Source organism: Lathyrus oleraceus, chromosome 5 (assembly GCF_024323335.1).
Source record: "Lathyrus oleraceus cultivar Zhongwan6 chromosome 5, CAAS_Psat_ZW6_1.0, whole genome shotgun sequence".
Taxonomy (NCBI): domain Eukaryota; kingdom Viridiplantae; phylum Streptophyta; class Magnoliopsida; order Fabales; family Fabaceae; genus Lathyrus; species Lathyrus oleraceus.
The window spans coordinates 97,747,238-97,819,326 of NC_066583.1; the positions used below are offsets into that span (position 1 = coordinate 97,747,238).

Genomic DNA, 72,089 nt, shown 5'->3' on the forward strand with positions numbered 1-72,089 from the left:
TTCGAACCAATGGGAGAGAAGTGAATAGGATCTACAAGAACACTTAGGTTTTCTTGGTGGTGATCATTTCTTCTCTTGTATAAACATTGCAATTGATAATAAATATCCCAATTCTAGTTTTAGAATTGGGGGCAGACGTACGCGAAGCGAGGACGAAAGCGGATCTGCCTAAACAAATTTGGTGTTGTTCTCTCTTTCTCTAACTCTTTAATTTCTGCATAAATTGAATCTTATGTGAAACTAATTGATATCTTCATCTTGCTTAATTGTTATGCATTAAAGTTGTTTGATCAATTGTTTCAATCACTTTGGTTGTAACTAAGAAAACTTTCGCACAATCAATTCTAGTGAAATTAAGACTTGGTGTAGTGTGCACACCAAGTGTTTGCTAAAATTAACTTCACACAAGTTTATCAATTTTTTTTTGTTTTCTCATTCTTGTAATTCATCATTGGTGATAGCTATATCAAGGATTTGTGTAGTTGAACGATTGATTAATATTGTTGTTGATTAGCTTTATCTTAGTCATTCCATTAGGTTTCACGCATATCCGATCTTTCCAGAAATAAATCATTTAGACGATCGTGATCTAGGGAGCTTTCACAACCTTGAAACACAATTTTAAAAAGCGCTAAATATTTAAATACCTGATCTATTCAACCCCCCTTATAGATCGGTACTATCGTCTAACAAATGGTATCACGCGCACCGGCTCATCTAGTGCTTCACATATAACTTTTTAGAAAATGGATAACGAGCCTAAAAGGGCGTACAATAGAGTGCCTATTTTCACAGATGAAAACTATAGTTATTGGAAATATTATATGCGTATTCATATCAATTATATTGATATGAAAGTATGGAAAGTCATCCAAGATAGTCCTATGGAAATAACTGTGACCAATGCGGATGGTGTTGTTATACGTAAACCTGAAGCACAGTGGAATGAAGAGGATGATAAAAAGTATAGCTATGATTGGAAATCCAGGAATATGATCATTGTTGCCTTAGGTGGTGATGAGTATTATAGGGTTTCCTATTGTATAGTGCCAAAGCTATGTGGTACTCATTGCAAATTGTCCATGAGGGAACCAATGATGTCAAACTAGCTAGAATCAACACTTTGACTCAAGAATTTGAGCTTTTTCATATGAGGGATATTGAAACCATTGCTGATATGCAAAATCGATTTTCTCATCTAATCAGTCGGTTAAATGTTCTTGATAAAACCACCCCTAATGATGTTGCTACTAACAAAATCTTAAGATGTCTTAATAGGGAATGACAACCAAAGGTCACTGTGATTAAGGAAGCCAATGATCTAAGAATGATACGTGTGAGAGTGAATCAAGTAATGATGATAAAGATTCGAATGAAGACATGGGGTTGTTTGCAAGGAGGTATAACCAATACCTTAGAAAGAATGAAGTTCAACATTCGGATAAAAATCTAGTCAACTATAAAAGACAATCAAAATTCTCGAATCAAGAAGAAAGTAAGACAACTAAGTCAAGAGGCTCATGTTACAACTGTGGAAAGGTCGGTCACTATAAGCCGGATTGTCCATTGTTGAAGAAAGACAAAGGAAAAGACAAACATCACAAGAAATCTAGCAAAGCTAGAAGAGCATACATTGCACGGAAGAGCAATAGTGAACCCTCAAGCAATGGTAACTCAAGTGATGAAGAAGAAAATTCAATCTTTATCTTATGGCTCATCAAAAGAAAAAAAAGAATACAAGTCATTCTAAATATGATCATGTTGATAAAATGTCTTATTTTGATTTGCAAAAAAGCCTGTAGTACTCTACACAATGAGGCCAATGAAGCTTTTAAGCGCTTAGCCTCAAATAAGAAGATTTTCTGGTATTTATAAAAGAAGGTTTCTGATTCCGAAAAGGAATTAGAAACTCTTAAGAAATCTATGATAGAGGCTACCAAATGCAAAACTGAAGATGATAGGGGATTTTGGTTTAGATAGTCTGTATGTGAAACTTGTCACATTTGGCAAAGAGAGGTTAGAACTCTTCAAGCTAAATTAGACAAGGCTTTACAATCTAAAGTTACCTTTGCTATTGATCAATCACATTTTAGAAGTAACAAGAATAATCCTTATCAAAAATACACTTATGTGGTAAAAAAAATCAAGTTAGCAAAAGCAACTCTCATCAAAACTTAAATTGTCTATATTGTTGTAAGAGGGGACACACTATTGCTAAATGCCGATTTATGAGATTTTTAGTTCCTAAAGGCATTTTCCAATGGTTGCCCAAATGCAACCAAAGTTTCACTCACACATAAGGACCCAATGAAAATTGGGTATCTCCTTCCCTTGTTTGATTTGTAGGTGGAATGTCTTGAGGCTACAGAGAGAACATGGTTTCTCGATAGTGGATGCTCAAGACATATGACGAGTGACATTTCCTTATTCTTTGACTTTGTCGCTAAGAAGAAAGGATTTGTAACCTATGGTGATAATAACAAGGGGGCTATACTCGGAAAAGGTAGTGTAGGTAATCCCTCTTCTACTACTATCTCAGAAGTCCTTTTAGTTGAAGGCCTTAAGCATAATCTTATTAGCATTAGCCAATTATGCGACAAAGGATATAAAGTATCATTTTCAAAAGATTGTTGCATGATTGAACATAATGATAAAAAGAATGATGTGTTTAAGGGCTTGAGGGTAAATAACGCATACATGCTTGACTTGAATGTAGTATCTTTGACTAGCGCTAAATTTCTGGTCTCCATGAGTGAAGACTCTTGGCTTTGGCATAGGCGATTAACGCATGCCAATTTTGACTTACTAAATAAAGTAGTTGCAAAAGATTTAGTAGTTGGTCTACGCAAAATCAAATTTTCAAAAGATCACTTATGTGATGCATGCCAAATGGGAAAGCAAAGAAGGATCTCTTTTAAATCTAAAAATATTGTTTCTACAACGAGACCCCTTGAACTTCTCCATATGGATATTTTTGGGCCATCTAGAATTAAAAGTCTAGATGGAAACTACTATGTTTTTTTATTGTAGATGACTACTCTAGATTTTGTTGGACCATTTTCTTAGCAAGTAAAAGTGACACTTTTTCTGCTTTTCAAAAGTTTGTCATGATTTCTCAAAACAAATTGAACACTATCATAGTTACTATCCGAAGTGATCATGAAGGTGAATTTGAAAACCACCTCTTTGAGGAATTTTATGAAACAAATGGTATTGATCATAATTTTTCTGCTCCAAGAACTCCATAACAAAATGGAGTAGTGGAACATAAAAACCGAGTTTTAGAAGAGCTTGGAAGGACTACGATTAATGAAAATGGTCTTCCTAAATATTTTTGGGCCGATGCCATAAATACGACATTTTATGTATTGAATAGGATACTCATTCGTCCCATTCTCAACAAAACTCCTTATGAATTATTAAAGGGAAGGAAACCTGATGTTTCACATATTCATGTCTTTGGATATAAATGCTTTGTGTTAAAAAATGGTAAAGAAAACCTTGGTAAATTTGACTCAAAAGCCGATGAAGGTATCTTTCTTAGATACTCTCAATCTAGTAAAGCATATATGATATACAACAAAAGGTTACATATCGTTGAAGAATCCATGCATATTTCCTTTGATGAATCTTATCCGAAAATTGTCGGAGAAGGTATTTATGTTGATGGTGCAGGTGTTCCTTCAGAAAACATAATAAAAGATCAAGAAGAAAAGAGTGTTGAACCCAATCCGAAAAAAGTTGAGGAGGAGTCAGATCATGTATCTGAAAATAAAGAGGAGGATCATCCAATTAATAACAACGATCTTCCTTTGGAATGGAAATCTTCTAAGGATCATCCCATCGATAATATTCTATGAGATATCGTAAAGGGAGCCACCACACGGTCAAAGATAAGTAACTTTTGTTATCATTTTGCTTTTGTCTCTAAAATTGAGCATAAAAATTCCAAAGATGCTATTCTCGATGAACATTGGTTTTTAGCAATGCAAGAGGAACTTAATCAGTTCAAGAGAAATGAGGTGTGGGATCTTGTCCCCCCTCTGCAAGGCCATCGAGTAATTGGTACTAAATGGGTGTTTAGGAACAAGTTAGACGAAAATAGAGTTATAACTCGCAACAAGGCTCGCCTTGTTTCTCAAGGGTATAACCAAGAGGAAAGCATCGACTATGAGGAGATTTATGCTCCGGTCGCCCGACTCGAGGCTATGCGCCTTTTGCTTGCTTATGCTTGTTCTCAAAACTTCAAATTATTTCGAATGGATATTAAGAGTGATTTTCTAAATGGATACATTAATGAAGAGGTCTATGTATCTCAACCTCCCAGTTTTGAAAACTATGAACATCCTAACTATGTTTATAAGCTTAAGCATGTTTTGTACGGTCTCAAACAAGCCCCTATGGGTTGGTATGAGCGTCTTAGCAAGTTTCTACTAGAACAAGGATTCTCAAGAGGGAAGGTTGATACAACCCTTTTTATTAAGCGTCAAGGAAAACACTCTATTTTAGTTCAAGTTTATGTAGATGACATTATTTTTGGATCTACTAACATAAATTTGGTCAAGGATTTCTATAAGTTGATGCAGGGAGAATTGGAAATGAGCATGATGGGGGAGTTAAATTACTTCCTCGAACTTCAAATCAAGCAACTTGAAGAAGGAACTTTTGTGAGCCAAACGAAGTACTGCAATGAGTTACTCAAGCGCTTCGATATGGAAAACTCCAAAGTAATCGACACTTTAATGCCTACTGTGGTAAATATGGACCGAGATGAAAATGGTAAGGCCGTAGATATAAAAAGGTATAGAGGTATGATAAGTTTCCTCCTCTATCTTACCGCATCTCGTCTAGATATTATGTTTAGTGTATGCATGTGTGTCAGGTATCAATCATGTCCCAAAGAATCACACCTAAAGGCAGTCAAGCGCACACTTAGATACCTTTGTGGTACTTCAAAGTATGGGCTTTAGTTTTCTAAGGGAAGTGATTGTTCTTTGGTTGGCTACTCTAATTCCGACTTTACTGGTTGCAAATCGGATAGGAAAAACACTAGTGGTACTTGTCATTTTTATTCAAATTCCTTAGTAAGTTGGCACAGCAAAAAGCAAGTTTCCGTTGCTTTGTCAATAGTCGAGGCGGAATACATTGCAGTCGGTAGCTGTTGTGCCCAAATCTTATGTCTCAAACAACAATTACTTGACTTTAATGTTCAACTTGAATGTATTCCCATTTTGTGTGTGAATACAAGCGCCATTAATCTAACCAAAAATCCTATACTATATTCACTCACTAAACATATTGAAATTCGGCATCACTTCCTTAGGGATCATGTTGAGAAAGGTGATGTCGTTTTCGAGCACGTTGATAGCAAAAATCAACTTGCCGATATTTTCACAAAACCACCTGCGACAGAACCTTTCTTCCATATCCGTAGGGAACTTGGTGTTCTCGATATCTCGGATCGCTTTTAAATTTATATATGATGTTTGCCCTATATCTATGCTTGTCTATTCTTTGATTAATCACATTGATAAGTGTGATCTATGTGAGGGCATTCATTGTTTATCATCATTGGAGGTAATATCGTTCCTATCTATTTGAACTATCTTGATCATTTATATATGTATGTACTTGTTCTATATAATGCACTTTCTTGATGTTTATTTTATGGTTTGGTCTAAGCTTAATCCATTTCTATGTTTGAAATATGTGCAAACTTGCTTAGGAATCATATTTAACATGCATTCATCATTAGGACCATTGTTGCATTTCAGGTTTGTATGTTATTGTGTTTAGCTTATTTGTCTTGGAACTTATGTTGAACAAATTTGGCTATGTAGTGTACTAAATTTCTTTTTCTAATTTCGTCTCTTATTGATGATTATATTTCTTATATTAACTTCATTTTATGTGAATGGTTGTTGATGTTAATCTGTTGCAAAGTAGTTGGTTACGTGCTTATGAGCATATTTTGATTTCGGTTGAACTTGTCCTTGTCTCTTTTTGATGTTGTCAAAGGGGGAAAAGGAATGGAAACACAACTTATGATTATGATAGCAGATTTTTTTTCAAAGGAATGCAGAAAATTAGGGAGAGGATGTCTATCAAAGTACGCGATATATGAAAGACTGTGCCACGATTTGCCATCATAAAAAAGGGGGAGTATATGAGGGCAAAGGTTCTTAGTCCTTGTTTTAATGATGTCAAACCTTTTAGTAGCTCATACAGTGTACTTTGGACGGTGTCATCATATCATAGAGTGCATTCATTCTTTAACATGCTCAAAGTATCTGTTGCGACACGAAAAATACTCGAGCATAAGGAACACTCGATATATAAACAAAACAGAGTCGCCACCGAACTTTATTTATTCCCAAAGAGGAAAAGGGAAAATATCGATAAAACCCATAAAACACAAAAAGAAATGGTCGTCGCAACCAAATCGGGTTCGAGAGTTGGTTATGCAAGGGGAAGGTATTAGCACCCCTCACATCCATCGTACCCGATGTGACCTATCTAATTAGTTTCGTGTTAGAGTGTTAGCGTGATATCATTTGTGATATTCTACCTATCGAGTGAGGAAAGAGAAAGAAAGAAAGGAAAGACTTAGGGTTTTTTAACATTAATGTGCCTGACAAGATTTCACAATCCTACTCCTACGTATCTTCAGGTGCTATGAAGAACTCAAGACATACACAGTTCTGCTCAAAGAGAACTATTGGGTGGATTACTTTTAAAAAGAGTGATGATTGGATCACATTTGAGTGATTAAACCTTTACTTGTTGCTCGCTCTTGGAGGTTGAAGTCTTTGTTTGTTTCGCATCGAAATGGATGTAACACACTCTTTCTAAAAATGTTTTCAGGGTCGCACAAGGGTGGAAAACAAGTTTGATTGATTTAAGTTTATTTTAAGTGGAGACATGCATCCAAGTAGGGAGCTCTACTGCAGTACTCGAATGCCTGAAAAGGAAAAGGCCTAAGCCCAATCACTCTCTTTTCACCCAAAAGTTTTTATGAAAAATATGGCAAATTAGGTCAAAGTTCATTAACGGAAGACGATTATTCAGACAGGGAGCTCTACTGTAGTGTCCAAATAATCGGGAAAGAGAAGATCGATACCCAATCAATATTTTTCTTCTATAAGAGAAATGACCTCATTTTGGTAATTATTGTATGTTAATATGGAAGATGAATGTCTGAACTTGGACCTCTACAGTAGTATCCTAACATTCGAAACAAAGAAAGTCTAAACCTAATCAGTTCTTCCATTTTTATTGTGAAAAGATTTTAAAAACAGGGGGAAGACTTGGCGTTGGATCAAGTGTCAGAAGTTTACTTATAAAAGGAATTTGAATGTGGCAGGGGTAGGAAAAGATAGGTTTGATTTGTTTTGAATATGTTTTATAATTTAAGACGACTATTCAAACAAGGAGCTCTGCAACAGTGTTCAAATAATCAGAGATTGGGGAGAGTCAAACTTGATTCAGTTTGTTATCATGTTTTAAGATGAAAGACGAATACCCAAATAGTGAGCTCTACAACAGTATTCGAGTATTCATAAAGGGAAGATGTCTAAATCCAATCACCTTCTTTTTCATTCCAATCTAATATTTATGAAAATAGTTTTTTTAAAGCACAAAACAATTTGACATTGGATCAAGTATTTGAAATTTATTATGAAAGTATTTGATTTTGAATGTCAAAATTATTAGAAATGAAATTTGATTATTTACATATGAGGAGATAGACATAGGTTAAAAGAGAAATTATCTAATCAATCAACTAAACACATTACAAACAACTAAACAAATAATCAAACAATACATTTAGTGACTAAAAACAAATAACTAATTGAGATCTAATCAACTAATCGAGATCTAATCAACTAATCAAATAGACATTCAATAAATTAATTACTAATATGAATTAAAAATAAATAAATAAAAGGGTGTAGAAACAATTGTGTAAGGGTGCAAATATTTACATGTGGTCAGAAATTAGACATGGATAGAGAAACTAGCTAATTACATTAAAATAAACTAAAAAATTAATCAAATAAGTCACTTAACAATTAAAAGTCAATTAATCAACTAATAAATTAATAATTAATTACTAATTTAAAATAATCAAACGGATAAATAAAAGTAAAAAAAAACACACACAAGAAATATGGATGAAAAGTTGCTATTACAATTTTAAAGAAATGATGGTAAAAAGCTATAATAGACATTCCATATTAATTCTAACTATAACTAGACTAAATGAGATGAAAATTTGCAAATTTGGGCATTGTGTTGTATTATACAAAGTGTACCTCCAAATTGCATGAGAATTTAGCATTCAGTAGTATATCCACAAACCAAAATAAACAAACACATTATTTTAACCCTAAGTTTTATAATAAATAAATCAAAACGAAAATAAGAAAGCTAAAGTTCTACTTTTTTTACAACTCAGCCATATAAAATAAAACAAAAACAACAACTCATTTTTTTTACTGAAATCAAAACAAACGTTGCAAGATAAAGAAATCCAAATAGTCTAATCTAAATTTAAGTTTAAGTACCAAATTTCTAATAAATTATATTGAATCATCACTATAACAAAGTAAAGAAAAAACCACACATAAGCCTTACAGTGCCTCAACACATGTAAATTAAAGCAAAAGATTAACTTCAATTTTCAGTAGAACCAACGTGTTTCACAATGACTGTTCCTCTTCTCCAAAAAAAAAACATATATGTACATCAAAACAGCATGAAGGGCGAAAACATCTATTCTACTCAAATAAAAAATATCATTCATCTCTTATGTGAAACAACAACGACCAAACAATAATGGATGATTCAAAATACATAAAGTGCGAATCGATACCTCGGGTTTGTGGTTCGTTCCGGCGAGCATGGAAAAGTTCCGGTTATGAGTTTCTCACGGTTGAGGTGTTGTTTACTGTTCAAATTATTGTTGTTGTTAGTGAAGGAGGCAGTTTCGGTTCTGATGGAGGTTGTTGGTGATTGTTTTGTTTATGAAGTTTGTTGTTTGTTAAGGATGCATAAGCATGAGTGTGGAATTTGTCATGGTTGTTGTTGTGCGCACGGTTGAGGAGGTTTCACGACGATGTTTTATGTGTTGTTCGTGGTGATGAGGGCGACGCAGTTGTGAAAAGTTGAAGAGGGTGGAAAGACAACAGAGAAGAATGGAGAAGGAAAGGCGGATGGAGTTGGTTTTAGTGGCGGAGGGAGGCGTTTATGTGTAGCAATGAGGGTGAGAGGAAGAAGATAGTGATTGAAGGAGAAGAAAAAACCAAAAAAATCTCAATCTTCTTTTTTTCCTTCTGAAAACGAGAGAGTATTTTTTTATGTGTGAGAGAAAAAACATTTATGTGGCCCTCAATTATCCTTTCAATATGCGCTGCATGGCAATCAATTTGTGGAGGGAGAAGAAGATATTTTTACTCTCTTTTCTTTTAAATTAAAACTTGATTCTTAAAGTTTAGAAAAAAGGCTTTAAAAAAACAAAATTATAAATACAAAAAATTAAAAGAATAAAATAAAATTATATCTAAAATATGGTTAATTCTAAATAATCCTACTAATTAAATTGGCTAAAATATAAAAATAATTGGATAAAAAAATGAACAAAAATCGGGCGCAAAGATGCCCGAAAAAATAAATTAACTGTGCCAAAATTATCAGCGTAAAATAAACTTCTCGAAAACATACAAATTTCGATCAGGTTTTGAAATAAAAAATGACCGGTAAGAATGCTCAAGCTGATTAAATAGCGATTGAAAAAGCAGTCAAAAAAATAAAACGAGCACGCCAGATTAAACTACACGAAACGTAGATTAAAAAAACCTGACGTCTGCAAGCTCAATTTTGAGATTTTTTGCCTGCTAATTCAACGTGCAGTTGAGAAATGATTCGGCCGGTCTGTCTGTAGATCCGAAAAATTATTTCGAGTGATATTTAAGCAATATGCGAAACAAAATGCAAGTTGTGACAAGTATAAAATGCAAATGTCTTGTAAATGCGCTGAATCACTAACTGAATAAACATGAACAAACAATCAGATGCAAATGAATCACTCCTGGACCATTTACTTCTAATTCTCAAATACAAACAAAAACCTACGAAGATTCAGATGACGATAATACTCTTGATTGTCACCTTCTGAACCCCTGAAGCATGATGCAAATGGATATAAATAATGCACTGAGATTGAGAAATCAAGTCTTATGACTTCTTAATCAAACAAAATAACTGAATGAATATCATCAAGACCAGATGGAATGCCAATTTTTTTGACTTTTCATCTAAACCCTGATGAAAGCTTTTAACTGATGAAATGCACGACAAAATGGATCGATTTATGCTATCTTGATGCAGACGAAAAAATCAGGGTAAACTTTAGGATATGACAGTATCAATTTAATGTGTTTATGCATATAAGAGAATATCATATATGTCAATATTGCACTTGATCATTGTTGGTACCTTAGGTCCATAAGAGAATGGTTTGGATTGACCAATATACATCCTAAAAACTCATTTTTGACCATTTAAAATCTTTGAGTCGACTCATGCTTTGGAGCGGTCAACTCATTCATGTCTGTCATTTTCTTTGTAACTCACGGGTCTGAACAGGTCGAGTCTTTGAGTCGACTCATTCTTTGGAGCGGTCGACTCATTCATGCATGTCATTTTCTTTGTAACTCACGGGTCTGATCAGATCGAGTCATAGGTCGACTCATTTCTGGAAAAACAAGATGAATAAACTTATCTCCCTGTTTGAGTCGACTCATAACCTGTTTTATTTGAATTGTGTTGCTACGGGTCTGAACAAGTCGAGTCCCTAGTGTGAACAGGTTGAGTGGTCGCTGATTTCGCTCATTTTTCTACTGTGTATTTTTTCTAAAAGTTATGTTGTGTTTTTCACTGGTCCATACATCATATATATATATATATATATATATATATATATATATATATATTCTTGAGTCTCATTTTCATCATAAATGAACAAGAAAAGTGAAAGATATACCCTAAAGTTCCTCTTCATCTTCATTGCATGTTTCAACAACTACACATAACAATTTTTGTTGATCATAGTGCATTGTTGTGGTGATAACGTCCAAATAGGATTGTGTATCTTGGTTTGGGTAGAGGTTTTTAGTGGGTTTTTCTTGAATAAAATCTCAGGGTTTTGTCCTCCAAGATTTGGGCTTTTTTGCACAAATCTTTGCTTCATAGATTCAACCGAGTGAAAGGCTTGAAGAACGGTGGGTTCATTCGAACAAGTAACGGTAACTGGAGGATTGTGAAGAAATGTTTGGGTTCAAGCGTGTCGCGGTCGAAATCAGTCGAGCTAGAATTTTGGAGAACTTGGAGTTCTTGCAATAAGGGAGCTACAATCGAAGGTTTGTTTGGAACGTTTGAAGCACTTGGTTCAATTCGAACCAAGGGGAGAGAAGTGAATAGAATCTACAACAACACTTAAGTTTGCTTGGTGGTGATAATTTCTTCTCTTGTATAAACTTTGTGATTGATAATAAATATCTCAAGTCTAGTTTTAGAATTGGGGGCAGACGTACCCGAAGCGAGGACGATAAGGGAACTGCCTAAACAAATTTAGTGTTGTTCTCTCTTTCTCTAACTCTTTTATTTCTGCATAAATTGAATATTATGTGAAACTAATTGGTAACTTCATCTCGCTTAATTGTTGTCCATTAAAGTTATTTGATCAATTGTTGCAATCACTTTGGTTGTAACTAAGGAAAATTTTGCACAATCAATTCTAGTGAAATTAAGACTTGGTGTAGTGTGCACACCAAGTGTTTGCTAAAATTAACATCACACAAGTTTATGAATATTTTGCTTGTTTTCTCATTGTTTTAATTCATCATTGGTGGTAGCTTTATCAATGATTTGTTTAGTTGATCGATTGATTAAGATTTTTGTTGATTAGCTTTATCTTAGTCATTCCATTAGGTTTCACGCATATCCAATCTTTCTAGTAACAAATCGTTTAGACGATCGTGGTCTAGGGAGCTTTCAAAACTTAAAAAAACAATTTTAAAAAGCGCTAAATTTTTAAATACCTAATCTATTCAATCCCCCTTCTAGATTCGTACTATCATCTAACATGGGGAACGTGTTTTTAACTGAGATTGAGTGCAAAACCCGACCTCAAAAAATCAGAAATGTGTAGTTAGTGAGTGTAATTATTAACGGTAAAACCACATGTTAGCAAGCAAATTTGTGCAACTATTCCTTTCTCGGAAGGTACGAAAAACTACATATGCACACCATTAATCCATTAATTCATCGGGTGTAGATTTGCCAAAAAACTTTGAAAGGAGATTTGAGAGCCTGTACTACCGTCATATAATCTGATTCTAACCAAATTTTCTGCCAACCCTTCTCATCATGAGCGAACTCAATTGCTAAGAAAATGAGAAAATTAGAAATCCCTAAAAACTTGGCATAAGCACCAAGAAACTTTCCATCAAAATCTCTAACAATACCACCACTAGCCGAAGGTCTCGGACCATAAGCAATAGCACCACCATAAACATAAATATTTATAATTACCTAAGATATAAAATCATTTTACACTTTTGAGACATTTCAATTAAATTTACTTTATATATAAAAATAGCAAATATTCTGTCTCTCTTAATTGTTTTGATTAATTCAAGTCTATAATGAAAACCTTGTTTGTCAACACACGCCCAATCATAAATATTAAGCATCTTTCTCTTATATTCTAAAATTTAATAAACCTATATTTATTTTAAAAATACTTATGTATATTTTTATAGTATTAATAAAATATTAATTTACTTCTATTTGATTTTTTTAATTTTTTCTTTACCATAAGAAATATTTTTACAAAATAATTAATAACTTCTCTTTTTCACACAACATTAGTTATATATTTTTAATTTATATAAAATTAACAAGTTATTTGAGATATAAAAGTAATTTACATTTTAATATAAATACACATTTAAGAACCTTGGATACCCCACTGAAGAATTACTATAAATATTAAAATAATAATAATAATAATAATAATAATAAAATTAAATTTATTTCTAATATTTTACAATAAAACTGCAATGATATTATGAATTTTCTTCGTTTTGGTTGATTTTAATGATTCCACTTCGACATTTTATTAACTTGTAAATTATTAATGACTCAAAAACATGTTGGAGGAGAATCACTAAAAATCACATTTTTTATAGAAATATTAATAAATATCATGTTAATTATGTGAGTTGTTAGCAAAAAAACTAAAGAAAAAAATATTTTAATTTAATAATATAAATTTATTTGATATCAAAAGTGTGTGGATATTTTTAGTAAAAATTACTGAGTGGTTACTTATAGTCATTATATTAAAATAAGAAAAATGTTAACGGATGTTCTAAGAACACTCTTGAAGGGTATAAAAATATAAGTTTTTTTAGAAATGCATATATTTACTATATTAAAAATTAAAATAATTAATTTTTTAGAGAATATTTTTTTATATGAAATTCTTAAAGAGTACCCTACAACACTCATCGTTTAAAATTATATCAAAAGTTAAAAAAGGGTGTAACTATTAAAACTTATAATTATGCTCTTTTTTAACCTTTAACTTTATTTAATCTAAGAAAAAATATATTTACCTCCTTTAAGATTTGTTAAAATTACATCGATATGCCATCTTATTTTAAATATGCATCAATTCTTCCTAAATTTATATATATTAATCGAATGTGTAGGTAAATGTCATTTATATTTATAAATTTTTTTATTACAAAAAAAACTAGAGGGTGGTGTTAATGCCATTTTAATAGACATTAGAGAGGGCAGTGCATACTTTAAAACTATAGAGGAAGTTGATGCCATTTTAATAGAGCTCCAGAGATGTGAGTGTAATTTTATTTTTAATATAATAATTATTGGTGATTGTTGATTGGAATAAGTGTTCTAAACCTGTTTCATAGGGAGGGTTAGATATAACTTCCGTTCAAACTCTTAATGAGATCTCTAATTTAAAACTTTGTGGTGATCTTTTCAATTCTAATGACCAATAAGCCAAGATGATGATAGGTAAAGTTCTTAGAGAAAATAGACACATCTCATATCATATATTTTATTCAATTTAGAGTGGATTAAAATGATGGATTGAAGAATTTAAATCTTACACAAAATTTTAGGCTATCATTGGTTCTTGGAGATGGCTGCAAAGTGCCTTGACTCCCGGTGAAGCTTGGTTCAGGTTCTTAATATTCTAGTTTGGGCTCACAATCACCTCAAGGATGCAGTCAAGTGTTGGAGTTAACATTGAACCTTCATTGTTGCATAGGAATTGAAGAAAAAGATGAAAGAATCACACACACAGGGGGGACACAATTGTAACTAACTTTTCTTTCTCAAAACTCAAATCTATTACAATCTGTTACAAATATAACTAACTTTGAGTTTATATACTAACCCAAATTCAAACTCAAATGCAAATGAAAACTCGAACTAACTTGAATTTGAAATACATTTAACACCATATCTTAATTCATATTCAAGATGAAAAATCAACAACACCAATTTCATTCCTCAAATTGATGAAGTTTTCAGTTTTCATTGCCTTGGTCAGTATATCTACAAGTTGCTTTTGAGTGTTGACGTGAACAACCTCAAGCACTCCATTCTTCTATGCAACACTAGATTCTTGGCAAGACTTATGACTAATTTGTTGTATATCATCAACCTGACTAGTTTGATCACCTTGAACTTCAATTTGCTTCTTAAAGCACCATGAAATTAGAGCTCATAGATACATGAATATGTATCTTGTAGTGCTTTTTCTGTCCACTCTATCACCACACCATTCTGAGTTTGAATATCATATCAGCTCAACATCATCTGACACTCCAGATGGAAATAAAATTCCATACCTCAGTGTCCCTTTTACATGCCTTAGTATTATGACTGTAGCTTGGTAATGTGACCACTTTGATTTACTCATAAACCTACTTACCATTCCAACAGCATAACATATGTTAGACCTAATATTATACATATATCTCGGAGAACCAACCAATTATTTGAAGTTTGTAGCATATACATCCTCACCATCAACATCAGAATCTAGCTTATGGTTTATCTCAACAGGTGTCACTGCTGTCTTACAATTCATCAACTCAAATCTCTTCAGCAACTCAAACTCATACTTTAGTTAGTGCATAATGTTTCCCTTATCAGAGTGTAAAATCCCTACCCATATAAAATATCCCATGTTTCCAAGTACAGTCATATCAAATGCATTCATCAACATCTTTTTGAACTTGTTTATCTCAGAAGTACAACTCTCTGTCAAAAGTATGTCATCTACATAAAATACACCAGAATCACATTACCATTAGAAGTATGCTGCAATTACACACCATATTCCATTTCAATTTATTTTGAATCCCATATGCTTGAAAAATGAATCAATTTTCATATTCCAAGCCCTTAAAGCTTATCTCAACTCGTACAAGGCTTTATGCAGCTTCTACACCATCCCTTATTTGTTCTCTATCACAAATACAAGAGGTTGTAACAAATAAAAGTCTTCTTGCAATGTAGCATTTAGAAAAACTGAATTTATACCTAAATGTATCAGAGGTCAACTCCTATTTGCAGCTATAACAATAACCAATCTTATGGTTTCATATCTAGCTATAGGCGCAAACATTTCAAAGTAGTCTAAAATAGACTTTTGTAGAAATCCTATAGCTACTAACCTTGCTTTATGCTTGAAAATTGAACCATCTGACTTCAAATTCATTTTGAAAACCCATCTCACACTGATGGATTTCTTGTTCTTAGGTAGAACCGTCAATTCCCGTGCCTTATTTCTTTTGATTGCCTCAAGTTCTTCCTTCATGGTGTTCACCCACACCTTCTTCTTGAGTGCTTCATTGATGTTGACAGGTTCAAAGTCTACCATCACGGCACACTGTATAACTTGTCCTTAAGATTCAATCTCAGTATCATGTAGTAACTCAAAGTTTACAAGTCTCCTTGGTATCTGTCTAATTCTCTATGGCCTTTGGAACTTCACAAGTTCACCTTTAGAAGCTCCACCTTCAGAGGCAAGATCACCTTCAGCAACTGGATTACCTTCAGAGGCTGGATCACCTTAAGATTCTTATCCACTATCAGAGTCAAAGTCACCTTCAGAGTCAGAGTCACCTTCAGAGTCATAGTTACTTCAGAGGCATAATCTCCTTCGGAGGCAGAATCTTCTTCAGACGCATAATAGGACTCTAGTATTGACACGACACTAGAGTTGGATTGAGACTTGCTCCAATCCCATGTTTCTAATTCTTTCACTTTGACATCTTTGCTGACCTTAACTTTGTTACTGTCTGGAAAATAAAGCTTATATGCACCTATACAGTGGTAACCTATAAGCAACATGACCATGTTTCTGTCATCCAATTTCCTTCTAGTAACATTTGTTATATGTTTGTAACATATAAAACCAAACACCTTAAAATGGCTCACACTTTTATTTCTTCTAGTCCACTTCTCAATTTCATCACCCCATAATGTGTGAGGTAGATTCTTCTCTTTCAACATGCTCATTGTCATGTCAAACGAAGTTCTATTTCTCCTTTCAGCAATACCATTTTGTTGTGAAGTTTATGGAGTAGTCACCATATTCTAAATTCTACTCTCCTCACAAAACTTCTTAAACTCTGTTAAATTGAACTCACCTCTACCATCGGTTATAAGGATCTTTGACGTTTATCCACATTGATTTTTAGCCTTCATTTTGAACTTTTTGAACTATGTAAACACCTCGTATTTAAACTTTATGAGTGCTAGCCATGTCATTCTTATAAACTCATCCACAAATGACACAAAATACTTGTTTCCCCCAAGTGAAGGTACCTCAAATGACCCACATACATTAGAATGCACCACACCCAAAACATGAGTTTCTCTTGGAGGCATTTTTGATGAGAATGGCAATCTTGGTTTCTTGCCTCTCATGCATATATCACATGATTTATCTGGTGCCAAAATCTTTAGAATTCCATGTACCAGATTCTTTGAACTTATATGTCCTAAGCTTCTGAAATTCATATGTCCAAATCTTTTGTGCCACTACTCACTTTCCCCTTCAACACTTTTCTCACTAAGGTATTGAGTGTCTGTTATTCCAACGTTCACCTTGAATGTCCCGTTTCTTCCCAGTTCATACTGCATAATCAAGATATTATCCTTTATGGTTACTGAAAAAGCTTTTTCAAGAAACTGACCTACACTCATCAGATTGCTATTCATGCCAGGAACATATCATACATCCTTAATTAGTACAATTTTGCCATTGTTCAAGTTCACTTTGACATTTCCCATTCCTTCAGCATTCAGATACTCATCATCAACACATATGATATTGGTATTTCTGCTAGAGTCAAAATTAACCAGCCATTGCTTGTTTCCAATTAGGTGATTTGAGCAGCCAATGTTCACATGCCATCAGTCTACCATTGTTTTACATGCATTCTCAGATGCCATCAAAAGCACAGGTTCATCATCAGAATCTCCTCTGGCTATGTTGGCTTCTTCACCCTTGCTAACCTTGTTTAACCAACAATTAGAAGCAAAATGGCCAAACTTGTTGCAACTATAGCATTAAACCTTTCTCTTATAAAACTTCTCCTTTCCCTTATGAACATTCTTATGTTTCTTCTCATATGGATTGGAGAGTTATGACTTATGAGAACCACCGCCATTCTTTTTCTTATTCTCTAGCCATGCTTGCTTCTAGATCATATAGACAAAAGAAGATTTCAGAGTCTAAGCTTTCAGAGCCATTTTAGTTTCCCTTTCAGAGTTTCTTCCAGTCATATGCAAATCTTGTGCCTTTAAACTACTCTAAAGCTCTTCAACTCCCATGGTACTAGTGTCTTTCGAATGTTTTATGGCTACAACTAAGTAATCAAACTGAGGAGTAAGTGATCTTAATACCTTTTCAATGATTACTTGTTCAGAGAGCATTTCTCCACAAGACTTCATCTCATTCATGACCACAATCACTCTAGAGATGTAATCATGCATCTTCTCATTGTTCTTCATGCTGAGATTTTGCGTAGGGACTGCAACTTTACTTTCTTCATTGATGCATCACCACCATAGCATTACACCAGTGTATCCAACGCCGCCTTTTCCATCACCGAATCAACAATTTTCTTAAACACCTTTGTATCCATACACTGATGCATATAATGCCTTCTGGTACTTTTTTCTCATTTCACGTTGCACATTTCTTTGCGATTTTATTGCATTTTCTGTAACCAACGTGTAACCGTCATTGACGAGATCAAGAACATCTTGAGCGCCAAACAACACACACACCTGAATCGACCACTGATTCTAATTTTTTCCTTAGAATACTAGAAGCTTTGTATTCAAACTACCATTTCTGACATTCAACTTGGTTCTTGTGCAAATTCTCACCAATACTCATGTTTCCCAAATCCTGAGAACCAAGATATGTGGTTCTCTTCGATTTTGATCTTCAATTCAACATGAATTTAAGGAACAAAATCAATCACACAACTCACTTACACTCGTATTTCTTGTGAATCAGAACTAGACTCTGATACCAATTGTTGGAGTTAATACTAAACCTCCAATGTTGCACAAGAATTGAAGAAAAATATGAAAGAATTATATATATATATATATATATATATATATATATATATATATATATATATATATATATATATATATATATATATATATATATATATATATATATATATATATATATATATATATATATATATATATATAGAGAGAAGAGAGAGAGAGAGAGAGAGAGAGAGAGAGAGAGAGAGAGAGAGATGTAACTGTAACTAACTTTTCTTTCTCAAATCTCAAAACTCAAATCTATTACATTTGTTACAAATGTAACTAACTTTGGATTTATATACTAACCCAAATTTAAACTCAAATTCAAATTCAAACTCAAACTAAATTAAATTTGAATTACATTTAACATCAAGGATTTTATCTTTAATCACCATTATGTAGATTCATTAATGGAGATACTCGAGTTTAATTCACATTCTTGTTGAATAACTAAGGAGAATACCTTGTCAATATCAGGTAGATTCATCATCATGACTTGAGACTTAGAGTGTGCAAAACATTCATTTAGGCCTTTAAAGAATTGAATTGCATAGTCTTGTTCATGGTAAGTCTTAGCAGAATCAACACCACCACAAGAACATGCAAATGAACAAGTACAACGAGGAAGGGGGCGATAAATTTCGAGTTCATCCCAAAACACTTTCAATTGAGTAAAGTATTCAGATACATTAAGAGTACCTTGGCGGAAGCGATACAGTTCTTCTTGGATGTTTGAGATGCGAATGATATCGCTATGTGAAAACCTAATTCGGAGATCTTCCAAACACCAGATGCAATGTCAATCCATAAAACATACTTCGGAATTGAATTAGAAATTGATCGCTGGATAGTGTTTACCTTGAAAAATGGTAAACAATTGATCTTCCAAATTTCTAAATTTGGTCACTTACAGGATCGATCAGATTGATCCTAGGACATGTGCTAAATTTGTCATAAGCGTAACGTTGAAAAATGATCGAACTAAACATCAAATCGAAGCGTTAAATAAAAACTAAAGACAAAAGAGTGACTTGAACAAAAGAACAATCTTAAATCAGTATTTAGAACTATTAAAGAAGAAGTAAATGACGGGGATTGTAGAAGGATTGAAAGCAATCAAAAAGGTTGGTAAGTGCTGGAATCTTTAAGAATGTAAGGTAAAAGTTTAAAGTAACGAAAGGAACTAAAGATCTTTAAACTTGTAAATGACGAAGTAAGAAATAAAGTGTTTGAGAGTAAAAAGCAAGGAAAGATATTTCTGAAAAGAAAGTAAAGATAACTTTGTAATGCTTTGAAATGATTAAACAATGGTGTAGACAACGTACATTCTACGTTTTACAGTTCTTCTTCACACGAATATTTAGTAAATTTGCAGGGTTTTGTACACAATTTGACACACTTTTCTAACTCTAAGACCCTATATTTATACTGAATCGAAATAACCGCTTTGAGGGTTCTTCAATCACGTCGATACATGTGGCGTTCTGCATGCGTATGTTCGCTCACTCTGCTTCCACGTGTATCCTTGCGGTTTCTAACGAAGATACTCTTCCCTCCTTTATTTAAATTTCAAATCTTTGATCGAAACCATTTTTTAACCACTCCTTAAGGAACCACTCCGAAATTTCAGCTATAAGCTTGATCTTTATTTAATCAGCTAAGCCAGTCTACCTTTAGCTGGTCGAATCACCTCTTAGTGAAAGCCAAATGTACATGCTTTCCAATTTTGGTAATTTTGAAGTGGGCGTCAAAAATTTGAGCTAACAGATTGCCCCCAAAAAAATGTCATTTTCGACATACAAGAGAGAAAGACATTTTTTGAGACCTTACTTCGACGCCTCAATGGATGATACTGCCACGTGTCTCAATGTTGGAAAAACCTTTAAGTTCCTCCATTTGTCTGGTGATGTCAGCGTCATCATTGTTTTTTCCTACTCACGTCTTTTCAGCCCACAACAGAATCTTTTCCCCTCATCATGTTTCCTAGCTTCTAGGAAATCATGGCTATAACATTAATTTCCATTTTCACTACACTTCCCAAGGGATACACGTGTCCCATTAACTTGTCTACCATTAATTTTGATTTGAAATGTCTCTATGTAGGTCTATAAAACCCAATTACTTACCCATTTCAGAACTTCGTCACATTCTCTGCATTTTCAAACGTTCAAGTCTTCTTTTCTCCCAATCATTTCTAACTGAAACCCAAATTTTCGCTTTTTTAAACCTTAACGATGGATGATTTAAATAGAACTCTCAAGGGAACATGAGTTTCTTTCAAAACTACTGTCAATAGGTCCAAAGCTCTGAAGAAAATTTCTGAACTTCCGTCATTTGCTACTTTATCCGCCCCTTGCAGTTGGTAATCGTTAGTACCTACCATAACCTCAGACAGAGGAACAACACCAGATTTATGCTTCTCATGTACTCATTCCTGTTTCTGTCTCTAATAAAACTGATGCATTATCTGGACCTCTAGCAGATTTAGACACTGATACCAGCAAGCTTAGAGAGTTTTTTCCGTCTTACCATAAATGCAAACCCATAGGACAAGCTAAAAACCTTAGGACTTCTTCTTCTGAAAACACCCCGGCTGAAAACGCTATAAATTTGAGGTTTATGAATAATGGTTTTAGAGCCTTTCGTACCACCCCAACTTTCAAAGATCCCACTGGTTACTCCAATTGGTTAAACAAAATAGAGAAACAAAAATCTCAGGCTTGGAAAGATATAAGGGTATACAACCTTATTATGCTGTCGAAATTGGACCTGGATTATAGTAACCCTATGTTAGTTTCTTCGCTATACTTTTGGGACAATACACACTATACCTTCCACCTGCCTTGTGGAATGGTCACACCCACACTTTTCGACATAGCCGCTATCATAGGGCTGAAACCCACTGGCCACACTTATGATCCTGATGTTGTCTCCATAGATACCATTGCCTTTTCAACTACAAGAGCAACATATTCAACACATATAGCCCACTATTATGATAAAGACACCGAAATTGTCTCTACTATGGAGCATATAGCTTTCCTGGCTCTGTGGTTGTCGCACTCTGCGTTTTGCTCGAAATCACTACAAGTGGCCAATAAATATCTCCTCTTGCTAATCAACTGCATGCGGGGCATGATGTCTGCTTAAGTAAGATGATTTTGGCTAGCCTGTATGAATCCTTGAGCGACAGAGTGGCTCAACTAAAGAATTTAGGGGACAAAGGGAATCTTCTGTTGTCTGGCCCTTTTTGGTTATTACAACTTTGGCTCAATTCCACGTTCGAGGCCAATATTCCCAAAAAGGACCTCGTCGACGAAGATACTGAAGAAATCAGACACAGGAGAGTCGAAGGACCGAGGTTAGCTCAAATAACCCCCAGGGACAAAGGACAGGCTCTTCAATCAACCTTCATGAGTTACATCATGATGTTCGCTAAAAGTCATAATGTTACTTCGAGTATGGCTCCCTTCGCTCTCAAGAAAGTTGGCTCTAGATGGTTTACCAGGACTTTTCCTTCTTCATCTAAAAAGCAAGAGACAAAATCCTTGATAATTTGGGAAGCCTTCTTGACGCCTCAGATCCTTACCCTTCGGTTTAACCCTTCAAAAGTCCAAGTCACACTGATAACTTACCAGTCCAACCTTGTTGCTCAACAATTTGGGTTGGTCCAGGTCTTCCCGAAATGGTTATACGATAAGAAGAGTAGCCTCCTCCTTCACAATGCCGTTCATACTGAAACCACAACTTTTAAACAAATAGCCAAGTATACTGGCAGGACCCAGTTGACTCCATTTCATTTCGAGCCTAGCTTCCTTTGTAGTCGAGAATTTGGGAAGTGGTGGGCCAAGTATTACATCGAGGAATTTTGCGATGTTACTTCCTTTATTCAACTGTTTGACAAAGCTTTTCTCCTTGTGCAGGAAAAGACCAAGAAAGGTACTTATACGCTTATAAAAGAAATTCAAGCTTTTCAAAACTACTTTGAAACTGCCTATCGATCTTATGATCTTAGTCGAACCATCCGCGAAGCATCTGTTACGCTCAAAGAGAAGTTTTCAAAGAAAATAGAAACTTTAAATATTCCTTCATACGTCCCTTGTTAGAAACGCTATGAAATGGCTCTTAAATTATTTCCCCCAAAGTTTCCTCCACTGCCAAATGCTGACTTCAGAGGGGCTCTTGCACCCCCATTCCCAGATTGGTTCATTTATGGAGATTCCATTAAATTCCTTCGACAACAATCTCAAAAAAAGGCTCAGCGGGTGGTTGCGACTAAACACACTTTAGGCAGTTTCAAAAGGCACCTTCATATAGGGATCGAATATGTCCGAGTCGAATCGGTCATATGTGAAGGTGTGATACAAGGGACTTCCCTCGAAGTAGATTCCCTTTGACTTGCTTTTAACTAACGCTGACCGTTTCTTCTTGTTTTTTATCTAGCTATCAGGATCCTCCCCAAAAATCACACCAACAAAAGACCCATCGACTCGAAGGTTGAAGGAAGTAGAAAACCTGCAAAGGTACCTCTCTTTCTTTGTTCCTTTATCCTTGTTATACATTGATGATAACATTTAATGCTTGGTTCAGGTTGCTCGAAAACCTCCGGTGAGTCCCCTACAAATCCAAAAACCCACTGCTACCCCCATCGTCGTGGATTCTGACGAAGATGACCTGTCGCTTGTTCTGGATCTCACTTCGAGGAAGAGGAATCCACAGCCGAAACCCATCGACCTCTCGAATAAACCGAACACAAAACTCTCAAGAAAAAGGCCCGTTGCACTTGTTATCCAAGAACCTACTCCTGAAGAAATGGAAAGAGTAGCAATGACTCAAAGTGAGAACGACAATTCTAGCCCCGGGGTCGAAGGTTATAAGGTATCCCCCACTTCTCTTCACTTTATTTCACTTGTTTGCTTCTTTTAGTCATTTACACCTTCTGCTTGTATTGATTTTAGGGTGACGCGAGCACCATCATTCCTCCCAAGAAAGCTGCCTCTGCGTCAAATGTTTTGAACAACGCTGGCGAACCTACATATCGACCATCCTCTGAAAATAGGTCCATGAGCGAGATTAATCAACCTCCAACTGGTACCCTCGATGCTTCGCCACCAAAAACCACTACTCAACATTCTCATAACCGTGACTCTGGTCATGAGACTGACTCGAGCGAGGAAAATAAGGCCCAAGGTAATCCAATCCCTACGGCTGAGGATGAACTAGCTGATGATGAAGAAACCCCCGGGGCTGGTCTACACACAACGACATAAATGAATGAGCCTCAGGGCGAGGGATGGGGCGTCGAAGACATGGTGGTAGAGGAAGCGGTTGAAGGGAATTTGGCGACTAACCATGATAAAGTCGAGAGCCAAACAAAAGGAAAAGCCAATTTGGGTGAAGAACATGCTCGAACTCAAACCCCTGCAGTGGGCGACAATCCAACGGTTGGTGTTTCGTCAAGTAGCATTGGTGCCCTTTCTGCAGAAAAGTTGGCTATCTTAAAGCGAAACCATCCACTGGAGTATTTAAAGGCGATGCTAAATTGCAGGGAGAGTTCTTCTGATCAGAGTCATAACACTTCAATGTCAGAAGATCAACCTTCGAGCACCTCTGTGGGCAAGATCCTTTCTAAAATCAAGGACAAAGTCTTTAAGGGTGACTTGTTTCTATTGCTGTTGGCTGATCCTTCTGCCCCTTTAACTTTGAAAGCTCTTCTTAGCCAAGTTAAGTTGCTAGAAGCCTCCCCTGAAGTGGTGAACGTTATTCTGGAGATAGGGACCATGATCGACCAAGCTGTCGCTGATCACAAGTTGCTACCTCACCTTACGGGAGAGATAGAGAAAAAATCTGGTTCTGAGGCTGCAGCTTGGCATGCTGCTACCGAATATACCAATAAGTCCATGGAGTCAGAACAAATGAAGCAAAATAATAAAGAGAAAGTCGATGCTCATGATCATAACATTGCTTCCTGGAGACAACAAATATCAGAACTGCAGGCCAAAATCTCTGATGCTGAAAAGGACAAGCAACAACTGTTGGAATTTGATGATGCTTCGATGGCTCAAGATCTATCACCTGGCATGGAGTTTGTCGAAAAATCTCGACAGCTTGAATCTGACGTCAAACTCCTTCGCTCAAAAAGATCTTGGTGCGAAAAACGGTTGGATCTCCTCAAAGCCAAGTATCTTCAGATTAAAGCCAATCTTCCCTTTTAATGCTATTCTTATTTGTCTGATGATGTAACAAAATTTCTCCTTGTAGTAAATATTGGTTTTTTGGCCTTATGACTTTATTATTACCATTTTGGCTTTTGCTTTATTTACGCGGTTACTCGTCTCTTATTTTTACCTCTTGGATTTTCGGTTGGTATTTTTTCAAATACTTCCCGTTTATTCTTAGAATCCTCCTATCTTCCCTGAGCTCTTCGATCCCATAGGCACCATTAGAAAAAATCTGCAGAATTTGGAAAGGGCCTTCCCACTTTGGGGACCACTTTCCCAAGGCTCTATCTTTTCGATCCATTGGAAGGATCACTTTCCAGACCAAATCTCCAGGCGTAAAGCTTTTAACTTTAACTTTCTTATTATAAGAGACTTCTATCCTTTTCTTTTGTTGCCTTAGCAATTCTAAGGCACTTAACCTTTCCTCGTCCAAATCGACCAATTCATCCAACATCATGCTCCAATATGATTCTGTGGGGAGTTCATGCTGCCTCTGGATCCTTAGTGATTGCAGGTGGATTTCTACTGGCAAGACAACATCACGACCAAAAGTTAGTCGAAAAGGGGCCGACTTAGTAGCCTCTTTAGGGGACGTGCGACATGCCCATAAAATTTGGTCTAGAGTCTTGTGCCAATTCTTAGGTTTTTTTCCTACATGTTTTTTAATCAAACCAATGATCAACTTATTGGCAGCTTTAACTTGTCCATTAGCCTGAGCATAATAGGGTGTCGACGTTACCAATTTGAAACCCATGTCCGTGGCGAACTCCTGCATCTTCCAACCAGTAAATACTGATCCTTGATCCGTTGTGATTGTTTCTAGAATTCTAAACCTATAAATAATATACTTTTGAATGAATTTGATCACATCCTCTTGGCTCACATTTGGCAAAGGTATGGCTTCAATCCATTTTGTGAAATAATCAAATCCTACCAATATGTACCTTTGACTTTTTGATGAGGGAGGTCGAATTTCTCTGATCAAGTCCAAAGCCCAACCTCTAAATGGCCACGGTTTGATGATAGAATGTAATTTTTTTGCAGGGACATGTTGTATGCCTGCATGCACCTGGCACTCTTGACAGCCTTTCACGAATTCAATGCAGTCTTTCAACATAGTAGGCCAATACACTCCTTGTCGAAATAAAATCCATTTCTTCTTATGCATGACTTGGTGTGCCCCACATGTTCCACTATGTACAGTTGAAAGGGCAAAGTATGCCTCTAACTCACTAAGGCATTTCAACAAAATTCCTTCAGGAGATTTCTTAAACAACTCTGAACCCAAAAGAACATAACTTAATGCTCGATACCTGGTTTTTCGATCAGTAGAGGCTGTGGGATTCTGTAGGTATACTACTATTGGTTTTCTCCAGTCTTCATCTGCCAAGCTGTCTATCGCCAATATTTCAAAATTTCCCTCATCAGCACATCCTAATCTTGTCTATTCTAAATCCAGGGGAGTTAATCTGGTTGCCACTACCTTTCCTCTGACTTCTATGACTTTGTGCAACTTTTTTCTCGAAATTTTATACCCATATGCGATTTGGCCCAGGTCATTAGCTATCATGTTCTCTATTCGTGGTATATGTCGAATATAAACCATTTCGAACATTTTCAACAATCGACTGGCGATTATAAAATACATGATCAGATTCTCTTTAACACACCTATATTCTTTCGTGATCTATTTTATGACTAGCTTTGAGTCTCCCATTATCTCGACCCGAGTTGCCCCCAATTCCAACAATATTTCAAGTCCTGCTATGAGGGCTTCGTATTCAGCTTCCTTATTTGAACAAATACCTTCTACTTTATATTGGAATGTCGTCGAAATTTTATTTGGAGAAATAATTACGACTCTGACACCTGTGCCATTTTTATAGCTAGATCCGCCGAAGTATAGCTTCCACGACCCTAATTCAACATAGTTCAAAGCGGCAGCGTCAATGAAGTGATCAAATATAAAGTTTGCTACTACTTGGCCTTTCACAACTTTTAATGGCATATATGTTAAGGAAAATTCAGTCAATGCCAATGTCCATTTCCCAATTCGACTATGCAAAGTTGGTTTAGATAACATATGTTTAATAATATCATAATGAGATGAAACATACACGTCAACATGTTTGATATAATGCTTCAATTTTGTACAAGAGAAATATAAGGATAAACATAACTTTTCGATCATGCTATACCTAGTTTTTGCATCGTTTAAAACCCTGCAGAGGTAATAAATAGCTCTCTCGACACCATTATCATCCTCTTGCACTAACATGCTCCCTAAGGTTTTATCAGATGCAGAAATGTACAATCTCATACTTTTATTTCTACAAGATGGCGTCAAAATTGATGGGTGGCTCAAGTACGCTTTGATCTTATCGAACGCCACTTGCCGAGCTTTCCCCCATTCGAACACCTCCTTATTGAGTCGAAGCAAAGGCGAAAATGCTTGCGTCTTCCCACTAAGGTTTGAGATAAATCTCCTTAGGAAATTGATTTTGCCCAACAGTGACTGCAAACCTTTCTTTGTTGATGGTGCTTTCGCTTCTATGATGGCTTTGGTTTTATTCTGGTTTATTTTGATCCCTCTTTTATGGACCACAAAACCTAGAAAATCCCCATCCTGCACACAAAAAACATATTTTAGAGGGTTCATTTTTAAACCATATTTTCTCATTCGTTCAAAAGACATTCGAAGGTGTTCTATATGACTCTTCCCCGGACTAGACTTAACGACAATATCGTCTATATAGATTGGCATAAAAGTTTCTATGAAATCATGGAAGATCGAATTCATCGCCCTTTGGTAAGTTGCCCCTGCATTTTTCAAACCAAAAGGCATCACTACCCATTCGTAGGTACCTAAGGCTCCAGGGCAATGAAATGCCATTTTTGGGACATCTTCTTCAGCAATGAATATCTGATTATACCCAGAATACCCGTTGAGCATGCTTAAATATTCATAATCTGTGGCAGAATCGACCAACATTTCCACCACTGACATCGAATACTCATCTTTTGGGGTTACAGTATTCAAATCTCTAAAATCTATGCAAACTCTTAGCGTACCATTATTTTTTACAACTGGCACAATGTTAGCTAACCATTCGACATACCTGGCAGTACGAATGAAGTTACACCGGAGAAGTCTTTCAACTTCCTCCTTGATTTTTGACAATATTGTTGGGGCAAATCGTCTTGGATTTTGCTTCACCAGTTTCTTCCTAGGTTTGATCGGCAGTTTTAATTCGACCGACTCCCTGCTTAAATCAGGCATTTCGTCATAGTCCCATGCGAAACAGTCTTTAAACTCTCTCAGCAACTGTACCACTTCGATTAATGCTCAAGCCTCTTCACTACCGACAATGGTATTAGATTAATGCTTGACCCCAAATCAATTAGCCCTTTTCCGACATAGACATCACCAATTGTAACCGGTAAAGTAACTCGTCCCAGGTCAACCTCTTTTCTCGGAAACGTCCGTTGAATGATTGCACTACAACTAACATCTAGGACAATTGTCTCCGGTTCCGTGTACCTCCGCTTTTTAGTAAGTATGTCTTTCATGAATTTTGCATACTTAGGCATTTGCTCCAATGCTTCGGAAAACGGAATGTTCACTTGAAGTTGTTTGAATATATCCATGAACCGGGCGTAATGCCGTTCATTCTCCCTCTTAGATGGAGCATGTGGATACGGAAGGTTTTGGATTGGAGTAGCACCCACTACCTCCTTTCCTTTAGAAACTCTAGAATTCCTCTCTCTTTTCTTTTTTACTCCCTCCACTTTCACTTCATCACTCTTATTTTTTTCAACTTCCACACTTTCTTTATTTTCTACTTCACCATTTTTTTCATTTTTTTCAACTTCTTCCTCACTCCACTCCCCAACTTCAACATCAATGCTATCCTCCATTTTTTTCTCCTCATCTTTTTTCTCATCCTCTCTTTTTTCACTCTCACTAATCAACTCCCTTCCACTTCTCGTCGTTATCGCTTTACAATGCTCTTTTGGATTCGTTTGCGTGTTCGCCGAAAAAGATGGTCTGGGTTGTTGTTGAAGGTGAGAAAAACAAGAAAGGGGGGGTTTGAATTGTTTGAAAAATAAGCGCTTTTTGCAAAATGAAATCACACAATGATTTTATACTGGTTCGCTTATAACACAAAGCTACTCCAGTCCACCCGGCCAAGGTGATTTCGCCTTCAACAAGGACTTAATCCACTAATCTTGAAAGATTACAAACAACCCCTAAGAGAGAAGAAAATCTCTTAGTCCTCTCAAGTCTACAGACTACCAAGAGTCACTTGAGGAAATCAAATAAAAATTAGATACAAGATGTGTAATCTAGAGTGCTTCTAAGAAAGCAAATATTACAAACTTAAGAACAAATTTTTCACTTGATAAGCAAAAGCTTAGTGAAATTCTTTGAAGAACAAAGATGTTTTTCTTGAGCGTGATATAATTTCAGTATAGTTTTGGCTAGTTGATTTCTTGCTTACTGAATGAGATTTCTTCTCTATTTATAGGAGTTGAAGTAGAGTTGAATCTGTTGGATATTGAGATGTAGTTACGCCATTCCATTAATAGCTTCTGCAGTAGACTTTTTCTCTTAGAAGTGACTACTTACCACAAGTAGTATCTTCTCTCTTGGAAGTGGAGATTAACGTCTCTTTCTAATTGAGGAAATCCATTTGCAGAACTTTAACTTGGCTTAAACGTTACTTCATCATGATTAACAATTCTGATTAGAGTCTTTGTGTATCTGGAGAATCTTGCTTCTGATGTTATTTCTTGAAAGTTCAGATGGCGCTGATAACTTCCAGAGTTTACAGAAGGCATTAATTCAGAGTCAGAGCTTCTAGACTTTACTTCATATTCAGATGCTTCTGATACTTTGTAGTTTTGTCCAGAGTCAGAGCTTCTTGAAAGAGATTCCACTTTAGATGCTTCTGATACTTGAGATTTTGCATCTGATCTTGTATTGCATCTGATGACATCATCAGATTTATTTCTTCTTTCTATAGAACCCTGCACACTTAGAAACTTTTCGTTAGGGTGCCATTTTTGGTTTCATCCTTTGTTATCATCAAAATCATGGAGTCTGTTGTAGAACACTTTTTGTTCTTACAATCTCCCCCTTTTTGATGATGACAAAACAAATAAAATTATCAGATGAAACATGAAAAATATTAGATCAGATAGATAAAAGCTCCCCCTGAGTTAGTACTAGGGAGTTCAGAAGTTCTTACCAGAGCTTTCCAGGCAATGAGATTTCTGAAAACTTTCTGCAATTTCTTAATTTTAATGTTAGAGTTATTTAATCAGAGCTATTATTTAATCAGAGCTATTTATATCAGAACTATTTTTACAATTGTTGCAGAATGCTTAAGGTTTTAGACATAATTTTCATCAGAGCTATTTAATAATTTCTCCCCCTTTTTGGCATAATCAAAAAGGCATAAAAAAATAAAAAGTAAAAAATAAAAAGAATAATAAAGAGAAAAACACTTCAATAAAAAAAACACAAAGGCAAACAGCAGTCAAAACATCAGATTCAACAGAATATCAAAGCTAAAAAAGACAGAAGCAAAAAGACTAGGCAAGCAATCAAAATAAATCCTAAGTGCCTAAGGGTTTGGAGGTTGAGGAAGTCTCTGAAGCAACATGGCAAACATGTTCTGGATGTTTTCATTCAGAGCATCTTGCTTGTCCATCCTGGCACGAAGCTCATTCTGATCTTTCTTGATCTCTTGCTGATCTTGCTTTATCTCTTTCAGAGTGTTAAGAATCAGAGGGATCGCAGAGGAAGACTCCCCCTGAATCAGAGCCTGCTGAGCTTCAGCTTCCCGAATCCTTAGAAGTTCTGCTTCCTTTGCCAGTCGTTCTTCTTCCAACCTCTTTGCTTCTTCCTCAGCTTCCTTAGCCAATCTTTCTTCCTCTAATCTCTTGGCCTCAGCTTCTCTAGCCAGTCTCTCTTGGAGTCTTTCCTCAGAGTCTCTGATGTAGCCATTTCTGACTTGTTCAGAGATACTCTTCAGCCTATAAGACTCAGAGGTCATCCAACTAATGACTCTGTTCCAGTGTGTCCTAACAGATTTAGGATCATCACTAACTTCAGAGTTTTTAGCCAGAGACTTGATCTTCTGGACTGAGGCTTCTGCAACCTGTATAATGGCCTCCTCAAGGGTAGGTATGGTAAGTTCAGGTTCAGGTTCAGGTGAATGAGGTGGAGAGTTTTGAGGGCTGAGATTTAGAGAAGGAGGTTCAGTTTGTTGAGGTTCAGAATCTGCTTGAGGTTCAGATTCTTCAGCCAAACTCGGAGGTTCTGATGAAGCTCCTTGTTCTTAGAGGGGTTTCCTTCAACATTAGGTTTAAAGATTGTAGGGTTGATGACTTCAGTGATGCGTTTTGACCTTGGAGGAATATTGTAAATCCTTTTACCTCCAGCTTTCTCCATGTTTAGCAAGGAAGCAATTGATGCTTCAGTGATGACAATCTTCACACCCAGAACAAAAGAAACAATGAACTGGTCATCAGCATCTGCACATCTCCAGAACTCCTTCACCAGAAGAGGATAGATTGGACCATAAAGCCTGTCGAAGTAGGTTTCCCAACCTTGTTGACGAAGTTCCCTAGTGAGATCAACGCCATTTCTTCTTAAATTCTCAAAATCTACCAGCGATTCACACAGTACATCTAAACCTTCAAAGGGAGTTGAAAGGTTTATGTGTTGTTCACGGTCAAGAATGTGAGGTTCTTTGTAGACTGGGGTCGTGGTGACGCCTAAAACCATGGGTGTTTGAGTGTTTGAGGTTTGGGGATTAGAACTGGCTTCCATTTGTTGGGAGAAGTTAAAAACTTCTTGCTCTTGAGGATTCATGAAGAAAATTGATGAAGAAGATGAAGAACTGAAGGAGTTGCAGAGAAAACTTCGAGAGAGGGTTTAGGGTTTAAGAGTGAGTGAAAGTGATAAGTGTGTGAAATGTGAGAAAAGTGTTTATATACCTAAGTAAAAACGCATGCAAAACGACACACATACCAGCGTTAGACACAAAACTCAAAAAGGCACGCTTGGGGGAAAAATGATTACAGCTCATAAATGAATGTCTAATCCCACAGTTTGCACACTGCTCGAGGAAAACTCAAACGTCTGCCTTTTGAATTTCTTGACAGCTGTCTAGAAGTTCTAAAGTTTGACGCTTCAGAGTTCCACGCGTTGATGTATCTGATCTTCAGGAATACCAAGAGATTGGTTCTGAAGATTTCTAACTCAGATATCTTCTTAACAATGTAGAAGCATCAGAGTCAGAGGCAGAATCATATTTGTTTTTATCAGAATCTTATTTTATATTTTTCAGAGCCATACTTCATTCAGGACAATTTTTAATGTTCAGATTTTCTAAGATGAAAAGAAATCTATCTTCAGCTAGAGGCTTAGTAAAGATATCTGCCCATTGATGTTCTGTATCAATGAACTTCAGCGTTACTATTCCTTTCTGAACATAGTCTCTAATAAAATGATGTTTAATTTCTATGTGTTTGGCTCTGGAATGTAAAATAGGATTCTTACTCAAACAAATAGCAGCAGTATTATCACAAAAGATAGGAATGTTACTCTCAAGGATTTGTAGATCTTCTAGCTGATGTTTCATCCAGAGCATCTGAGTTGTGCACAGTGATGCTGAGATGTATTCTGCTTCTGCAGTTGATAGAGCGATAGTTGACTGTCTTTTGCTAGCCCAGGAGATTAGATTGTTTCCCAGAAGCTGGCAATTTCCAGATGTGCTTTTTCGTTCTATTCTATCTCCTGCGTAGTCTGCATCACAATAACCAGAAAGCCTATACTCTGATGTTTTCTCATACATCAGGCCCAGGTTAGGAGTTCCTTTCAGATACTTAAGAATTCTCTTAACAGCTGTTAAATGAGATTCTCTAGGATCTGATTGGAATCTGGCACAAAGACAGACACTAAAAAGAATATCAGGACGAGTAGCAGTCAGATAGAGGAGAGAGCCTATCATACCTCGATAGAGCTTCTGACAAACCTTGTTGCTTACCTCTTCCTTTTCCAGAATGCAAGTTGGATGCATGGGAGTCTTTGCAGAGTTGCATTCAGTCATGTCAAACTTCTTCAGAACGTCTTTAATGTACTTGCTTTGATGAATGTACGTGACTTCTGGAGTTTGATTGATTTGAATTCCCAGAAAGAACTTTAGTTCTTGCATTAGACTCATTTCAAATTCTGCCTGCATTAGCTTAGAAAATTCTTGGCAAACAGAGATATTAGCAGAACCAAAAATAATATCATCAACATAAATTTGGCATATCATGAGATCATTATTAAGGTTTTTACAGAAGAGTGTAGAATCAACTTTCCCTCTGATAAAATTTTGTTCCAGAAGAAAATTGCTCAGACGTTCATACCAAGCTCTGGGAGCTTGTTTAAGTCCATATAAAGATTTCTTAAGTTTGAAAATATGTTCTGGAAAGTTTGAGTTTTCAAAGCCTGGAGGTTGGTTGACATACACTTCTTCTGAAATATAACCATTTAGAAATGCACTCTTGACATCCATTTGGTATAATTTGATAGAATGATTAATAGCAAAAGATACAAGAAGACGAATAGATTCTAACCTCGCGACTGGAGCAAAAGTTTCATTATAATCAATACCTTCTTGTTGACTATAACCTTGAGCTACCAGTCGTGCTTTGTTTCTGACAACTTCTCCTTTCTCGTTCAGCTTGTTTCTGAAAACCCATCTGGTTCCAATGACATGAGTGCCTCTGGGTTTAGGAACGAGATCCCAGACATCATTCTTGGAGAATTGATCTAACTCTTCTTGCATAGCTGCCACCCAATCATTATCTTGAAGAGCTTCATCACAGGACGTAGGCTCAATCAGAGACACTAGTCCCAGAGGAATATCTTCAGAAGTTCTGAAGGTAGATCTGGTTCTAACAGGTTCATCTTTGTTTCCCAAAATCAAATCTTCAGATACGTTAATACGACTTTTAACTTTCCTTTGAATTTCTGGAGATTTAATTTCTTCAGAGTCTGGAGTGACAGTTGCTTCTGGAGTTTTCTCAGATTCTACGAGAGTGATTTCCAAATCTGCAAACTTTTCAACTAGCTTTGACTTTTCAGGGTCAAGCTTATCATCAAATCTAACATGAATTGATTCCTCCACAATTTTGGTTTCTGTGTTGTATACTCTATAGCCTTTAGAGCGTTCTGAGTATCCTAACATGATTCCTTTCTGTGCTTTGGAATCAAACTTGTTCAGATGTTCTTTAGTATTTAATATAAAGCAAATGCATCCAAAAGGATGAAAATATGAGATGTTGGGTTTTCTTCCCTTACACAGTTCATAGGGAGTCTTATCCAGAATAGGTCTAATAGAGATTCTATTCTGAATGTAACACGCTGTATTTACAGCTTCTGCCCAAAAGTGCTTTGCAACATTTGTTTCATTGATCATGGTTCTGGCCATTTCTTGGAGTGTCCTATTCTTCCTCTCTACAACTCCATTTTGTTGTGGAGTTCTAGGGCAGGAGAAATCATGGGATATTCCATTAGAATCAAATAATTCTTCAAAATCTTTATTTTCAAATTCTCCACCATGATCACTTCTGACTTTAATAATTTTAGAGTCAAATTCTTTTTGCACTTTAGAACAGAAACTGGTGAATACAGAGTGAGACTCACTCTTGTGCTTTAGGAACTTTACCCATGTCCAGCGGCTGTAATCATCAACGATTACTAGTCCATACTTCTTTCCATTGACTGATGCTGTTTTCACAGGACCAAATAAGTCAATGTGAAGAAGCTCCAGAGGCTTAGAGGTAGAAACAACATTTTTCTTTTTAAAAGATGTTTTTGAAAACTTTCCTTTCTGACAAGCTTCACACAGAGCATCTGAAGAAAACTTCAGTTTAGGTAGGCCTCTGACTAACTCAAGTTTAGTTAGCTGAGAAAGTTTCCTCATGCTAATGTGGCCTAAGCGTCTATGCCATACCCATTGCTCTTCGTGAACTGACATTAAACATTTAACATTTTGATCTTTTAAATCAGAAAGATTTATTTTATAAATGTTGTTTTTCCTCTTGCCTGTGAAAAGGACAGAGCCATCGTTCTGACTAATGGCTTTACACGTTTTTTGATTAAAGATTACATCATAACCGTTATCACTTAATTGACTTATGGATAACAAGTTATGCATTAATCCTTCTACATAAAGAACATCAGATATAGAGGGAAGAGTACCATTACCAATAGTTCCGGAGCCTCTGATCCTTCCTTTCTGATCTCCTCCGAAGCCTACAAATCCAGCGTCTTTAAGTTCCAGGCTTTGGAACATAGACTTTCTTCCCGTCATATGTCGCGAGCATCCAGAGTCCAGGTACCATGACTGGTGTCTGAACTTTGCTGCATAGGATATCTGCAACATAGATAATCTTATCTTTCGGTACCCAGAATCTCTTGGGTCCTTTTAGATTAGTCTTCCCAGAGTTTTTTATAACTTTGGGTCTTCTAGCATTCTTAAATTTTTGTTCTTGTGTGTGTGTGTAATGATATGAAAAAGGAGATTTAAGCTGGTTACTGGTAGAAGTTTTATCAGAATCAGAATCATACCCAATTCCCCTTTTATTATTCTGACTTACTCCATAAATCATGGATGCCATAATACTCCTATCTATTCCACTCTTCAGAAACTTCTGAAAGGCTTCTTCATATTTATAAATAATTTCATTTGAAGTTTGTGGTGCTTGAGACAACATTTCTTCTAATTCTAAGCTTTTCGTTTTAGCTTCATCTCTTTCTAACGTTAAAGATATGATTGTATCATCTCTTGCTAGAATTGTTGTCTCAAGTTTACTACACTCTTCAGATTTTGCTTTAAGAAGGCCTTTGATGTTTTTAACTTTTTGTTTTAATTTCTGAAGAGAGGTAAGAGTTTCTGATAAACATGATTCTAAGTCAGATCTAGAAAGTTCAGAAAATACCTCTTCAGATTCTTCATCTGAGCTGCTGGATGTGGTAGCCATAAGAGCTACGTTGGCCTGTTCATCAGAGTCAGATTCTGATGATTCGGATTCACTATCGTCCCAGGTGGCCATTAATCCTTTCTTTGTTCTGAAGGTATTCTTCTTGAAGCTTTCTTTTCTAGGGTTATCTTTCTTCAGCTTGGGGCATTCATTTCTGTAATGACCTGTTTCTTTACATTCAAAACAGGTAATATCTTTATTAGGTTTACCTTTTGAAGTTGACTCTGATCGATCCCCTCTGGGTCTTGATCTTCTGAAGTTGTTGTTGTTCCTTCTTTTCCAGAGTTGCTTAACTCTTCTGGTTAGTAAGGACAGTTCTTCTTCATCATCAGAGTCTTCAGATTCAGAGTCATCAGTGTCTGCAGTTTCTGCTTGAAGGGCTTTGGTTCTGTCTGACTTCCGTCTTTCAGGTCTGGACTTCAGCGCCACTGACTTGTTCCTTTTCTGAGGCTCATCCTCCTCTAGTTCTATCTCATGGCTTCTGAGAGAACTAACAAGTTCTTCAAGGCTGATATTGTTCAGATCCTTTGATAACTTCAGAGCAGTAACCATTGGTCTCCATTTCTTTGGCAGACTTCTGACAATCTTCTTAACATGATCTGCAGTCGTGTATCCTTTGTCTAGCACTTTAAGACCTGCAATAAGAGTTTGGAATCTGGAAAACATAGCTTCTATAGCTTCGTCATCTTCCATCTTGAAAGCTTCATATTTCTGGATCAGCGCCAGAGCCTTCGTCTCCTTGACTTGGGAGTTTCCTTCATGGGTCATCTTCAGAGAGTCAAGTATATCTTTAGCCGTCTCTCTGTTGGTGATCTTTTCGTATTCGTTGTATGATATAGCATTTAGAAGTATTGTTCTGGCCTTGTGGTGATTCTTGAAAACACGTTTCTGATCTTCTGACATTTTGCTTCTGGGAACTTCAGCTCCATTTAAGACTAGAGGTTTGTATCCATCTGTGACAATGTCCCAGAGGTCAGCATCATAACCCAGAAAGAAACTTTCGATTCTATCTTTCCAGTAATCAAACTTTTCTCCATCAAAAACAGGAGGCTTGGCATTGTAAGAATCTTTCTCATTTGAGTGGGCCATTTGTTTTTCTCGCACTGGATCTCTCTACACGGTTAAGTGTTTGATTTGAAAATCAATAACAGAGCCGGAGCTCTGATACCAATTGAAGGTGAGAAAAACAAGAAAGGGGGGGTTTGAATTGTTTGAAAAATAAGCGCTTTTTGCAAAATGAAATCACACAATGATTTTATACTGGTTCGCTTATAACACAAAGCTACTCCAGTCCACCCGGCCAAGGTGATTTCGCCTTCAACAAGGACTTAATCCACTAATCTTGAAAGATTACAAACAACCCCTAAGAGAGAAGAAAATCTCTTAGTCCTCTCAAGTCTACAGACTACCAAGAGTCACTTGAGGAAATCAAATAAAAATTAGATACAAGATGTGTAATCTAGAGTGCTTCTAAGAAAGCAAATATTACAAACTTAAGAACAAATTTTTCACTTGATAAGCAAAAGCTTAGTGAAATTCTTTGAAGAACAAAGATGTTTTTCTTGAGCGTGATATAATTTCAGTATAGTTTTGGCTAGTTGATTTCTTGCTTACTGAATGAGATTTCTTCTCTATTTATAGGAGTTGAAGTAGAGTTGAATCTGTTGGATATTGAGATGTAGTTACGCCATTCCATTAATAGCTTCTGCAGTAGACTTTTTCTCTTAGAAGTGACTACTTACCACAAGTAGTATCTTCTCTCTTGGAAGTGGAGATTAACGTCTCTTTCTAATTGAGGAAATCCATTTGCAGAACTTTAACTTGGCTTAAACGTTACTTCATCATGATTAACAATTCTGATTAGAGTCTTTGTGTATCTGGAGAATCTTGCTTCTGATGTTATTTCTTGAAAGTTCAGATGGCGCTGATAACTTCCAGAGTTTACAGAAGGCATTAATTCAGAGTCAGAGCTTCTAGACTTTACTTCATATTCAGATGCTTCTGATACTTTGTAGTTTTGTCCAGAGTCAGAGCTTCTTGAAAGAGATTCCACTTTAGATGCTTCTGATACTTGAGATTTTGCATCTGATCTTGTATTGCATCTGATGACATCATCAGATTTATTTCTTCTTTCTATAGAACCCTGCACACTTAGAAACTTTTCGTTAGGGTGCCATTTTTGGTTTCATCCTTTGTTATCATCAAAATCATGGAGTCTGTTGTAGAACACTTTTTGTTCTTACAGTTGTTCCGCTAGTTGTTTAGCAAGTTGACCGACTTGAGTTTCGAGATTTTTGATTGCCGCATCATTGCTCTTTTGATTAGCCATCGACAATTGCATAAATTGTGCCAATGTCTCTTCTAACTTTGAAGTCACGACCGGCGGTTGTTGAGGTTGGTAAGGATTTTGACGGCTAGAAGTACCACCCCCATAACCTTGGTTACGGTGATAGTTAGCCCTTGGTTGGAACCCTTGATTCCCTTGAAAATGTTGTTGTTGATTTTGAGGATGTTGTTGATACGGTTGTTGTTGTTGTTGCCTCGGTTGGTAGTCTCGTTGGTTCGCCATGTAATTCACCTCTTCGAACCCGGGAGGTGGACAAAACCCGGTGTCATGATCACCCATGCAAAACTCACAACAAGCTATTTGTTTAGCTTTTGAAGGCTCTTTCAACTCTTTTATTTGTTGAGTTAAGAGTTCAACTTGTTGTGAAATGAGTTTATTTTGGGCAAGAATAGCATCGTTTGTCCCAAGTTCAAGCACTCCCGGTTTCTTCAAAGTGTTGCCTCTATTTTGACTTTGGAGGTCATTTAGAGCCATACAGTTAATGATATCGGTAGCTTCGGCGGCGCTTTTAGACAACAAAGAACCACCCGAGGTAGCATCCAATAAAGTCTTGCAATTAGGTTGAAGGCCATTCTTGAAAATGTGGATTTGCATCAATTCGTCAAAACCATGCCCTTTGCACTTTTGAAGCATGGATTTAAATCTTTCCCATGCCTCATTCAATGATTCGTTGGCTCCTTGCGAAAACACGGAGATAGCCGTTTTGGATTCCATGAACCGGTTGTGGGAGAAAAATCTTTCAATGAACTTCTCTTCCAACACGTTCCAATCCGTCATGACTGCAGGTGTTTGATCCAAGTACCAATCTTTGGCTTTGCCGAGCAAAGCATGAGGAAGTAGTCTTTTGAACAACGGTAACTCTTGAGCTTGATCAACTCAGGCTGCCAATGCTATCTCGTAAAATTTGGTGAGAAAAGCAAAGGGGTCTTCATGGTCCATTCCGGTGAATGAACTTCCGTATAGCAAGTTAAGAGTTCCCGTCTTCATCTCGGCTTGCCTTCCTGTATGGTTGGCAAACTGAGCTGTATTCCTCGGACTATTGACACATGGTGTGGAAACGGGCGGTGGTGGTGGTGGATCCATGATAGGTGTGAACGGTGGTGGGTGTGTTGTAGAAGAACCTTCTCCTTGTTCTTGTCGTTGTCTAGCTTGTTGTCTCCTTCAACTTGTTCTGCTATTCAGTCTCCTTGCGGTTCTTTCGATCTCGGGATCAAAAAGAAGTTGGTCCTCAGGAACCTGCCCTCGCATAAACGAAAGCTGCACACTAAACCAAACAAATTAACAAGCACAAGTCAAAAATTCAGAAGTTAAAAATTCAGCAACTATTGCGATGCTCGCAATATCAATTCACAATCCCCGACAATGGCGCCATTTTGTTAGAACAGGGATAGAGTATCGGGATTTGTTATCGTCTCCATAGGGATTATGTGATATTGCCGCCGTTCGACAGTTGTTAAGTTCTTAACTTATAGTAACAAGGGGGTTTTAGTTTTCGGTTACAGTAGCTTGCATAAAAAGTAAGAAATTACGGTAAAAGTTTTGGTTTTACGATTTGAGAAAGATTGTCAAAGTTAGGGTTCGACGATCACTTTGCATGCGTATGTTCGATCAAACAAAACTCATAAACTCCATTAGATGATAAACACATTCACAAAATCCTCCCAATGTGTTTATTTCTAACACACATTATGGTTTTTCCCATTTTGATCCATTGTTGATTTCTCACACAATCTATCAAAATGACAACTTTTAGGTTTAACTTTTTAGTGAACAAACTCATTCTAAACTATCTCTAGCTAAAGAACAAGGATGGATGAAAACCTAGGTCAAGAGTTGGAAAACACCTTTCAATAATAAACCAACACAAAGAGTTACCAATAAAATAAGGTTTTCACCATACATTCATCATCAAAGAGTTTACAAATGAAGATCAACCCATATACATACAAAGCTTATGATCATCTACATCTAACCTTGACAAAATGAAAGACTTAGCTACTTATTTTCATGGTAGCTTGAATAACAAGTTTCGGAAGAAGGTTGATCAACATCCGAGTCGAAGAATCGAGATTGGATGGGAATCCACCTTCTTTTTGTAAAATATTGTTAAGAGAAGAAGAAGAATGAGAAATGGGGTTTCTAGGGCACAAAAATCACCTCTTAGCAAAAAAAAAAGTAAAAAGATGATAAAAAAAAAATCTGTTTCAAAAAGTAGCCAATACTACTTATAGAAATGGTTGCTAAGCTGTCATGCTCGCTAGGCGAGCAGAATGGTTCGCCTAGCGAGCCCCAAAATAAGTCAGCAGAAGAGCCTGCGTCCAAAGGAATCATCCCAGACAAGTTTGCATCTGTTCGCTAGGCGAACAATCCTTCGCTAGGCGAAGCCCTCGCTTCTCTCATTCGCTCCAGCGAGTCTTGATGTTTTTGCTACTGGAAGTGTTCGCTACTTGCTCGCTGGATGCTCGCCTAGTGAATACTTCGCTACTTCCCTCGCCACAACGATTTTTGATCTTTTTGGTTCTGTCCAAGTCTGGGAGTGTTCGCTGGCATCTCGCTGCGTGTTCGCCTAGCGAATACTTCGCTACCTCACTCGCCTAGCGAGCTTGCTTATGTTTGCTTTCTTTCTTGGTTCCTTTGCCATCTTTCTTGTGCCTTAGTTTTCTACTCTTTCATGCCTAATTCCTACACAATAACACACAAATTAAAGGTACCAAGATCATTTCACATAGTATTGCAAATCAACAAAAGCAAGGGCGGTTTCGAACACTTTTTCGACAAAAAAGAGTGAAAGATGCCCACATTTGATAGCTCAAATAAACAAACTTGGGCATCTAACAGTGTTGCAGCGAGTCCATTGAGCAAATGGAGGACCAGTAGTTTGGAAAACGTACCATCAACAAATTTCTCCTTGTTCTTCGAAATCAACGTGATGTGCATTGAGCATAACCACGTGTGGTAGTTTTTGTTGTCAAATGAAAGAGCAATAAGAATAAGTGCACGGCTTTCATTCGGATGCATATAGTAGGAGTTTGTAGAGTTTATTGCAAAATCGAAAAAACTCTTCTGATCCCATTGAGTTTTGATACCATGTTGATGTAACAAGCCCAACTCAACTAAAGAAGAAAAAGTTTTGCTATCGAAGAACAATTTATTTTCATACATACAAAGTGAGTACATGGACCGTATATATACCTATACATTACAAGGATAAAATTGGAAATAAGAAAATATTCTAACTACCTCCCTTAATCAACTATCGTATACTTAATTAGCTAGATTGATAGTGTCCCTTCTTCTTTATTTATATACTTTTGAGTTGCTAAAAAAAATACCAATAAGGAACTCCTTAATTTTTACTAAAAATAATCTCCTTGCTTTTTGAAACAATGAAATTTCATTTTATTAAATCATAATACTTTAATTCTACCACTTCTTCATAATTAAAAAAAATGCGATTCTAAACATTTCAATAAAAAATCACGATTCTTATTTTTAAACAAATTTTGCATTTTTTTCTTTGAATTAAAATATATTCTATTTACTTAAAATGATAGTGAAATTGATAAAATTTTAAATAGAGTACTAAACATTACTCAAAATGTGAAACGAAAATTAAATAACAAATAATGAGTATATAAGATTTTGATTATGAATGAGAGTTACAAAACAAAACAATGCATTATTATTATTATTATTATTATTATTATTATTATTATTATTATTATTATTATTATTATTATTATTATTATTATTATTATTATTATTATTATTATTATTATTATTAATATTAATACCTAAGAAGAAGAACTGAAGAAATTGACAAAATAACTAAGGTTCTAGTAATTAAAATTAGAATTACATATTGAGAATGGCACGATTATTAGATCGAACATGAGTAGTTTCAAACATAGGCAAATCCTCATAATAATACCTATCATTTCCGATCAATGCTAAATGATCTAGCTCGAAAAGATCTGAACTTGAACAACGTGCTATGTCACCATCATCCTTCTCATTTTTTCTCATAGAGTAATCTCTCAAAAGCTTCCGATTAAGATGAAACTCTATTAAAACATCCTCCACTCTATTGTTCATATTCAAAACCTCTTCTTCTTTCTTCTTACTCACTGATCGTCCAATTTTGCATGCTGCTGAAACAGACAATGCAGTTAGACTTAAATCTTCTTCTCCTCCATGCAAACATTTGTTACCGCAAACTCGATTATCTTCGTCAACAATCACACTTACTGGACAAAAGCGCACTGTTCTTTTAGCACCATTATGTGATTTATGTGATTTATCTCTTGACGTAGATATGTTTTTACTCAAACAAGAACGCGAAAACGAAGAAGCTGAAGAGCGACTTGAAGTTTGTTGCGATTTACCTTTTCTCTCTGCATTCATATCTTTGTAAGAGGAAACAGTTTTTGTTTTCTTCGTGTTTATAAACAGTGAGCTGAGAAAACTTGTGAGTTTTCGACCTGGTGAGATTGGTTGCTTCACCGTTTGGAGATTGTTGTAAAGCTTCATCGCTCTGGATTTGGATTCTGGTTTGATGAATATTCCTTCGTCTCTGGCAATCACTGGCTTAGGCTTGGCATGAGCGAAACACGGAGTTAGAGATTTAGCTCTGTAGATCGATTCTGCATCGGAGGAAGATGATAATAATACAGAACTTGAATCTGAAGAACTTGGAGTGGAACTACTTGAACCTGAAGAGCTTGGAGTGGAACTGAAGAACACAACATCTTCATCACGATCATGATGCATTTTTAGGCGAAGATTTGGTTCATCTTCATCGAATCTATAGAATTTAGTATTGATTTTTCTCATTTTGTTAACTGTTGTTTCTGTGTAGAATTTCTTATCGGAATTTTTTCTATCTTCTTCGTCAATGGTACGAAGAATCTTGTCGAGAACAAAGGAAGAGAAAGAGGGGGTTTCAGGTTGGTTATACATGTTTGTGAAATGAGTAATGAGAAGATAGTGGCAAGTTTTGAAGTTTTGAAGAAGAATGAAAAATGAATGGGAAAGAAAGATATGAAAGGTTTTTAAAGGATTTGTCACACTGGCCTATGCCGACGTGGCATTCCTTTCTTGCAAGAATTCAAAGGATTTGATTATCAATAAATAAAAAATTAAAAAGATAATAACTGTGTCCATTTTAACCATAACTATTAGTACAATAAATTTTTGACAAATTATTTATAGCTTGTCTTTAATTGCGTTGGCTATTTTAATTTATTTTTCTATTATTTTTATTTTAACTTATTTTAACTTGAACAAATTTATGTTGTTTTTAACGTTATGTTTTTATTTTTTTTGTATCATATCAAACGGATAGAAAATAGTTTGATTTTCTATTTTTTAACTTTGTCTTCTTTAACATTATTTCCCTTATATTTACTTCATGAATAAAACAAAGTGTAAAGAAAAAAATATATAAATTATTTTTTTATTAATTAAAAGCTAATTTTATTTTTAAATTGAGTCTCGCAATTTTTTAAAGATTAAAATTAAAACTTCATTTTTCATATTTTTAAAATAATCAAATGTACTATATTTGTTTAGTTATAATTAAAGTGAAAACAGTCTTAAAATGATAATAAAAAAGGAAGGAAGGTAGTATAAAAAATGATGGTTTAATTGTTGGGAGTAATTTAGAGAATGAGTTAAGGAAACAAATTTTAATAGTTACCATAACTATTCTTATACTATCTTTTTATAAATAAAGTATTTTTTACACATAATTATAGAGGTTAATCTTTCAAATCTGATTGAATTATAATAGACCACAAACTTTCTCTAAAATTATTATGTATCTTTTGTTTCCTTATTTCTTTCTATTTATGAGCCTATAAATAAAATATAAAGATTTCAATTAATAGGAATTTGGTGATTAAATATAACCGCGGGACATACGCGCTCGAATACTTTTCCATTTGCAACCTGTTTGGGTGGATTAATTTAATTTCTCAGCGGATATCCAAGGTTCTTAAATGTGTAAATGTATTTTTATCGTAAATATGAAAGAGTTTGCTAACTTGCGTCCTTAAGACACAAGTTAAAGATATTATAATTAAAAAATTTATGTGAAATAAATTAATATTTTAAATTTCAAAAAATTAAATATTCGTATTTCACGAAAATATTTTTACAAATAAGTCATTAACGTGTGCTTTTGGGACAAATGTTAGCATTAACCAATATGAAAGGGTGTTGCTAACTTGTGCCCTTAAGGCACAATTTATGTAGAGTAAAACAATATTTTAACTTTTAAAAAATTAAATACACGTGTTTCAAGAAAATATTTTTACAAATAAATCATTAAATTGTGCTCTTGAGGCACATGTTAGCATTAGTGAATATGAAAGTATTTTGCTAACTTGTGCCCTTAAGGCATAAGTTAAGGATACTACAATTAGAAAATTTATGTGGAATAAAACAATATTTTAAATTTTAAAAAATTAAATACACGTATTTCAAAGAAATATTTTTATAAATAAATCATTAACTTGTGCCCTTGAGACACATGTTAGCATTAATCAATAACCAATATGAAAGGGTCTTGCTAACTTGTGCCCTTAAGACACAAGTTAAAGATACTTCAATTAGAAAATTTATGTAGAATAAAATAATACTTTAAGTTTTTAAAAAATTAAATACACGTATTTCAAAAAAATATTTTTACAAATAAATCATTCCTGCTTTTTTATCTCAAATTATACACTGATTTGTTAATGTTATATATAAATTAAAAATATATAATTAATGTTATGTGAAAAAGAGAATAATTAATGTCATGACTTACTTAGTAATGTTTTTATTAATGGTATAAAAATAAATAATAAATCAACATAATTAGAATATAAGAGGAAGATACTTAATATTTATGGTAGGTGTAAATTAAAAGGATAGCAGGTACGCAAAGAAGGTTTTAAACTTTTAATTTGCAATTAAGCTTGTGTAAACAAAAGTTGCAATTAAGCTGATAAGACCATCATTAAATGTACAGCCTAATATGCTCAAGCATAAACAGTAAACAGACTTGAATTGATAAAAAAATTAAGAGAGATTTGGATATTTACTCTTTTTTATATATAGAATTTGACAAATTGTATTTAATAATATATTGAATTACACTAATGATATACATAAATAATTACACTCTGTTTTAACCTTTTGTTTCATTCTAATTTAATGATTATTAAATGACCATTAGTGATTCAGATAATTATTATTAAAAATAATTTTCTTTCAAATAAATTTCATATTATCAAACCATAATATCTTCTTCACATAATATACATTGATCTAGGATTCATTGGTCCCTTAAATTCAAAAAATAATATTGATTTCTAAATTCTTCAAAAATATATTATATTAATTATTTTTGTTTAATTAACAATAAAAATTAAAAAATTGATCGTTAAATTTTATCATTAATAATTCAAAATGAGTGTGTTTTGAATGTTTAAAAAATTAATATAATATTTTTTAAATTAAAAGACCAAAATAAACTATAAAATTAATATACAGAAATATATATATAGATTAAATCTAAAATAAAATAGTCACCTCACAATTTTTCTAATGACTCGCATAATTCTTCATATTAAAAGTCGTGATTCTAAATATTTTGTTAAGGAATCATGATTCTTAATAACAAAATAATTTTTCCTTATTTGTTTAAATGAATTTAATTTTTTTAAGTAAATTCTTTTCTGTTCACTTAAAAAAATAATAAAATTGACGTATTTTAAATAGAATATGAACACTACTACGTAAAACCATATTACACTGGTCCTAGTAATAACTTATTTTTGAATATTTTTTTAATTATTTATTAAAAGACATTTCACTATCGTCAATGTTAACAAGAGTGGTGAAATGTATTTGGAGTGTAATATTAGATTTTATTAGATTTAATTCATATTTAAATTATATTATTTTCTTAGTCCCTAAGTTTGTTAGAGGGTATTTTAGTATTTTATCCTATTGTAGTAACCCTAGTTTTAGCTTATAAATAGGGTGTCAATCATTGTAACTTTTAATCCTTTTTTTGTAGCCGTCATTCTCTTAATAGAATATTCATCTTTTATTCTACCTTTGCACCAACAATTGGTATCTAGAGCTCCGGTTCAGATTCATTGGGAAACACGGGAAACACGAGTGAACGTGAGGTCTTGTGTGTTTGATTTTGATTCTTAGATTCGTGTTGAATCTTGAACAAAATCTGATCAGAATTTTAATTCTGTGGGTTGGGAAACACTGTGTGAGAAATCTGAGTGTATTGTGCAAGGTAGAAAGATGAACGGAAACGGCAACATGAACACCAAACTTCCAGTATTTGACGGTAAAAACTGGAATCGTTGGATGATCCAAATGCGTGTACTGTTCGGTGCTCAAGATGTTCTAGATCTTGTCACTGATGGTTATGTTCAGGTAGCAGCAGATGCGACAGATGAACAGAAAAACGCGCAGAAGGAAGTAAGGAAGAAGGATCAGAAAGCACTGTTCTTCATTCATCAATGTGTTGATGTAAACGTGTTTGAGAAGATTGCAGATTCAACGACAGCAAAGGCTGCGTGGGACACACTGGTTAGATGTTACGGTGGTGACGCATCAGTGAAGAAGGTGAAGCTTCAGTCCCTAAGAAAGCAATATGAGAATCTCAACATGAAGAATAATGAGAAAGTTTCTGAATACATCTCCAGAGTGATTCTGATCACTAATGAGATGAAAGCGTGTGGAGAAACTCTTTCTGAAGAAACAATCATGGAGAAGGTATTGAGATCCCTTACCTCTCAATTTGATTACATCGTGGTAGCAATAGAACATTCCAAAGATCTGAGCACCATGAGAATTGAAGAGCTGCAGAGCAGTCTAGAAGCGCAAGAGTTGCGTTTGACTGAGAGAACTTCTGAAAGGGAAGTAGAGCAGCAGGCTCTGAAAGTAACTTCTGATAGGAGGTATCAGAAGCAGTCAGAAGCCAGGAGAAGATCTGATGGTGGTCAGAAGTCAGAAAGCTCAACCTCTGATAGACAAAAGAATGCTCAGAAGGGAAAAGAGAAGTATGACAAGAAGAAAATCCAATGTTATTGCTGTAAGAAGTTTGGTCACTTTGCTAGAGACTGTTGGTCAAACAAGGAGAGAAAATCAGAAGAAGCAAATATAGCCAGAAGTTCTGATGACGAATCTGTGCTATTAATGGCCTCTGAATCTGGTGATATGGATCTGATAGACTGGTGGTATATGGACACTGGCTGTTCAAATCATCTTACTGGAAACAAGAAATGGCTGGTTGACTTTGACTCTGAAAAGAGGACAAAGATCAGATGTGCTGATGACAAATATCTTAATGCAGAAGGTATGGGAAATGTCAGAGTGACTCTGAACAATGGGAAAACAGCATTGATTCAGAACGTGTGGTATGTACCTGGCATCAGAAGCAATCTGATGAGTGTGGGACAATTAATTGAGAAAGGTTTTTCAGTTACCATGAAGGACAATCTTCTGAAGCTGTATGACTGCAATCAGAAGTTGATTATGGAGTCAGAACAGGGAAGGAATAGAACATTCAAGGTGAATGTCAGAACTGCAGACTCAGAATGTCTTAGTGCAACAAGTGCTGAGAAGGAGAGTGAGCTGTGGCACAGAAGATTTGGTCATTTGAATTTCAGAAGCTTAAAACATTTGAATTCAAAGAAGTTGGTACATGGAATTCCTGCAATTAAGAAGCCTGAAAAGTCATGCAAAGTTTGCATGGAAGGAAAACAACCACGATTGCCATTTGCGTCAGAAACTGCTCCAAGAGCAAAACATGCCTTGGGAGTTGTACATTCTGATGTGTGTGGTCCATTTCCAGTAGCATCGATTGGAGGGAATAAATACTTTGTGTTATTTGTTGATGAATTCACAAGAATGACATGGGTATCCCTTATTAAGTTTAAACACGAGGTGTTTGATGAATTCAAGAAGTTCAGAATGAAGGCTGAGAATCAGAGTGGTCAGAAGTTGAAGATTCTTAGAACTGACGGTGGAGGTGAGTATAACTCCAAAGAGTTCCAGAAGTTCTGTGAGGAGAATGGAATTGAGCATGAGGTTACTGCTCCTTATACCCCTCAACACAATGGTCTTGCTGAAAGAAGAAACCGCACTTTGCTTGATATGGTGAGAAGCATGCTAAAGGAGAAGAAGCTTCCTCAGAAGCTCTGGGGAGAAGCTGTTGCCACCGCAACGTATGTACTCAACCGATGTCCTACGAAGAAGTTGAAGGAAATAGTTCCAATACAGAAGTGGACTGGAGATAAGCAAAGTGTTAGTCATCTGAAGGTGTTTGGTTCTGTTTGCTATAAACATGTTCCAGAAGCCAGAAGACAGAAGCTGGATGATAGAAGCAAAGTGATGATTCTGATAGGGTACCACAGTACAGGTGCATACAAGCTCTATTGTCCAGAAACCAATAAAATTGAATTCAGCAGAGATGTGATTGTGAAGGAATCAGAAGTTTGGAATTGGGATAAGTCTCAATCTGATTCTGATGTTAGAACTTCTGAAGAAAGGTCAGAGTTCAGAATTTCTGAGGTTGGAGTAAACTCTGACGTTGATTCTGACTCTGATAGTGATCCAGAATCTGATGTTCCAGACTCTGATGTTTCAGACTCTGATGATCCAGACTCTGATGATCCAGACTCTGATGACCCAGACTCTGATGGTAATCCAAATTCTGGTGGCAATTCAGACTCTGGAAATATGCCAGAACCTTCAGATGGTCAAAGCTCTGGAGGAAGTCAACCATCTGAAGGTAGAAACTCTGAAGTTGAAGACTCTGAACAAGTTCAGAGACCACAAAGAGTCAGAAACATCCCCAGAAGATATGCAGAATTTGACATGCTGCAAGACACTGAAGTAGACTCTGAAGGAGAAGTTATTCAGTGTGCCATGTTAGTAGACTCTGAACCCATAAGTACAGAAGAGGCTCTTAAGCAGAAGCTCTGGCTGAAGGCCATGAAAGAAGAACTTGATGCTATAGAGAGGAACAAGACTTGGAAGCTAACAGAACTTCCAAAAGACAAGAAAGCCATCAGCGTCAGATGGGTTTTCAAGCAGAAGTTAAAGCCAGATGGTTCAATTGGCAAACATAAAGCAAGGTTGGTAGCCAGAGGATTTCTACAGAAACCTGGGCTGGATTACTCTGAAGTGTTTGCACCTGTAGCAAGACATGAAACAATCAGAATGGTGATTGCAATAGCTGCTAACAGGAATTGGCCTCTGATGCATTTAGATGTAAAATCTGCATTTCTGAACGGTCCATTAGAAGAAGAAGTTTACGTGTCACAACCTCCTGGATTTGTGAAAAAGAATCAGGAAGGGATGGTGTACAGATTATACAAAGCTCTATATGGATTGAAACAAGCGCCCAGAGCTTGGAATAAGAAGATTGATTCTTTTTTCAAGAAGCAAGGCTTTCAGAAATGTGAGATGGAGTACGGTGTCTATGTTCAGCATACTTCTGAAGGAAATATGACTCTGGTATGTTTATATGTTGATGATATACTGTTGACTGGAAGTTCTGAACAGGAGATAGCCAAGTTCAAGAAAGTTCTGATGAATGAATTCGAAATGACTGATCTAGGCAAAATGACATACTTTCTAGGGATGGAGTTCAGATACTCTGAGAAAGGTATTATTTTGCATCAGCTCAAGTATGAATTAGAACTTCTGAAGAGATTTGAACTGAAGAATTGTAAGATTGCTGTCACACCTTCTGATACAAATCAGAAGCTGGACTCTGACTCTGATGGAAAGGATGTGGACGCTACAATCTTCAAACAGTTGGTTGGTTCTCTGAGGTATTTGTGCAATACCAGACCTGATATTTGTTATTCAGTTGGGATGATTAGTAGGTTCATGAGTAAACCTAAGTGGTCCCATTACCAAGCTGCAGTCAGGATTCTGAGGTATATCAAGGGAACTCTGAAGTATGGAGTATTATTTCCCTCTGGAAGAAAGGATGAGTCAGAACTTCTGAGTTATTCAGATTCTGATTGGTGTGGAGACAGAGTTGACAGAAGAAGTACGTCTGGGTACTTATTCAAATTTCTGGGAGGTCCCGTTTCTTGGTGTTCCAAGAAGCAACCTGTTGTGGCGTTGTCAACTTGTGAAGCTGAATATATTGCAGGTGCTGTTACTGCATGCCAAGCTGTGTGGATTCTGAATCTATTGCAGGATCTGAAGATTAAAGTAAACAAACCTCTGAAGCTGATGATTGACAACAAGTCTGCAATCAATCTTGCCAGAAACCCAGTGTTGCATGGGAGAAGCAAGCACATTGAGACCAAGTATCATTTTCTGAGACATCAAGTTCAGAGGGGAGTGTTAGAAGTTGTACACTGCAGCACTCAGAAGCAGTTGGCAGATGTTCTGACGAAAGCTATCAAGACTGACCAATTTCTCAGATTAAGGGATGGAATTGGCGTTACAAGTTTTGATGGAATATGAATTAAGGGATGGTATTAGATTTTATTAGATTTAATTCATATTTAAATTATATTATTTTCTTAGTCCCTAAGTTTGTTAGAGGGTATTTTAGTATTTTATCCTATTGTAGTAACCCTAGTTTTAGCTTATAAATAGGGTGTCAATCATTGTAACTTTTAATCCTTTTTTTGTAGCCGTCATTCTCTTAATAGAATATTCATCTTTTATTCTACCTTTGCACCAACATGTAAGAGTTTAACAATAATTTTCTACTTTTTCATTATAAAAGAGTTTGTCGTTATATTTCGTCATTGTTCATATTGTCAATTATGGTGTAAGATGCTAACATTTAATCAGGATTCTTATTATCGATTGTGGTGAAATGTATTATCGGAGGTGTCATATTACTAAATTTGACATCTTGATGTCATTTGATATATATATATATATATATATATATATATATATATATATATTATATATATATATATATATATATTATATATATATATATATATACTATGATAATTATACTTTTATGTGAGAACATGAGAATGAATCAGAATCATTATATTTAAAATAAATGAGTGAAATTATGTGTCATTTTTATTCTCAATCAATTTTCTCTCTACTCCATTATGAAAGTAGTAAAGACGGAAAATAAAGAACACCGAAAATTATCCTATATCCAACAATCCTGAAAAAAATAAGATGTTTATACATTAATGAATTTGAGTAGTAATAATTTTAATGAACTAAATCATGTATGAAGAACTTCTTCTCTTTCAAATATGGAAGTTCAATATCATAAACTCTTTAAGTGCTCAATAATGCTTATAGAATGATATGAATGTTTTCAAAAAGCATTTAAGTATGGCACAAGTGAATTGAAAATTATGCAGAGTTTTTGTAAAATATTTTTGAAAGAGGTAAGAGTTATTGAAAAAATTTCTAAATCCAAAAACTTCATGAATGCATCATAGTTAATTTTTAACCAATGCTAGTAAAAACATTTGAAAAAATATTTTAAAAAAGTATAAAGAGAATTTTTCAAATACAAGATCAAATATTCAATGTTGCCTAAGATAAGAATTTCATATATCTTGATTGATGATCATAAGCAATTTTTCCTTCTTCTTTGATAATGTGATTTGAGCTTTAAAAATATTGTCTTCATCAAAACTTGTTGAAAGCTTTTCTTCACAATCTCCCCTTTTTGATGATGACAACCATATGAGCAAAGAAGATTAATTTTGATCATAATGCTCCCCCTTTCTCTTAGAATCAAATTCTTGGATAACTCCCCATAACTTTGAAAAATCATACTAACTTTGATTCTTTTTGAAAATGTTAGATTACAAGCATACATAGATCTATAATATCTTCTCCCCCTTTGTCATTATAAAAAAGAAGAAAAAAGTATAATTGAAAGTAAAAAATAGAGAAATTATAGAAATTAGAGAATGATCAAGAAATATAGAAACTTAACATAAACATATTGTCTTAACATAACAAAAAGCATAGTCTTTAAAACATATTAGTAACTGAAACTTAACTTAACAAAACCATAAGAAGATCCTGTAATTAAGCATAATAAAACAACACATATCAAGATACCGAATGATCATTTCCTTGTAGTTATAAACCACATCCATTTTATGGAGGGTTGAATTAGTCAAAGTTGTTGTTTGTTGGAGTATTTTATGGTTGACGGGATGAATATTGGTAAGGAGGGATTTCAACTGCATTATCAAGATACTAAATGGTCTTTTCCTTGTAGTTATAAATCACACCCATTTTGTTGTTGCAGATATGAACAGTAATCTCTCAATCTTCCATTGACATTGGATCTTCCTTAAAAAGATTGACACTAAAATGTTGAAAAATTTTAGTGATGAAAAAAGCATAAGTAATTTCATGTGAATTCTTATTAGGAGAGGTCATGTGCTCCAAAATCATATAAGCCCAATTAATTGAAATCTCATTCTTAATTGCAACTAAAATTTGCATCTTAGTGCAGTAATAGTAGAGTGATTCCAAAACCTTGCCACAATAATATAGTTCAAACAATAATGCAACAACATATCATCAATAAACATATTTCTAATAAATCAAGATGTCCTATCAGGAAATTTACCACCCAGTTTCTTCTTAGGCTTCTGAAAAATGTCATGCTCAATTTTTTCTTTCCAATATCATAATAAAAAACTATTTTTTCATAATTTTGTATAGAAAGTTGCACTCACATATTCGAATTTAGAATAGACTTACTGAGTTGAGACACCAAATAGTGAAGGTGGAAAAGCTAACTAGTTAGCCATTTCACCTACCCGACTTATGATCTATTACAAACCAATGTATCTCGAACTCAACTTATTTGTGTTGGACGGTCCCTTCAACCTTATCTTCAAGGTGGCCTTCAAGAGTACATGATCTCCATCTTCAAACCCCAAATGCCTCTTACACCGATCCGCATAGATTTTCTGACGGTTCCGAGCCTTATTTATCTTCTCTTGAATTACTCTTATTTTCTCAGTGGTTTCTTGGATTATCTTAGTTCTGAGAGTCCCTTTATCACCAATTTATGACCAATACAAGGAGTTCTACACTTTCTTTCATACAAGCTTCATACGAAACCATCAAATGATAACTATTGTTATAGGAGAATTCGAACAAGGTAAGTGGTCCTTCCAATTTCCTCCACTTCCCAAGATACACGCCTGCAACATATCTTCGATGATTTGAATAGTTATTTCCATTTATCCGTATGATTAAGGATTATTTGAGATACTAAGGTTCATATGTTTTCCTATTTTAAGATGAAAATCTCTCCAAGACCTAGAAGTAAACTTCGGGTCTCGATTGGACACGGTACTAACCGGCATACCATGCAATTGACTATCTCCCTAATTAATAACCTTTCCCATACCGTGACTCTAAAATGCTTCTTCCAATCCTGATACATCTTAGAAGAGTTATGGTAGATGGTAAAATCAAACTTATGAGCTCCCTTCAGGATTACACTTCTTAATTATGACTCATTCGGCTGACTCATCCTCTAATTTAACAAAATAATTACTTCGATTGCACGAGTGAAATTTGGGTGGTTACCCTTATATTGAAATTTTGCAATGGCTATTGGGATTGCTATATGCTTCCCTCAGGTCAAATGTGATACTCATCTGGATAAGTATAACTCCCTCCTAAGCCCATGTGAATGGTAGGTCAAGGTCTCAATGTCCTTCCAATAGATCATGCTATAGTATCACCAATTCTGCTAAAAGCATTTATTTTCCGCTAAGAGCATCTACCATATTGCTAGCTTTACTAGGATGACATTTCCACTCAGGTTATAACTCTTTATAAACTCCATTTATCTCTACGAACATACGTTTAGATCCTTCTGGACAAAATATACTTCATAATATCACGATCAATAAACATCTCAAAATGCTGTCCACAAAGGTGGTTCCTCAAGGACGGAGCCAGAAATTTTGAGTAGTGGGGTCAATATAAATATAACATTTCATTTTCAAAAATATAAATATAAAAATTATAATTGTTCTCTATGATTTTTTATGTTCTGAAAATATTGAATGATTTTCTCATTTTCAACATCAATAAAAATATCTCTCTCAATATAAGTAACTGAGCAATCATTTAACCAATTATCACCCATGCGATTTCACATTCGTTTCTTGATAATATTCATAGCACAGAAAGCTCTTCCAACTGTTGTAGTTGCCACCGGTAATATCAGAGATAACTTTAAAAGCAAATATACCAACGAGTACACAACATGTTTTTTTGGTCTCTACGAGCTTGATAGAAAGATCACCAATCCCCTATAATTCTGAAAATTCACTGTCATAGCATACATCTAAGAAATAGTTTTCAAGTTGACAATCTAGTGCCAATAATTCAACTTGAGAAAACTCTGAAGGATAAAATTGAGCTAAACGAATCAACCTCTCCTTATCAAATGCAGAAAATGAATCTCTTGGACTTAAACAAGCTAGACAAAGGAGCAACTCAGTATTCACTTCTGTAAAAAGATTGTTCAACTCTTGAAGTTGTCGATCAATCACTTCATAAAATAATCCAACTTGAAAATGGTGTAAATTAAATACTTTCTCCATTTTTCTCTTTGACTTTTTTTATGCCGGTTGAAAAGTGTCATCCATATCTAAAATGTCAATATCATTATGCTCACAAAATAATGAAACATCATTCAACAAAGAATCCTAATCATTATCTCTTATAGCTTGTAGCCTTATTTTGGACACTTTTACTAACTTTGTAGCATTTACAATATCTTGATCACTTCTTTGTAATTCTTGAGATAAATAAGATGTAATTCTTAAAACTATTTTCATCAAGTGCAAGATGAAAATAAATTCAAAAGATTACATATAATTCATCAGCATTAGTGTTTCACCTTTTTTTATATAAATTTGTTCCATCTTCCTCAACCATTTCTAGCACATCAATCATAGAAGAGAATACATAAATTATACTAAGTAATGTACCATTATGTGAGCTTCATCTTGTTTCCCCCGCCTTCTTAATTGTCATTTCATGATTCAAGCCACGCCCACTAGAGATTTCTCCATGTTCCAATGTTTGTTTCATCTTTGTAGTTTGACTTTCACGAAGAATATCTCGACGCTTACATGATGTTCCAACAACATTATATAAATTAGCAACCAAATTAAAAAATAAAGCAATTTTAGAATGCTTTTTTGCTAATGTCACAAGAGCTAATTGGAGTTGATGGGTAAAATAATGAATAAAAAATACAGAAAAAATCTCTTTTAAAATCAAGCTTTTTAGACCATTGTATTCACCCTGCATATTACTTTCTCCGTCATAGCCTTTTCCACATATCCTTGACAAACTTAATCCATATTTTGCAAATAATAATCCAAATCCGATTTCAATGTTAGAACACTAGTATTTGAAACATGTACAACACCAAGAAAACGCTCAATAACTTTTCCTTCATTATTTACATAACGTATAACCACAACCATTTGCTCCTCCATTGAGATATCACGAGATTCATCAATTAAAATAGCAAATAAATCATCTCCAAGATCATCTAGTATAACTTGAGTAGTGACCGTTACAACAACTTTAACAATATCCTTTTGAATATTAGGAGATGTTAACTTAAGATTTCCATGACAATTTTTCCAAACTTTATAAATATCTTCATTGTGGTTAACAAGAAAATTCATAAGTTCAAGAAAATTCCCCTTATTTCTTGATGAAATTGACTCATATTACCATGAAAAGCTAAACCTTGCGCTAATAAATATTGAATGCAATCAATTATACCCGTCAAATGAATTCAATAGTCCTCTTTTACTTGATTAGATTGTTTACACAACACACCTTCAATGTGTTGCTTTTCTTTCATTAGAGCTTGACAATCTCTCCATGCTTGATTATGAGAGCTATTTACATCTCCAAGATGAACTCGAAACCTTTCACTTTTTTCCAATTTGTAAAGCCTTATGTTATAAAGACATCGCCGCAACCTTTATGTTCTTCAATATGTGACCTCATAAGATAACAACATAAACAATATGCAGCATCCTCACTTTGACTATATTCCAACCAACTACCATATTTTAAATACCAATCCGAATTAAACTTACGAAAGGTATCTCCAAGTTTTCTGTGTGGAAAAATAATTTCTCTTGGTTGACAAGGACCCATTTGCAAATAATATTTTCTAATTTCATCTCTATCACTTGGCTGATAATATGACATTTTGGGCCTTAAATCGGGATTGTTAGGAAGTTTTTCCAATTCAAACTCCAAAAACATTTTTTTCATGGGAGGATATAGTTTGGGGCTTCGACGTTCATTAGGTGTTTGAGGATTAAGAGTTGATGATTGCTCTGTTGATTTTCTTTTAAAATATTTTTCCATTGCTTATTACTAAAAAAAAAAAAAAAAATCACAATTAAAATCATATTCAGAAAGTTCATAATAATACTATAAAATTGATACAAACACAACAATTTCAAACAAACACTACAAAACTCTAAAAATAAATTTTCTGTCATTAACACAATCTCAAGCTCAATAAGGTAATAATATATTTTTTACTCTTATTACAATAATAAAAATAAATTATAAATTCATAAAGATTAAAATTAAAAAATTTACCTTTTAAAAGATCAACAATGGAGAAGAAGCTAATAATAGAAAGACACTTTGTAGGGAGAGAAAAAGGAGTGAGAGAAAAAAGAATACGAAAAATGGTTTGTTTCTATTTGAAAAAAGTAAAAGAGAATTAATAGGAATATGAAAAGAAATATGAGTTAAATTTTTTAATTTTATTTAAATAATTTATTTTATTTCAAATGCACATAGATGTTTGTGATCTTGTCTATCATTTTATTAAGTGGGTGTCATTATTAAGTTTTCTTCGTAATTTTTAGTACATTAAATATATTAATATATTAATTATATTATTATATATTAATAAATGATCAATGTGGTGGGGGCATGGACCCACCCCTTTTTACTAAACCTCCGTCCCTGTGGCTCCTCCACACTCCAAGTGCAAGTAAGATTGTAGTTAGTTTACATCTCTGTAACATATAACAATCTCTCTGCACCTGGTATACTAACTCGAGACTATAACTTTGGGTATTTGTCATTTTCATAAAGGCATTATAGCATTGTGTAATGAGGTATTAATCCTAGTGGGTCTTCTCGCTCTCTTCCTTTGCCACACTTTTACACAATGCCCGACCGCAGGGACAAAGGTATTCGTAACAAATGGTGGGCTCATGCCCCCACCACATTCATCATTGATTAATATCTAATAATATAATTAATATATTAATAAATTTAATATACTAAAACTTACGAAGAAAACTTAATAATGACCTCACTTAATAAAATGATAGAGAGTATCACACACATCCATATGTATTTAAAATAAAATAAATTCTTTAAATAAAATTAAAAAATTTAACTCCTATTTATTTTCATATTCGTATTAGTTCTCTTTTACTCTTTCTAAATAGAAAGAAACCACTATTTGCATTCTTCTTTCTCTCACACTTTTCTCTCTCACTACAAAGTGTCTCTCTATTGCTAACTTTTTCTCCATTGTTGATCTTTTAAAAAGTAAATTTTTTAATTTTAATCTTTATCAATTTATAATTTATTTTTATTATTGTTATAAGAGTAAAAAATATATTATTACCTTATTGAGCTTGAGATTGTGTTAATGGTAGAATTTTTTTTTCTTAGAGTTTTGTAGTATTTGTTTGAAATTGTTGCGTTTGTATCAATTTTATAGTATTATTATAAATTTTCTGAATAAGATTTTAATTGTGATTTTTTGTTTTTTTTTTAGTAATAAGCAATGAAAAATATTTCAAAGGAAAATCAACAGAGCAATCATCAACTCCTAATCCCTAAACACCTAATGAACGTCGAAGTCCCAAACTGTTGCATATTATTTATGTTGTTATGTTATGAGGTCATATCTTAAAGAACATAAAGGTTGCGGCGATGCCTTTATGACAGAAGACTTTACAGATTGGAAAAAAGTGAAAGCTTTCGAATTCATCTTAAAGATGTAAATAGCTCTCATAATCAAGCATGAAAAAATTGTCAATCTCTAATGAAAGAAAAGCAACACATTGAAGGTGTCTTGTGTAAATAATCTAATCAAATTAAAGAGGACTATCGAATTCATTTAACAGGTATAATTGATTGCATTCGATATTTATTAGCACAAGGTTTAGCTTTTCGTGGTAACGATGAGTTAATTTCATCAAGAAATAAGGGGAATTTTCTTGAACTTATGAATTTTCTTGTTAACCATAATGAAGATATTTATAAAGTTTGGAAAAATTGTCGTGGAAATCTTAAGTTAACATCTCCTGATATTCCAAAGGATATTGTTAAAGTTGCTGCAACGATCACTACTCAAGTTATACTGGATGATCTTGAAGATGATTTATTTGTTATTTTAATTGATGAATATCGTGATATCTCAGTGAAGGACAAATGGTTGTGGTTATACATTATGTAAATAATGAAGGAAAAGTTATTAAACATTTTCTTAGTGTTGTTCATGTTTTAAATACTAGTGCTTTACCATTGAAATCGGGTTTGGAGTCATTATTTTCAAAATATGGATTAAGTTTGTTAAGGATACGTGCAAAAGGCTATGACGGAGAAAGTGATATGCAGGGTGAATACAATGGTCTAAAAAGCTTGATTTTAAAAGAGAATTATTCTGCATTTTTTATTCATTGTTTTGCCCGTCAACTCCAATTAGCTCTTGTGACATTAGCAAAAAAGCATTCTAAAATTGCTTTATTTTTAATTTTGTTGCTAATTTGTATAATGTTGTTGGAGCATCATGTAAGCGTCGAGATATTCTTCGTGAAAGTCAAGCTACAAAGGTGAAACAAGCATTGGAACATGGAGAAATCTCTAGTGAGCGTGACTTGAATCAAGAAATAACAATTAAGAAGCCAAGGGAAATAAGATGGAGCTCACATTATGGTACATTATTTAGTATAGTTTCTCTATTCTCTTCTATGATTGATGTGTTAGAAATGATTGAGGAAGATGGAATAAATTTATATAAAAAAGGTGAAACACTAATGCTGATGAATTATATGCCAACTTTTGAATTTATTTTCATCTTGCACTTGATGAAAATAGTTTTAGGAATTACACATGATTTATCTCAAGCATTACAAAGAAGTGATCAAGATATTGTAAATGCTATGAAGTTAGTAAAAGTGTTCAAAATAAGGCTACAAGCTATAAGAGATAATGGTTGATATTCTTTGTTGAATGATGTTTCATTATTTTATGAGCATAGTGATATTGACATTCCAGATATGGATGACACTTTTCAACCGACAAAAAAAAAGTCAAAGAGAAAAATGGAGAAAGTATCTAATTTACACAATTTTCAAGTTGGATTGTTTTATGAAGTGATTGATCGACAACTTCAAGAGTTGAACAATCGTTTTACAGAAGTGAATACTAAGTTGCTCCTTTGTGTAGCTTGTTTAAGTCCAAGAGATTCATTTTCTGCATTTGATAAGGAGAGGTTGATTCGTTTAGCTCAATTTTATCCTTCAGAGTTTTCTCAAGTTGAACTATTAACACTAGATTGTCAGCTTGAAAACTATTTCTTAGATGTATGCTCTGACAGTGAATTTTCAGAATTAGAGGGGATTGGTGATCTTTCTATCAAGCTCGTAGAGATCAAAAAACATGTGTATCCGTTGGTATGTTTTCTTTTAAAGTTATCTCTGATATTGTCGGTGGCAACTGTAACAACTGAAAGAACTTTCTCTACTATGAATATTATCAAGAATCGAATGCGAAATCACATGGGCGATGATTGGTTAAACGATTGATTAGTTACTTACATTGATAGAGATGTTTTTGTTGATGTTGAAAATGAGAAAATCATTCAACATTTTCAGAACATGAAAAATCATAGAGAACAATTATAACTTATATTTATATTTTTGAAAATGAAATGTTATCCTTATATTGACCCCACTATTCAAAAATTTCTGACTCCTTCCTTTCCCGACCGTGCATGCTTCATAATAAAGCCTATTAATTATCGCAGTGTCATCCTATCGAGATCCTAACTTAACCTTACACAATGCTCCATATCAAGAACATACCTATCTAAACATGGTCTAGCCATTGGAAAAGTACACACACATGAGATGATAGAGCTAGAGCTATAATGGTTATACGTAAATCCTAACTCGACTATTTACGTATTAAACCCCACTAAGAACCTATCAAATGATTGGAATTTCACAATCATACAACTCCTAGATTACTTGCATGACCATGAACACGTAGGGTCCCCTCACAAGCAGAGCATCAGAATTTAGTCTAACTTACTGTCATCCTGCAGGAGCTAAGCCATGCATGATTCCCTACATGTGAATTGATCAAGGAGTGTAATCCTCCCCTGTAGCTCGTTGGTCATAGGTGGTACATCTAGTTCTCAACTTCCAAGGATGGCATGTGGATCATCGACCATTCTGCCCTATCTTATGAGAGTTTTAGTCCATGCATCAAGAGTACACAATCAGAGTCATACTATGAGATTATGATCATCAAGTTCTCACACTTGACTGAAAAGGATACCTCACATATCTTATGTCAGTGGGGATACTGCTGATTCGTATATGTCTGATACCACTCGCATGGGGGACCATATATGAGACCATGTTTACAAGTGAATCATCTAACATTATACCATGCTCATCCACATGTACCTTATAGACATGAAAATCATTCAAATTGACAGGCCTTTTCGAGGTCATCATCTCGCAAGTCCTTCCAGTTCCACTCCACACGAACATAGTCAATCATTAAAGTGAAACATATCCAAGTTTCACCTAAAATATACATAATAAATCAAGGCTTACCCTACGACATTCTAAACATTGTCAAAATAGACTAGTCTGGCCCCCAAGATTAAGTCTGTGAAGGCAATCCACCGCTCTCTTGAGAGGTAGAAAATGACACTCTTCATACACTTCTAGGAGATATTTCACTACACGGGTGGAAGAGATCTATTTTCTTCCATCTATGTCCATGGTAAGAATCAGAGAAAAAAAAATTCTGCTCATAGTAAATATGAATCATACTTATGGTGCTTCCTTAACACGAGGAAATCACTTTAATAGTGGCATGCCAACATTTACTGAGTTGGAGGAAATCCCGATCCGTCTCCAACATCAGATTCATCCTCTTGAAGAGTAGACACGTTAACTTGACCTTAAGGATATGATCATTCAAACTTAGTGTCGCATCGCGAAAAACAACCGGCGGGAAAAACACAGAGCCTCCACCGTGCGTTATTTATCCCAAAGGAGGGAAAGGAAACGCTCGAAGTAAACCTGAAAAAGGGAAAGGAATGGTCTTACGACCAAATATTGCAAGGTACGGGAGTCAGTTACGCAAGGGGAAGGTATTAGCACCCCTCACGTCCGTCGTACTTGACGGGATCCACACTCAAAAGAAAAGAATAAGGTTGCTAACAAACTGCTCGAAGAGAATGCACACACTGGAATAAGAAACAGGTGAAAGAAGATGGAGGAAGTGGACTCGGCAGGATGTCGCATCCTAGGCCTACGTAGTTTGTCAGAAACAAACATCAGAGTCGACGTAGTTCGAGGAAATGGGAGACGTGCTCGCTAGGACATCGCATCCTGTGCATACGTATCTTCTCTAACTAGAGTAAGAATCAGAGCACTCGTAGCTCGGCTAACGCACGCCGAAACAAAGCGCTAAAAAAGAGATGTCGGGACGTCAAAACAAACACACCAAGGAAACGGAATGCCAATAAATGGACTTACATCCGACTCCGAACAAACAAAAGCAAACAGGAAACAAAATGCCAATAAATGGACTTACATCCAACTCCAAACACACACAAACAAGGAAACAGAATGCCAATCCCTGGACTTACATCCGACTCCTATCAAAGAAAAGGGTGGACAAACACACACGCAAAAGAAAAGGTTGAACACAAAAAAAACAAAAGGGTGCAAGGGTCTCGATTGCAACTAGGGCAAGAGAAAAGGAAGGTCTCAATCGCAACGAAGGCGAGAGAAAAGAATCGCAACGAGGGCGAAAATCAACAAGGATTAATTGTTAGTCGTCAGTCAAACTCGCAAGACATCGCATCTCGTGCCTACGTATCTCATCTGAACATGAGAATCAGAGTTGCCGTAGTTCGGCTAAACTATTTATGTTTGTTTTGTGTTTTTTAGATGAACGACGTTACTACGCAATCTACCGGATGCTCGACCTTGGGAGACTTACTCACCTGTAGTAGAAGGAGTCAACGTGTCCTTAAGAGAAAATGGAGTTTGTTTGTGTTTTAGGAATGCTCATGCAAGAAAGGAAGTCCTAGATGAAGGAACCGTGCTACCTTAATTGACATGCAAACGAGAGACTATACGAAGTCTAGCAATCCTATGGGGATGCAATCACACCACACAAAAACATATACAACATGAAGCAAACACACTAACAAGGGGGCTCAAACATCCTGGGTAAGGCTTTAGTCAAGAGGGGTCATATCAACCTCGACAAACAAGCCAAAACTGTAGGGGTGTGCTGAAGCTCTTGACCACTAACATTGAGAGTTAGGGTGAAGCTGATGAAAGATGGGAATGGAAATGAGGATTGGACCTCATGCTCTTAACCCTGGCCTGGGTGAGCTTATGACAAAGAAGGTGTGGGGATCCAGAATGAGGGACCCTATTCCACTTGACTGACTCTATACAAGGATCTTGGGTTATGTTCAAGAGCATCAGCACGTAGTGCGAGCATAATGAACGACTCAACGATTAACAGGGGATTGATTGCTAATCCCTTCTATCTGTCAATTGCCTCTTCACTTAGGAGGACTTAACAAGTAACATGCCTCATTTAGAGGTCTTTAGCACAAATGTAAACAATCACAATCATTGCCTCTTAAGGAGGACTTCAGCCAAATGCCTGCCAAAAAGGCGACAGGACTTCCAGACTACATGGAGTGAGAGAGTGGTTACCTAGGTGGTATATCAACCACAAACCAAAGCAAAGCTCAAGCAAGAGCTAAAAGCGACTAATGTACCTGTACAAAAGCCAAACAGTCAATATTGTATTCAGAAAACCAAACAGACAACATAGTGTAACTTCCAACAGTTCTACACAATGCAAGTCATAAGTGCAAGCACTCAAGTGATTCCATCACATCAAAGGACCTACAACACAACAAAGGTTAGTAATCAAAGCAACTTGCATCTCAAGTAATGAGACCACACCAATCATTAGTGCTAAATGCTCAATACCTGAAACACAAGACACAATTGGTGAGTACAAACCACTAGCACAAAGACTAGGGTCAAGGGCAAGTCAAATAGTCAAAACAGAAGTCAATATTCCACATGAAGCATATTCAATCAAACAAGAACATGTCCTAAAAAGGACCAAGACCAAATCATAAGGCAAAGCCATCACATGACCAAGATAACACAAAGGCAAGCAAGATGCAAACAATTGGACATCACAATGAGAAAATCCACATTAAAACAGAAAAGCGTCCACTGATCATGAAATTTTTTATGTGAGATTATCATGTTAAGAACAAGCATCATACCAAAAATTAAGTCCAGAAGACAACAAATGGTGTGTGAATGAAAATGCACAAGTACAAGGTACAAAATGTTACACCAAATGTCACAACATATGTTCATGTGTCCAAAACAGTGATACCAAATGATAAAAATGCCAAACAAAAGCCAAAAAAATCATGTTACATGTTATGATTAGGCATGTCAAATATCAAGGTAATTGGATAAACCATGAGCATTTCACAAATCAATTAGCACAACATGTCATTTTGGCATCATGTTCAAACAACAATTCTCAATTAAAAATCCAGCAGCATAAAAATTAGGAAATTAACATCACAAAATAATAGACATTACAACAAGAATATGGAAAACATTTTGGATCAATTTGGATTTGTATACTATTTTTCATGAATTTTAGAAGTTGATGAAATAATGTGAAAAAAACATGAAATAATTGGAAAATAATGAAGTGTGGAATTAAAAAGTGCACACAATTGGAGTTGAACCCAGGCGCTTAAGGTCCAAGCGCGCTTCAGTAAAATTCAATTGGAAATCCTAAGAAGTGCAAGCGCTAGGTTCGAACTGAGGACATGAAGGTTACAAGCGCGCGCAGTGGAATTTTTTAAAAAGAAAGTGCAAAGCGTGGAATCGAACTCTGGTTCTGAAGGTTCATGGCGCGCTTGAGAAAAATCAATTAAAACAATGGCCATGCATAGGAATCGAACAGAGGTAAGCGAGGTTCATGAAGCGCTCAAGAATAAAATCACAAAAAGAACACACGCGAAGTATCGAACACGGGACAGGCTGGTTTATGCAGCGCTACAGTGAAACCCTAAACTAACGAACCAGACGGCCGGAATAGTGATTCCGGTCGTCTTCCCCGATGGTTTTTCCGGCGACGACGATGAACAAATTTCCAGAATTTAACATATTATACATGGTTCGAACCGTCTTTCTACGTAGAACACGAATCTCACAATTATTTAGCCTAATTCCTAATGAATCAACCGGATCGATCAAAAACATAATGAGCATCAAAATTTCAAATCAACATATCTCACTCAATTTCTAACCAAATTCAAAGATATTTATATCAGAATCCTCAGCACAACAAGCTCTACATATTTATGGCAATAAAATGGAGAAAAGAGGTGATCGAATTCCAACCTTCTTGAAGTGCAGTGTGATGAAACAGTATTCTCAGCTGCTATGAAGCTCCAGATTCACTTCTTTATGCGTGCCTTGAAGCTTTGTGGAAGAATTGGCAATGGAAATGGCTTGAATCTTGCTTAATTTTAGAAAACCAACTTCATGAACTTGCACTTGTGGAGCTCGAATCTTGATCAAATTCTTCAAACCAGATGATGAATCCTGCTCAAAACTCTTCCATGATCACGAACCTACAAAGAAATCTTGTGTTTGCGTGAAGAAATTTCAGTTTTGATGAGAGAGAAAATTGAGAGGGAAACTTGAATTTGAGATCTGAAATTGTGATTCTGAGCCAATTCAGTTATGATTAGGCTTTTATATCATATGTTAATCACCATGCTAATCCCCATTTGCCTTGGTTAATTGTGATTAGGGAAAGATGAGATGTAATGCAAAATTGGTAAATGCACCCTTGCATGGTTAAAGTGCACGTGAACAATGCCATATTAGGGTTCAATTCCACTTAAAATCAGCTCATGAACATGATAGGATTGGTATTTGGCTCATGTGATCAACCAATTTCAAATTATGCCTTTTCCCTCCAAAATGCACTTGAATGAACAAGTGGTCATGTGATCCTCTTTCATGCAAGGCAATGGATGATTTGAAAAATGTTGGCCATGACAAGCATTTTGCAAAAAGAGTGGCTCAATTTGGAGTTTTGGATCAAAAGTTATGCCACTTTGAACTTCCATGTACACTTTGTGATCATTTGGCCATAACTTCTCAACCATTCATCAGATGATCATGATATATGACTTTTTGAAAAGGGGAGAGAAAGATCTTCAACTTTCATGTTTACCAAAAATCCATTTGAAGTTTATTTAATGTTGGAAAATCAAGTTGAATATGGTCTAAAAACTTGCCATTTTTGGAAACTTTGAATTACAGGTCACTTTCCAGTTTTGGAAACTTTTGATTTGGCTTCAAAATCTTCAAGATAAAGGTTTGACATGATGAATAGGCCTCTTTTGAACACGAATGAAGTGTCTCAAATCATTTCCCCACCTCAAAGCCCTCGGTTGACTACACAGTTGACTTTTATGGTCCTCAGATGACCTGGAAATGCACTGATGAATTTGGGCCTCTACCACTTGGTAAAACTGCTTCAAAATAAACCTTGGCTCATATAAGCTCTTTTAGAATAATCATGTGGCCTTCATCTCAAGGAAAAACTTGCTCTTTTGCACTGCTGAATTCTCTTAATGCCAATTCTGACTGCCATGGTGCAATGCAATATGGAATGATGAATGACCTAAAAAAATGAAATGAATGCATGAATGGGGAGGGAAAATTTGAGGTGCTACACTTAGTAGTGGATTCCTCCACAAACTTGATGGATTCTTACGCTTCCATCTATCACAGCGGCGACTATCATCAAGGATGGTAACAAAATCACCTCTATGTTTCATATTTCATACAATTGATTGAAATAAAGGAGATTGATCATAAATATACCACGTACCTTCTGCTAGCTTATTGCTCCCTTCAGCTTTTTCTGCATCCATTGAGTAAGCTCAGTGTACTTCACCGGATCTTCGTTGTTGATTATTTTAGGCCTCTCACATAGGGAAATACCTTGCTATGTATCATATTTCATGAAAATGATAACATCTCACTTGTATGACCCTACACTCCCCGAAGTGAAGCTTCTTGCAATGGTCGCATTTGGGTTTCTGACTGAACTGGATGCCCTGATTCAGCTTTCACTTTGCCAGGGAACTCTTCGGCTTCAGCTCAGGGTTGGATCTCTTAGAGTACCTCCATTGATATCATGCCTGCCCTCTTTATAGTTTCATTTGGTGTACCATATGTATTATAAACTCATGTTGTTGATACCGCAGTAGCTACTAGTGTCGTTGTTGTTGCATTTGCAACTACTATTGATGATGTTTCTCTTGCATCTTACATTGATAATACATCATCATCTGCACCCAAAGTCTTTCATCATTTTCTACTTCCGGATTAGCTCCCACATTCTAGGCACGATTCACCATCGGTCTTCCGCACCCTTGTGGCTGCTCAATCATGATTCTACCTATCATATATATAGTCATCAAGTTTATCAAACTTAATGTTACATACCATGGCAGTGGGAACCATACCGGCAATACACATGTATTTGAGAGAAATAATTAAAATAATGATGTCTCATGGCTGGGTTAAGAATCAACCTGCTCTAATACCAATTGTAACACCCCAAATAATTATGCATCTAAAATCGTATTAACTAAAGCGTTATAACATCGTACTGAGTACAATCATAAGTATCTTAATGACATCACATACATGTACAATAATGGAGTATGACATATTATATATACAAAATTTGATGTCAATGCATAGTACTAAATATAAAAGCACGCTGGAATACAAAACATGAACAAAAATGTCTTCAAAACCTGAGAAACATCATGCATTTTTCCTTTATCTTTCCTCGAGCCACCTGGAATTATTAAACATGGGTTGCGATATAACTTAACTGAGTGGAGTTCTATCTACACTACAAGTTAGCTCAACCAAGGTGTTCTCAATTCTATCATATTCAACCTGTTCAACTATGTTAAGAATGAATTGATCCATTGGTAGTAAAAGTGTATTTTTTATACTCATCTTATGAACAACTTCCTCAACGATATCAACTCGATGACATTGAGGGTTTTCCTTATAATGTCTCATGGATTGAAACACATTAAAAACATTCTTTTCTTTTTTGAATCTCAAAATTAACTCGTCCAACTCTATATGAGTAAGTGATATACTTGTTGCTAAGAACATTCTTTGATGACCTCTCGACAAGTATACCGATAACGTCGAAGTAATAATAAAAAGATTGTCTCCACGAGGATTGTAATTTAGAAAGAGAAGTATGTGCGAGTGTAATTAATAAAAAAGGGGGCATTGTTAGAAAATCGGTTCTAAAACGAGAAATTAAAAGAATGAAATTCAAGATGAGAAAGGAGAATAGGTCTTTTATATTGAATTCCCTTATTTTACCTATTGATGAACTGTGTACTTATTAAGTTTCAATTAAATTATTACCTCATTGCGAAATAAGAAAACCATTGCACCTAATTCCTTGGTGTAAAACTCACTCGCTTATATGATAATCCCCTAATTCCTTAGGAAAATTCAAAGTTAAATTAGGCATTCTAAGTGCTTTAATTTATAAACAATGACCTCCAATCATCTATCCCTAGTTAATTACAAAGTTGAGTAAATTGACTAGATCAGATAAATAGAGTAACGATTAGAAATCCCTATGTATCTAGATCGATTAGGGTGTCTGTAAGCAACAAAAGACATTATACACAAGAATAATTTAAATAAGATAATAATAAGAAAAATACTCAATAAATCTCAAACAGATATATTATCCAATAAACTAATAATAAGGTTCATTCTAAAAACACCTAATCTAGAAAAACTTAACTACTCATTGATAAAATAACAAACACAAGAAGACTCTAATAGGACATTATCAGAATCTAAGGTTAGTCAATGCAAGGATCGAGGAGATTCTAATAGGTCACTATCAAACTCTGAGGATGTTTCTTCTTCTTTTGATCACGTGAAGACTTAAGCAAAAATCTGTATAAGACAGTTGGAATGCAACATATTGTTGGAGAATTGCCATCCAAGGTGCAACGGAATTTAAAAATTTCTCCATTTAGTGATCCTTACGAATGGGCATGATCAGTGATAGAATCGTTACCTCTTGTGGCGATTCAAACCTTTGGTGCAGATCTCTGATAATGATCAAAACCTTTGATACAGATCCACGGGGCGATCACGAACGTTGAACGATGACAACGTCTCTACTTAGTCCACACGAACAGATTCCTTCAATCGCAGTGCTAGCTGTTATGAATGAAGGCTTTGAGTGAGAGAAAGAGGGAAACAAAATTCCAAGTCTCTACTTGAATTTCTGTCTGAGTGGATTGGAGTGACAATGCTTCTACCCAAGGGGTTCTATTTATAGAACCACTTGTGTGGGCTTCAAGCTAAAAAGCCCACTTAAGTGTATTTTGGCCCATATCTTATAATATGCCCAAAATCACTTAAGTATTTGGTACCTTACCATATTTCGTCTCCCACTTAAGTGCACCGTACCTTACGGTGTTCCTTAGTTACTCTATCTCTCATCAATCCGTCCTTTGTGTGTGACCTTATAGGTTTTCGCGGCGTTGGCAATTATATTAAATCACGTATTTAACATAATAAACAGTAAGCGGTATCTAGCAACACATCACTGCTACCCAAGTCACGAAAATGTCATGTGATCTGATAAAACCTCCTGTGATAATAATTATGTGTATAATTACCCCTTTTCCCTTATGTCTATATTGAACACAAGGTATAGACCGTGTCACCCTTGTCCAGTTCAATGTTGGGCCCATAGACATTTATCCTGTTATGCAGAATTGGCAAATTCCATCTAGGACACTCATGTCCCTCAGCATGCTTCGTGGAGTACCCATCAACTGTCTTTATGGTTATCCAGTTACGGCCAACGTTGGATCAGTAATAAAGCACTCGACTCTACATCTAGGATCCATAGTGGTTTCAGGTCGAAGAGTGGTATACACTATTATCACCATGAGAATAACTTATGACACTTTGCATAACTTTCTATATAGTATTCTCATAGCGGGTCAATCCGGTATAAATATTACTCCTAATATTCATACCTATGTTTAAGACTTGATAACTCTTTATCCATGATCCATGAGATGTGATCATCAGTCTACAAACATAATAGTCTTAATGCTTTAATGTTATCCCACTTCACACTAAAGCTCGACTACGGATACTTTAAGAATAGTGTCCTTATGTTTAATGTGTTCTCATGATTAAGTCACACTTAATACATTAAACGGACTATCTATTCCAGGGACTTTATTAATCAACCATAATAAAGAAAATGCCTTTAAATAATTCAATACAAGTACCAAAAGTATTGGCCTCTAGGGCTTACACCAACAATCTCCCACTAGCACTAGAGCCAATCAGGCATACCCAGTATGCCCATTGATCTAGTATGGCCATCATGCTTCTGCTGCGCAAGAGGCTTTGTCAGTGGGTTAGCAACATTGTCAAGTGTAGGTACTTTACATATTTTCACACAACGTCTAAGTATGTGTTTGGATCGTTGGTGAGATCTAGGCTCCTTAGCTTGTGCGATAACACCATTGTTATCATAATAGAGACCAATGGGATCCACAATGCTAGAGACTATGCCAAGTTTATTGATCCAAACAGCTTCCTTTGCTGCACTTAAGGCAACAATATACTCGGCCTCAGTTGTAGAATCAGCAACTGCATCTTGCGTTGAACTTTTCAAGCTCACAGTGCCACCATTTAAGCAAAACACATAACCAGATTGGAATCATTCATATTAAAGCGTCTCAGCACTTTGTCTATGTATGTACTCTGACTTAGGCCAAGCAGTTTTGTGATCTATCTCTATAGATTCTGATTCCTAATATATAGGCTGTTTCACCTAGGTCCTTCATAGAAAAGCATTTCCCCAACCAAGACTTTACTTGTTGCAGGGTAGGGATATCGATTCCAATGAGTAATATGTCATCTACATATAATACCAGGAATACGATCGTGCTCCCACTAACCTTCTTGTAGACACAAGTCTCATCTTCGTTCTTGATGAATCCATACAGTTTTACTGTTTCATCAAAACGAAGATTCCATGAGTAGGTCACAGGCTCATCTTGATCCATGAGTAATACATCACCTTGATCAGATATCCATATATCTCAGGTAGGTGAAGTATCCTGCCTGACCTACGCTGGTCTTGTTCTATTTGAGCAGGTTGCTCTTACACAACTACTTGTGTTTCCTGCTCTAATTCCTCCATAGGTGTATCGATACTTTGTGATTCTTGAATTTCTTCAAGCTGTACTTTCCTCCCACTGGTTCCTTTGGAATTTAAAATCCTTTTCTAGGAAAACTCCAGTTCGAGCGACAAACACTTTGCCCTCCGAAGGATTGTAGAAGTAATATCCTCTTGTTTCTTTAGGATACCCCCACAAATAAGCATTGGTCAGATTTGGGCTTAAGCTTAGTTGAAATTTGTCGTTTCACATAAACTTCGCAACCCCAAATCTTCATGTAAGACATATGTGGTCTCTTACCACTCCATATCTCATATGGTGTCTTTTCAACCTTTTGGATGGAACACGGTTAAGTGTGTAAGCTGATGTCAATGGTGTATGTCCTCAAAAGGAGTTTGGAAGATTGGTGTGACTCATCATGGATCGGACCATGTCCAACAGGGTTCGATTTCTTCTCTCAGATACACCCTTCTATTGGGATGTTCCAGGAGGAGTAAGTTGGGATAGGATCCCACACTCTTTCAGATGGCCATCAAACTCTAGGATTAAATACTCATCACTTCGATCTGATCGAAGAGTTTTAATATTCTTACCTAGTTGGTTTTGACTCGTTAGGTTTCACCCTTTTGTATTAATGTTATTAATAGGCATTTCAAGATCAAGGACATATAGTCCATTGTTCATTTGTGCAGTAGCATAGAATATATCATTCAAATAAATTGAGCAACAATTGTTCTTTATTATAAATGAAAAACCAAACTTGTCCAAATAAGCAATGGAAATAATATTCCTGCTAATTGCAGGTACATAATAACAGTTCTCTAACTGAATTATTAAACCATTAGGTAAAGTCAATACAAAAGTTCCTACGGCTAAAGCAGCAACCTTTGCTCCATAGCCAACTCGTAGGTCGACTTCACATTTTTCCAAATCTCTACTCCTTTTTAGTTCCTGCACATTTGTACAAATGTGAGAACCGCATCCAGTATCTAATACCCATGATGCAGAAGTAGATAAATTAATAACAAAATTACCTGAAGTTGAAGTCTCTACTCCATTCTTCTTATCTTCTAGG

At 35.3% G+C, this 72,089-nt stretch overlaps 3 protein-coding genes and 1 pseudogene across 3 annotated transcripts; 1 reads left to right on the forward strand and 3 right to left on the reverse strand.

Moving 5' to 3' along the window:
- Positions 1-25,017: 25,017 nt before the first annotated feature.
- On the reverse strand, positions 25,018-26,028 carry LOC127078972 (uncharacterized). Its single transcript, XM_051019390.1, has one exon. It carries the CDS (start codon positions 26,026-26,028, stop codon positions 25,018-25,020), a length of 1,011 nt encoding a protein of 336 aa, XP_050875347.1.
- Positions 26,029-42,162: 16,134 nt separating this feature from the next.
- On the reverse strand, positions 42,163-43,081 carry LOC127084421 (protein BIG GRAIN 1-like B). The gene has a single exon (XM_051024865.1). It carries the CDS (start codon positions 43,075-43,077, stop codon positions 42,163-42,165), a length of 915 nt encoding a protein of 304 aa, XP_050880822.1. The 5' UTR covers positions 43,078-43,081.
- A 12,251-nt stretch (positions 43,082-55,332) lies between these two features.
- LOC127078973 (uncharacterized) lies at positions 55,333-56,730 on the reverse strand (annotated as a pseudogene).
- Positions 56,731-57,553: 823 nt separating this feature from the next.
- On the forward strand, positions 57,554-60,209 carry LOC127078974 (uncharacterized). The gene is made up of 5 exons (XM_051019392.1): positions 57,554-57,575; positions 58,557-58,854; positions 58,917-59,032; positions 59,188-59,569; positions 59,663-60,209. The coding sequence occupies exons 1-5, from the start codon at positions 57,554-57,556 to the stop codon at positions 60,207-60,209; spliced, it is 1,365 nt and encodes a 454-aa protein (XP_050875349.1).
- Positions 60,210-72,089: the final 11,880 nt, after the last annotated feature.

Coding starts and splice junctions, on each gene's coding strand:
- LOC127078972 (XM_051019390.1), bottom strand. CDS start 26,028: ATGTTGAAAGACTGCATTGAATTCGTGAAAGGCTGTCAAGAGTGCCAG.
- LOC127084421 (XM_051024865.1), bottom strand. CDS start 43,077: ATGCATCATGATCGTGATGAAGATGTTGTGTTCTTCAGTTCCACTCCA.
- LOC127078974 (XM_051019392.1), top strand. CDS start 57,554: ATGCCCGACCGCAGGGACAAAG. Junction 58,855..58,916: donor TGGTTGTGGTTATACATTAT/GTAAATAATGAA, acceptor TTTAAATACTAG/TGCTTTACCATTGAAATCGG. Junction 59,570..59,662: donor GATATTGTAAATGCTATGAA/GTTAGTAAAAGT, acceptor TTATGAGCATAG/TGATATTGACATTCCAGATA.